Source organism: Toxorhynchites rutilus, chromosome 2 (genome assembly GCF_029784135.1).
Source record: "Toxorhynchites rutilus septentrionalis strain SRP chromosome 2, ASM2978413v1, whole genome shotgun sequence".
In the NCBI taxonomy this organism is placed as follows: Eukaryota; Metazoa; Arthropoda; class Insecta; order Diptera; family Culicidae; genus Toxorhynchites; species Toxorhynchites rutilus.
Genome location: NC_073745.1, coordinates 101,705,705 through 101,776,955, shown reverse-complemented (window position 1 = coordinate 101,776,955; position 71,251 = coordinate 101,705,705). Strand labels below are relative to the sequence as shown.

The 71,251-nt window shown below is 39.9% G+C and overlaps 10 protein-coding genes across 10 annotated transcripts; 6 read left to right on the top strand and 4 right to left on the bottom strand.

Annotated features, from left to right (window-relative positions):
- Positions 1-26,785: 26,785 nt before the first annotated feature.
- LOC129771986 (histone H4-like) lies at positions 26,786-27,116 on the top strand. Its single transcript, XM_055776161.1, has one exon. The coding sequence runs from the start codon at positions 26,805-26,807 to the stop codon at positions 27,114-27,116; it is 312 nt and encodes a 103-aa protein (XP_055632136.1). The 5' UTR covers positions 26,786-26,804.
- A 388-nt stretch (positions 27,117-27,504) lies between these two features.
- LOC129771969 (histone H1-like) lies at positions 27,505-28,600 on the bottom strand. The gene has a single exon (XM_055776144.1). The coding sequence runs from the start codon at positions 28,575-28,577 to the stop codon at positions 27,843-27,845; it is 735 nt and encodes a 244-aa protein (XP_055632119.1). The 5' UTR covers positions 28,578-28,600; the 3' UTR covers positions 27,505-27,842.
- A 2,517-nt stretch (positions 28,601-31,117) lies between these two features.
- On the top strand, positions 31,118-31,956 carry LOC129771979 (histone H1B-like). Its single transcript, XM_055776155.1, has one exon. It carries the CDS (start codon positions 31,148-31,150, stop codon positions 31,811-31,813), a length of 666 nt encoding a protein of 221 aa, XP_055632130.1. The 5' UTR covers positions 31,118-31,147; the 3' UTR covers positions 31,814-31,956.
- Positions 31,957-33,132: 1,176 nt separating this feature from the next.
- LOC129771989 (uncharacterized) lies at positions 33,133-54,116 on the bottom strand. The gene is made up of 4 exons (XM_055776165.1): positions 53,782-54,116; positions 46,790-47,122; positions 44,852-44,861; positions 33,133-33,459 (listed from the first exon to the last, which is right to left on the bottom strand). Exons 1-4 carry the CDS (start codon positions 54,086-54,088, stop codon positions 33,144-33,146), a joined length of 966 nt encoding a protein of 321 aa, XP_055632140.1. The 5' UTR covers positions 54,089-54,116; the 3' UTR covers positions 33,133-33,143.
- LOC129771980 (histone H3-like) lies at positions 33,697-47,668 on the top strand. The gene is made up of 3 exons (XM_055776156.1): positions 33,697-34,059; positions 35,294-35,303; positions 47,353-47,668. Exons 1-3 carry the CDS (start codon positions 33,729-33,731, stop codon positions 47,666-47,668), a joined length of 657 nt encoding a protein of 218 aa, XP_055632131.1. The 5' UTR covers positions 33,697-33,728.
- LOC129771976 (histone H1-like) lies at positions 47,820-49,164 on the bottom strand. The gene has a single exon (XM_055776152.1). The coding sequence runs from the start codon at positions 49,138-49,140 to the stop codon at positions 48,460-48,462; it is 681 nt and encodes a 226-aa protein (XP_055632127.1). The 5' UTR covers positions 49,141-49,164; the 3' UTR covers positions 47,820-48,459.
- On the top strand, positions 51,731-53,294 carry LOC129771975 (histone H1B-like). Its single transcript, XM_055776149.1, has one exon. It carries the CDS (start codon positions 51,763-51,765, stop codon positions 52,441-52,443), a length of 681 nt encoding a protein of 226 aa, XP_055632124.1. The 5' UTR covers positions 51,731-51,762; the 3' UTR covers positions 52,444-53,294.
- Positions 54,117-54,329: 213 nt separating the features above from the next.
- Positions 54,330-54,772, top strand: LOC129771982 (histone H3). Its single transcript, XM_055776158.1, has one exon. The coding sequence runs from the start codon at positions 54,362-54,364 to the stop codon at positions 54,770-54,772; it is 411 nt and encodes a 136-aa protein (XP_055632133.1). The 5' UTR covers positions 54,330-54,361.
- Positions 54,773-55,556: 784 nt separating this feature from the next.
- LOC129765996 (histone H2B-like) lies at positions 55,557-55,931 on the bottom strand. Its single transcript, XM_055766458.1, has one exon. The coding sequence runs from the start codon at positions 55,929-55,931 to the stop codon at positions 55,557-55,559; it is 375 nt and encodes a 124-aa protein (XP_055622433.1).
- Positions 55,932-56,189: 258 nt separating this feature from the next.
- Positions 56,190-56,564, top strand: LOC129765995 (histone H2A). The gene has a single exon (XM_055766457.1). It carries the CDS (start codon positions 56,190-56,192, stop codon positions 56,562-56,564), a length of 375 nt encoding a protein of 124 aa, XP_055622432.1.
- The last annotated feature ends 14,687 nt before the right edge of the window (positions 56,565-71,251 follow it).

Here is a 71,251-nt window from a genome sequence, read left to right as displayed (position 1 = left end):
GGCGGCCCTGAAAAGGACTGTGGTTAATGTGGTAGAAAATGGTTGATTCATGATTAATTTTTGTTTTCGCGAGAACAATACATAAGCTGACCATAGACGAAATTTGTGTCCATATTGCCAATGCACGTAATGCATGCACCCACTGCGCAGCCACAGGCACGGGTGAATCTATAAACCACCACTACCATTGACGACGCATAAAATCTAAAATACTTGCGTGTAATTCAATCATACACAAACACTCTCCACACTCTTTCGCAATGCGTGAAAATAACATAAAAAAGGCGCGCGATGCAGAAATACAAAAACACTCTCCACCAGACGGTATGAAAATCGATGCAGTGCTTGAACCGAACAAAATTGCATCACTGGAAAATTGCAATTGTGTTGGATCGATTGTAGGAGAACAGTCCTCCGGTGGAAATGTGCCTACTGCAAGTCCACAGCGGAAACTTTTCTGCTTGGTGGTGTTGGTTGTGACACATTGCGAAAGTAGCGAAGCATAAACGCAGGAAAATGAAAAGAAAATTGAACCTATTTGCTGCTACTGCTGACGATACGGGTTCTTTCTTTTAGTTGCTGGTTAGAAAACGACTGATTGCTTTGCAGCGTGACAATTCAATGCATACTGGCAGACAGGAGAATTACACAGGAATGGGGCTTGCGACACAATGTTTCGCTTAACTTCAGGAACTGAACAACTGTAGGATATATTTAAAAATGTTTTTAGAACACCATCTATTCACTGAATCCACACTAATTCGTGTGGAGACCAAACGATCGATACGTTTTTCAGTATCGATATTCAGCCTTTCCATGCCAAACCGATATAGCGGTTCTCAGATTTTCGTTAAAATTGGTAGTTTTGTTCCTTATCGCAAAATATTGGACCAGAATTTCTTTTTTTTTCATTTGGGTGCCCATTTTTACTCTAGGGTGGTCCGAAAAATATTTTTTTTTATTAATTTGGTTTACATTATAATATAATACTACATTTCAAGTGATCAACCTAGGGTTCTACATCTTTAAGTTGCAATGTCAAGTTCTGTAATGATTTTTATCATACACGTTATCCTATTGTTTCATATTTCTATTGTAAAATTAGCCTAAACTTTTCCAGTTTTCTGTTACCTTTTCTTTTTTCTTATACCTAAATCTAACTTATAAGATACCCTCCCCAAAATATTTCATTGTCCCAACTTAAACTACTTATCTAACTGGAAATAAATATATCTACCCTAATCCGAAGCCGTTACCTTGAAAGGAAACTACTAGAAAGTCGGGTAGCATAATCATACAGATTTTGTATTATTCCGTGTATTGAGAAAGCGCAGCTCTGTTCAAATTTCATGCAATTATGATTGATAATTTCATCCAAGGTTCTAATCCCGGCCAGCTGATGTATCTCCGAATTTCGCGTTCTGGGTGGAGAATTTAGAATCATACGAAGAATTGTTTTGTATGCGTTGAAGTTTCAATTTGTGTGTTGGAGCACAGCACTCCCAAACAGGCATCACATATGCGATAACTGGAAATATTATTTGTTTGTATACTGCAAGTTTATTCGTTAGAGATAATCGAGAGTATCTATTGATCAGGGGATACAATGACCTGATTGAAATGTTTCATCTTGTGTTTGTTTTGTCAGTGTGTGTTCTGAAGGTAAGCTTTCAATCGAAAGTTAGACCCAGATACACTACTTCTGAAGACCATTCGATACTATTGCCAATAAGACTGACTGACATATTTTGAGAAGGGACAAGCTTTGGAGTGTTCTTGTGGGGAAACAATATGACTTGTGTCTTTGCTGCATTTATGCATATTTTCCAATTATTGAAATATCCAGACAAAGCTTCTAATCCTCTTTGATGTTTAGATCTTAGATCTGTGATAGTTCTGCCCTTGAAAATGATGGCAGTGTCATCTGCAAATAATGACAGTTTCCCATCAGATGGGAGTGCGGGAATATCTGAAGTGTAGATATTGAATAGAATTGGTCCCAAGATGGATCCTTGAGGAACTCCTGCATTCACGATGAATTTCTCTGATGAAATATTGTTTATAGAAACATTGAAAACAGAAAGACAATTTTTGATCATTTTTATCGAGTATGTAGGAAAACCAAAGTTCTGAAGCTTGTAAATGAGACCATTATGCCAAACATTATCAAATGCTTTTTCAACATCAAGAAGTGTCATGGCAGATGATTTTGAAACTGGCTTGTTTCGTCTAATTATGTTACATACTCTACGAAGCTGGTGAATAGTATAGTGCCCCTTTCGAAACCCAAACTCCTCATCCAAAAATATATTGTGCTCATCTGAATGCGCTTTAATATAATTTTATTGAATACTTTCGAAAATGCTGGAAGGAGGCTAATTGGTCGATAGCTCTTTGAAGAAGAAGGGTCTTTTCCGGGTTTTAGTATCGGGATCACTTTTGCCAACTTCCAACTCGAGGGGAAGTAGCCAAGTGATAGACATCTGTTGAAGACAGAAGTCATAATTTCATATAAGTTGTTACTAAGATGTTTCAACTCAATGTCAAATATACTATCGAAGCCGGGGGCCTTCATATTCTTCAACGAGCGTATAACCGAGATAACCTCTTCAGTCGAGATGATTTCATTCTCTTGAGGTACAGAATGGATATTGTCAATAGCCCTTACAGTATCATTCACCGAAGCCTCAAATGGACTAGTAAAGTTCTGGCCAAGATTGTGTGAACTAGCGAAATGGTTGCCAATTGCATTTGCCTTTTCGGCAGGTGTTATCAATCGTTCAGAATTATCAGGTTGAAGATGAAGAGGAATAGGATTAGACTTGGTCTTGAGAATTTTAGCGAGCCTCCAAAATGGCTTGGAGTTGTTCGGAAGATTACTAATCTCTTTTGCGATTTTTTTTGTTATGGAGACCAATCATTCTGGTCTGGATAATCTTGGTTAACTGATTATACTGTCGTTTCCTCTCTCGAATACCAGTACGTTGGTACTGCCTCCGATAGAGGTTCCGAAGTCTAATCATATGTTTAGTAATTGGATCAATTTGAACAGAGTCACTAACCTGAATCGTTTCTGGGATGTGGTTTTGGCGAGCCTCAATAATTGCAATAATCCTCAATAATTGCAGTTCACTACAATAGATCAAACTAATGGTCGCGGTGGTATCTTCGGGAGATTCAAGAGGCAGATCAAGATCAATATTGTTGTCAATAAGCTGCTGGAATTCCACCCAATTCGCACGATGATAGTCCCGTCTACATTGTGGCCTCCTGACTACGACACTCACTTACATTTCAACCACCACTGGGAAGTGATCCGAACTCAACTCGTTAAGGGCAATCCATGTTGGTAATGAAGAAATCAATGATGGAATGTACTCCAGAACGAGAAATGCGAATGGGGGATGCTGGACTAAGAATCCTGTAGTGCTCACACTGTAGATCATCATTTAGAGTCACTCCATTTTGATTCCTCCTTTGGTTTCCCCAGGACTGATGTCGAGCATTAATGTCCCCGCCGATGACGTATTTCGACTGCCTTCGTGTTACCTTCATGATATCGTTTTTAAGAAGCAACGCTGATCCATCTCTGATTGACCTCTGTTTGGGATAGTAGATCGCAATCACGATAATAGGCCCAATCGATGTTGTGATTTCCGCTCCTATAGCTTCGATGATGTTGAGTTTCAGGCACGGCAAAAGTCGATATCTGATGTTATCAAATTTTCGATAATTCGGAACCCAAAGGTTAATATTCGGTTTAAGATGCGTCTCGGTAATGATAGCTACGTCGATGCTGTTTGTCACTAAGAAGTCAGTGAATTCGATGACCTTACTCTTGAGAGAGCAGGCATAGTTGTAGTAAAAATGTAGCATGACTTGCACTTGTTCCCGTTGGTTGCGACATCTTCTAGTCTGTCGATCTAGTTCAAGAAACAGGGTTGCAAGTTCTTGCATGCTATAAAGATCCTCAGTAGAAGAGGAATGAGGTGAAGGTTTTGGTGTAGGTAGTAAACCAATAGCTGCAACCTTACTATAGCTCGGTTGCTCCTTTTTTGGCTTTTCGCTAGAAGAGGCCGTTTGGGGCGACCTGTAGGGAGTGGAAGAGGAGGAAGAATAGGAATCGTACGAAAAACCATTGGAGGGAACTCTTTGTCAGTAAGTTCTGGAACCTTCTTCCTATTCTGTGTTTTATCAGTAGCTTGCTTCCGGATACGTTTAAAATCCGCACGTTTTGTACAGCTACGGCTGGTGGCTTGGTGACTTTCGCCACAATTAATGCACTTGCGAGGTTCTTTTTCTGGAAGGCTGCAAGTGCTTGTTAGGTGGTCAGCAGCACACTTGCTACGAGTTTTCATGTGACAGTTTCTTGTTCCGTGTCCGTGACCGTGACCAAGGCAATTCGAACATTGCGTTACATCCCGATGTTGAGGTTTGTATCGATCCCATTGTACCGAGATGTTGAAGATCTCACTGATTTCTCTCAGGCGAGTTATGTTGGCTGATCCTGTCTTGAAGTGGATCAAGTACAAAACATTGGAATACCCATTGTCTGGTGTTTTATGCCGAGTCATCCGATATACAGCCAACAGATAAATATTGTATGATTGTTCCAGATCTTTTTTGATATCCTCCAACTCAATAGCAGGAAGACCTCGCAACACCACCTTAAATGGTTTTTCAAACGGCGTATCGTGAGTGTAAAACTCATGATTTTTTGATTCCAGGTATGATCCAATTATTTTGTATTGCTCCAGGTTGGGACTAGTGATTTTAATCCCGATGCTGCATGTTTTAAAAACTGGCTGCAATTTCAGCGCCAGCAGTTCAGACCTCAAAGTTCCTATATCTCTTGATGTTGTAAAATAAGGTGGTGATTTCATCTTTTTCTCAACATTTACTTTCTCGGTAGTTGTTAACTCCTCGGTATGGCCATAGCGAGGTTCTTTCTAATATTGGCTCCTTGCCGGTGTCCGATCGATGTCGTTTGTTGGTGCCATGTGGTATGCCTGGGTCGGTTGACCGGGTTTTCTCCATTATTGTAGTCCTCAAGGGTAGACAGGTGGCAGGTTCTTTCTAATATTGGCTCCTTGCCGGTGTCCGATCGATGTCGTTTGTTGGTGCCATGTGGTATGCCTGGGTCGGTTGACCGGGCTTTCCCCATTATTGTAGTCCTTAAGGGTAGACAGGTGGTTGATGAATCGCAGCTAGACAATCTGAAAAGAGAAATAAATAGCTTCATAAAAATCAAGTAATGAATAGAGTACGTCCGTCTCTGTCGACGGTCGGAGTGGAATGTGGGAAAGTTCAACGCATTCACACGTGTCGTTGAAGCGATAGGCATAAAAATTCATGCACGCGCAATCATCAAATCAACAAAAATGGAAATATTCTTGCCGACCATCTCAGTTCAGGTACATGTTGCATTCATTTCCCGGATGAGCCAAACTTTCTCTCTCCAGCTGGAACAACATCAACTCTGGATGTGTTTCTATCAGACTTGGATCTTTCTAAGCCATGGTCACCATGGCCAAGCTGACCATGGTCAGACTTGGTCACCTTCCATGAACTAAGCTCGGACCACTATCCAGTTATATGTGAACTCAATTTTCACCCAGCCCCAGCACCAGTGGCGATGAGACGTGATTTCCATCGGGTCAACTGGGCTGTCTTCAGTCGCTTAGTGGACTCACGAATTCCCGACGAGACTGATATGACATCTATAGAAGCCATAAGCAACTATCTGGACGTCTTTGAGGAAGCCGTCCATGCCGCTGAAGATGCCTGTATCCGGTGGGTTGCGGTTAGAAAGCAGTTTATTACAATTGACATCTACACCCGGAGACTTATCCAGCAACGAAACGCAGTCAGGCGACAGTTTCAGCGTTCTGGTTGCTTAACCAAAAAGATGGAAGTTTCCTATCTCAACAACATAATTGGAGACCGTATGCTGGAAATTAGGAACCAACAGTTCAGCAACAACATTGCCCAACTGAGAGATCACTTAAGGCCGTTCTGGAAGGTGGCCAAAATTTTAAAGAAAAAACCAACTGCAATTCTGCCGCTGAAAGAACACTCCGGAGCCATTCTGGTATCCCCATCGGAGAAAGCAGACGCACTCGCGAGAAAGTTTGTTGAGGCGCACAACCTCGGTGCTGGTATAATGAGCTGCCACGAAACAACGGTTCTACACACCATCAGTCAACTAGATGATGAAATCGACGACACTGCTCTCATCGATCAAGTGACAGAGGATGAAGTCCGTTCTGCTGCGAGGTGCGGCAGAAACATGAAAGCGCCTGGTAATGACGGAATCTTCAATCTGGTTTTGAAAAAGCTCTCTAGAAAAGCATATCACTTTTTGGCCGCTATTTTAACAAGATGCTTCCAGCTACATCACTTCCCGAGCAGATGGAAGATGGGAAAAGTGACTCCTATCCTAAAACCAGGAAAGGATCCAACAGATCCTTCGAGCTACAGGCCCATCACGTTACTATCGTCAATCAGCAAACTATTCGAGCGACTGATACTCCAGCGTCTGTTGCCACACATCGAGGAAAACAATATTATCGCACCGGAACAATTTGGCTTCCGGAAAGGCCACTCAACCGTTCATCAACTGGTTCGCGTGGGTAACATTATACAGCGAAACAAATCTTTCTCGAACAACACAGCCATGGTTTTGATGTGGAAAAGGCATTCGACAACGTCTGGCACAACGGACTTGTTCACAAATTGGCGCTGGCTAACTTCCCAGACTATCTCATTCGGATGGTAAGAAATTATTTATCCAACCGTTCATTTAGAGTACATCTTGCAGGTGTCTCCTCGGACCTAAAAGTTATTCCAGCAGGTGTACCACAAGGCAATCTCCTGGGACCTATCATGTACAGCCTGTACACCTCTGACATTCCGCCGCTTCCTGCAGCCTGCAGCCTGGCACTTTATGCGGATGACAGCGTTATCATCGCCAACGGTCGCCTCCCCAAGGACTACCGGTCGAGGCTGCAGCGAGGCGTTTCCACTTACGTCTCGTACCTGACCAGTTGGAAGATAAAAGTAAACGAATCGAAAAGCCAAGCGATTCTCTTCAGGCACAGACCATCTCCAAAGCTGCTCCCGACTGCAGGCTGCTTCATAATTGTAAACGGTCGGCCCGTCGAATGGCTGAATGAAGTCACGTATCTTGGCGTCACAATCGACAACAAACAACTGTACCGCTCCCACACCGACAAGCTCAAGGTCAGATGCATCGCATTGCTAAAATCGCTGTATCCGTTGATATGCCGACGATCCAGATTATCTCAACGGAACAAACTGGCTATGTTCAAATCGATTATTGCGCCAGTAGTCAACTATGCTATGCCTGTGTGGGGAGCGTGTGCTGCGACTCACAAAAGTAAGCTGCAAGTGGTCCAAAATCGCCTGCTAAGAACGATCTTAGATGCCCCTTTTGACACGAGGATAGCCGAGCTGCATTGCACTGCTGGATGCAAAACAATCGAAGAACATATTAATACCTCAGTTGAAGAATTTGTCGCGAATGCCACAATCTCGCAATACCCGCTCATCCGAGCGTTAATAAACTGAAAAAAAATTCAAATTTTTCAAATTTATAAACTTTAGGTTAGTTTAGGTTAAGTAGGTTATCAAATTAAAAACCAATAATGGTATTCCAGTACCAAAGTAAAATACAGAACAAAAGAAAAAACAAACATCAAAAATGTTTAGTTAGGATAGTAAAGGTTGAAAAAAGATTATTCTTGTATCACTTAAAAACAACAAAAAAAAATTGTAAACCAAACAAAATGAACAAAATACATTTCAAATTTAATGTAAAAAAAAAAGGCAAAGAGCAGCATAGTTTGCGATGCTCAACCAGTTCGGACGGCTCGGATATTTAGCTCTTGCAGTAGTGGAAACAACATAGCAAGGCTGACGATTTCGTGTAAGGCAAATCGGGCTGCTGCACTGTGATTATCAGATATGCCTCGAACGCGTAACGCAGCGCGGAAGAACAGCGAGCAGCCACCTGAGAATGACTCAATCTAATCGAATCCCTTCAATGAAGTTCGGAATGCTCCAGAAATCGTTGAGAAGAAGGTGAAATTACCACCAATAGTGGTTAAGGATGTCCCGCTGGGAAAATTAAAAAGTGATCTATTAGAAAATAATATCATCGCGATGTTCAAAATCATGCGAGTTGGAATAAAAATAATAGTGGAAGAAGACAGCCAATACAACAAAGTGAGACAGTATCTCGGTGCGCTGAAAGCAGAATATTACACACACGATCGTGCAACAGAAAAACCGTTGAAGGCTGTTCTGCGAGGGCTCTCAGATATGAGGTTGAAGATATTGAGAATGAGCTGAAAAGCTACGAATTGGAGGTGATAAAAGTGTATAAAATGACTAGACACGCAAAGGATGCCAGAGTGTACAAAGACATGTTGTATCTTGTTCACTTAAAAAATGGTTCTATCAACATGCAGTCCCTTCGTGAGCTGAAGGATCTTTTCCAATTGATGATTAAATGGGAACCCTATCGAGCAAAAAATGAAGCCACTCAGTGTTTGAATTGTGCGGTTTTTGGACATGGAGGACGAAATTATCATATGAAGACAAGATGCACTAATTGCGGAGGACCACATCGACAGGTGCACAAAATGACCCAAGTGTGCAAATTGTGGTGAAAATCACAAGGCAACGGACAGAATATGTAAGAAACGAGAGGAGTATATTAATATTAGAAAGGCGGCTTCAATTAATGGACAACCGAGAAAACAAATAAAGACACCGATTCTAACAACAAACGACTTTCCCCGTTTGCCACGAACAACAGCAACGATACCGGGATTCCAGGTGAGTGGAAACAATGAACAGAGTGGTGCTCAGTCATCGAACTGGGCTGGAAACCGCCCAACGGCTACAGACCTTTACGCTCCAGAAGAATTAGTGAAGATATTTCTTGAAATGTCGCATACACTAGGTAAATGCAAAACTTATGCAGAGCAGATTGAAACACTCGGAATGTTCATTATCAAATATGGACGTTGAACAATTTCGAATAGCCACATGGAACGCTCGATCAATTAGGTCGAAAACACTAGAATTCACACATTTTCTCAAAGAACACAAAATTTAAATAGCGTTGGTGACAGAGACCCACCTTAAGCCGAATGATAGATTATGGATACCTGACTATACTATACTGAGACTCGACAGAACGCATGCCATGGGTGGAGGCGTGGCTATAGTGATAGAGAAAACCATAAAATTTGAAGCGTTACCACATTTTCAAACAAAGTTGATTGAAGCATTGGGAGTTACTGTTGGGACCAACTCCGGAAAAATGAAGATAGTTTGTGTTTACTGCAACAAGCAACCCTGTGTTAGAGAAGGTCAATCGCGAATCCTGAAACAAGATCTAAGAAAGATAACGAGGGGGGGAGAAAAATTTCTAGTAGGGGGTGACCTTAATGCAAGGCACGCCAACAGGGGGAACTCACGTATGAACACAAATGGCAAGCTACTGCAAGAGGAAATAGATAACGGATACTACACGGTGCTACACTCCCCAACACCGACGTATGTTTCACCGAAGGCATTTGCTACAACACTTGACATATTCCTGTCTAATCTAAAATGCCCTGTAAGTGAGCCGGAGTCAATAGTAGCCCTCGGTTCTGACCACTATCCTGTTGTGGTGACGCTGGGGGAAGGAGTTAAAAGCCAGGAGGATAAAATCCGAAGAGACTTTCACCACGTCAATTGGATACGGTTTAAACGGTATGTAGACAACTGCATCGACGAAGAGACCAACCCACAATCGATGGATGACATAGAAGAGGCGATTAACAACATCCAGTTGACGCTCCAGGATGCGGTTAGGAGATTCACTCGGGAAGTTTCAACAACGACGAGGTATGTCGAAATAGACAGATATACAAAATTGTTAATTGGCAAAAGAAATGCTTTCCAAAGACTTTTCCAAAGGACAAGAAATATACAATTTAAAAGGATGGTAAATAGGCTCAGAGAAATAATTTCTGTAGGTTTTTTTTTTTATTAAATCGTTTATTTTTACAGGCTCAGTTACATAAGTTTAAAGGAGCCAAACTCCTATCTGTATAGTTACAAGTATATATAAACATTTTTATTAATTCTAATGTTAATGAGGTAGAGAACCGATTACTCGCGGCATGCTCGAGTTTAGAAGGGTGACATTTTGTTTCAGGAAAAGGATGGGATATAAGGATATGTTGACAATGTTCACACTCACATTCGCACTCACATTCATCATACTCAATTCTTAAGCCTATCTTATAACTAACATGTACTTACATTTCACCTTATTCTATTGTTAGTAAGAAGGGATTTGATTTCTCGCGAAGGAAAAGGAAAAGGAGAATATAAGGATATAAGGACAATCACACACGAAGATCGATAGCTTTTAGGAAGACATATATTTGGGACATGTAATCAAGGTCTAACCGAGCCAACACATCTCTCACCGGCACATTGGGCTGCCTTCCTCTAGCCCGAAGAGAGTTTTCTAAATTCGATCTGGCAACAAGATACTCCTCGCACGACCAAACAACGTGTTCGATGTCGTGGTAACCTTGGCCACAAGCACAGATATTGCCATCGGCAAGATTAAAACGAAAGAGTAGCGCGTCTAACGAACAGTGATTGGACATGAGTCGAGAGAAGGTGCGAATAAAGTCCCGACTTAAGTCCAGACTTTTGAACCATGGTTTGAGGCTAACCTTAGGGATAATCGAGTGAAGCCACCGACCCAATTCATCTTCGTTCCACTTACGTTGCCAGTTAGCGATGGTATTTTTACGGACTAAAGAATAAAATTCATTGAAAGCGATTTGACGCTGATAAATATCGCCTTCAATTGCACCTACCTTTGCCAATGAGTCAGCCCTCTCGTTACCCGGAATTGAGCAATGTGAAGGGACCCAGACAAAGGTAATGACATAACAGCGTCTGGATAAAGCACTCAAAATTTCTCGTATTCTCTCAAGGAAGTACGGCGAGTGCTTTTCCGGCCTCACTGAACGGATAGCTTCGACAGAGCTAAGACTATCCGTTACAATGTAATAGTGTTCAACAGGTCGTGAGGCGACGCTGTCCAGCGCCCAATGTATTGCTGCCAATTCAGCAATATACACAGAGCAAGGATTCTGAAGACTGTGGGAGGTGCTAAAAATTTCGTTGAACACTCCAAATCCTGTGGACTCATTCATAGAGGACCCATCAGTAAAGTACATATTATCACAATTGACACGCCCAAACTTTGCATTGAAGATCGTAGGAACGATCCCCGATCGATGATAATCTGGAATTCCATGGATTTTCTCCTTCATGAACAGATCAAAATGTACAGAGGAATTGATGTAGTCAGGAAAACAAACACGGTTGGGAGTATACGAAGAAGGATCAACCTCCATGGAGATGAATTCATGATATGAGCTCATGAATCCTGAATGAAAATTTAGCTCGATCAACTGCTCAAAATTTCCGATCACCAATGGGTTCATAACCTTACACCGGATGAGGAACCGAAGAGATAATAAATTGAAGCGATCTTTTAGTGGGAGTAGGCCTGCCAAAACCTCGAGACTCATGGTATGCGTTGAGGTTTCAGTTTCACAAACTGAGAGCTCGTGTGGGGATCCCCCGCAATATGGACATTTATGCTCAGTCGCACTGCAGGATTTCCCCTCATATTGCTCTCCGCAAGTGGCACAGCGTTCCTTGTTGGCACAATAATCTGAATAGGCTTTGGCACGAAGAGTCGCACAGGCAATCTCAATTTGCCCACCACGACGTAGTCAGGTAGAGCGGAACCAGCAAAAGTTACTCGAGACGAGTCTGACGGCGTGAATTTAGTTTTTACCTTTTCTTGGGATACTTTTCCTAGTTGGCGGCTGTCCAAAATTTTAACACCCACCAACGGGAGTTTCAATCCGGCAGCAAGACACATCATCACAACGCAATACGGAGACAAAGATACTGAATTCGCTCGAGTTTAATGAGATGTGTTTTGGCAGCTGATTGAAAACAGAAACTGCCATACTCCATCACTGAGAGAATAGTTGTTCGATACAACATTATAAGATCTTCGGGATGGGCTCCCCACCATGTGCCGGTAATTGTACGGAGAAAGTTTATTCTTTGTTGGCATTTTTTACTCAGATACCTAATATGGGCCCCCCAAGTACATTTGGAGTCGAACCAGACCCCAAGATACTTGAATGACATAGCATGAGTGATCGGTTTACCCAAAAGTTGAAGCTTTGGTTTTGCTGGTCTATGCTTCCTAGAAAAAACCACCATCTCTGTTTTCTCCGTGGAGAATTCGATCCCTAGCCCAATGGCCCAGGTTGAAAAATTGTTCAAAGTATCTTGTAAGGGTCCTTGCAGGTCGGATTCGTTTGATCCTACGACAGACACCACTCCGTCATCTGCAAGTTGTCTTAGGCTGCAATTTTGTGTAAGACAATTGTCGATGTCGCTTACATAGAAGTTGTACAAAAGGGGGCTTAAACATGAGCCCTGGGGGAGACCCATGTAGGAGACCCGATTTACTGTCGAATCCCCGTGAGAAAAGTTCAACTGTTTCTCACGAAGCAAGTTATATAACATATTATTCAACAGAGGCGGCAGACCCCGAGAGTGTAATTTGTCTGACAAAACCTCTATTGAAACAGAATCAAAGGCCCCCTTTATGTCCAAGAATACTGAAGCCATTTGTTTTTTTTCGGCGTAAGCCATTTGAATTTCTGAAGAAAGCAACGCAAGACAATCATTCGTCCCCTTGCCCCTGCGGAACCCATATTGTGTATCTGAGAGTAAGCCATTCGTTTCAACCCAACGATCAAGGCGAAACAAGATCATTTTCTCCAACAATTTCCGTATACAAGACAGCATTGCTATTGGGCGGTACGAATTGAAGTCGGACGCGGGTTTTCCGGGTTTTTGAATAGCTATAATTCGCACTTGTCTCCAATCATCTGGAACAATATTATGCTCCAGAAACCGATTGAATAAATTCAACAAGCGATGTTTCGCCACATCAGGGAGGTTTTTTAACAAGTTGAACTTAATTCTATCCGTTCCTGGAGCCAAATTGTTACAAGAAAGGAGAGTAAGAGAGAATTCTACCATCGAAAACTCGGAATCAAGATCGCACCTATCTTGTGGTATATCTCGAACAATTTTTTGCACAGGAGCGGAATCGGGACAAACCTTCCGTGCAAAATTAAAAATCCATCGATGTGAATATTCTTCGCTTTCATTCGATGAAGAGCGATTTCTCATGTTTCGAGCCACTTTCCATAATTTTTTCATTGACGTTTCTCGTGACAAACCTACCACGAAATTTCGCCAATAAGCACGTTTTTTCCCTTTGATCAAGTTTTTAAATTGATTTTCAAGGTCCAAATACGTTTGAAAATTCTCAATGGTTCGACGTTTCCGAAAAGCTTATAATGCGTTCGATTTATCCTGATAAAACTTGGAACATTGGCTATCCCACCATGGATTGGGAGGCCTTTGACGAAAAGTCAAAGCCTGGGATGGGTTTCGTTTGAGCGCGAATCGCGCTGTCATATATCAAACGAGAAAGGAAGTTATACTCCTCCAATGGAGGCAAACCATCTCTGGAATTGATGGCTAGAGCAATTGCGTCCGCATATTTTTTTCCAGTCAATGTGTCTTGTGAGGTCATATGCCATGTTTATAGATTCAGAAGAATTCGAACCAATGGTGATGGAAATTTTGATTGGCAAGTGGTCACTGCCGTTGGGGTCCTGGATTACATTCCACTTGCAACGATAGTGTATTCGAGCAAAGCGAGAGGTCAAGAGCACTTGGGTTAGCAGGAGGTTTAGGTACACGTGTTGTTTCCCCAGTGTTCAAAACGGTCATATTGAAGCTGTTACAAAGGTCATATATCAACAATGAACGATTGTCGTCGTACTGTTCCCCCCAGGCAGTTCCGTGAGAGTTGAAGTCTCCCAAGATCAATCGTGGCTCAGGAAGGAGTGAGCACATGTCAACAAGTTGATTGCGGCTAACCTCTCGGAGGCCAATACAAGCTGACAATACAGAGGTCTTTGCCTCTGATGTTTGCATGACAAGCAACAACTTCGATCCCTCCAATAGGTGGAAGGTCAATTCGAAAAAATGAGTGGCACTTATTGATACCCAATAGCACCCCTCCGTATCTGTCATCACGGTCCAAGCGTATGATATTAAAATCGTGGAAAGAGAGATCATCTCGCGAAGAAAGCCAAGTTTTGGACAGAGCAAAAACATCACAATTGAACTTATGAATTAAAAATTTGAATGTATCCAATTTAGGGATAAGACTACGACAATTCCACTGTAAAACAGTGATATCTCCGACCTCTCTATTTAAATTAGACATCAAGAGAGATAATCATTGCAAGGAGGGGCCATGTTTGCATCAATTGTTGCAAAATTGTCTTTAATACTGGAAGCATTGAAATGACAATGGTTCTGATGGAGTCGGAAACATTAAAACACTTGAAGATTTGGTCCAAAAGGTCAGACAACTTTATAAATCCCGATTGGGAAGTTGAACTGGACGGAAAACAGGGATGTGTTTTTGATGTCCCCTCGAGTGCTGGGCCATTCGAAGGTGAATTATTCCCACGGAAACCAGGAGGAACCTGATTTTGCTTGTCCGCTACACTCGATTTTTTAGGCATGCTAACAGGGGGTATCACCGGAGGGGCTTGTCCTTGAACTTTGGGAGTGGTCACATTTTTGCGCCGGGGATTCCCTTGGAAAATGAACGGTGTGCCCCCGTTAGCTGTGTCCGCTTCTATTTCGTCAACGGGCAACGTGGCGAAGACATTTTGTGTGTTGATTGGTTGTTGTTGTTGGGCCAGTGGAGAAGCGCCCTTTAAAATATCCGCAAAAGTGCATTTCGAGCGTTCCTCCAAAGAGCGCTTCTGTTTCTCCCAGCGACTCTTGTAAGTTTCACAAACTGAGAGCTCGTGGGGATCCCCCGCAATATGGACATTTATGCTCAGTCGCACTGCAGGATTTCCCCTCATATTGCTCTCCGCAAGTGGCACAGCGCTCCTTGTTGGCACAATAATCTGAATGGGCTTTGGCACGAAGAGTCGCACAGGCAATCTCAATTTGCCCACCACGACGTAGTCAGGTAGAGCGGAACCAGCAAAAGTTACTCGAGACGAGTCTGACGGCGTGAATTTAGTTTTTACCTTTTCTTGGGATACTTTTCCTAGTTGGCGGCTGTCCAAAATTTTAACACCCACCAACGGGAGTTTCAATCCGGCAGCAAGACACATCATCACAACGCAATACGGAGACAAAGATACTGAATTCGCTCGAGTTTAATGAGATGTGTTTTGGCAGCTGATTGAAAACAGAAACTGCCATACTCCATCACTGAGAGAATAGTTGTTCGATACAACATTATAAGATCTTCGGGATGGGCTCCCCACCATGTGCCGGTAATTGTACGGAGAAAGTTTATTCTTTGTTGGCATTTTTTACTCAGATACCTAATATGGGCCCCCCAAGTACATTTGGAGTCGAACCAGACCCCAAGATACTTGAATGACATAGCATGAGTGATCGGTTTACCCAAAAGTTGAAGCTTTGGTTTTGCTGGTCTATGCTTCCTAGAAAAAACCACCATCTCTGTTTTCTCCGTGGAGAATTCGATCCCTAGCCCAATGGCCCAGGTTGAAAAATTGTTCAAAGTATCTTGTAAGGGTCCTTGCAGGTCGGATTCGTTTGATCCTACGACAGACGCCACTCCGTCATCTGCAAGTTGTCTTAGGCTGCAATTTTGTGTAAGACAATTGTCGATGTCGCTTACATAGAAGTTGTACAAAAGGGGGCTTAAACATGAGCCCTGGGGGAGACCCATGTAGGAGACCCGATTTACTGTCGAATCCCCGTGAGAAAAGTTCAACTGTTTCTCACGAAGCAAGTTATATAACATATTATTCAACAGAGGCGGCAGACCCCGAGAGTGTAATTTGTCTGACAAAACCTCTATTGAAACAGAATCAAAGGCCCCCTTTATGTCCAAGAATACTGAAGCCATTTGTTTTTTTTCGGCGTAAGCCATTTGAATTTCTGAAGAAAGCAACGCAAGACAATCATTCGTCCCCTTGCCCCTGCGGAACCCATATTGTGTATCTGAGAGTAAGCCATTCGTTTCAACCCAACGATCAAGGCGAAACAAGATCATTTTCTCCAACAATTTCCGTATACAAGACAGCATTGCTATTGGGCGGTACGAATTGAAGTCGGACGCGGGTTTTCCGGGTTTTTGAATAGCTATAATTCGCACTTGTCTCCAATCATCTGGAACAATATTATGCTCCAGAAACCGATTGAATAAATTCAACAAGCGATGTTTCGCCACATCAGGGAGGTTTTTTAACAAGTTGAACTTAATTCTATCCGTTCCTGGAGCCAAATTGTTACAAGAAAGGAGAGTAAGAGAGAATTCTACCATCGAAAACTCGGAATCAAGATCGCACCTATCTTGTGGTATATCTCGAACAATTTTTTGCACAGGAGCGGAATCGGGACAAACCTTCCGTGCAAAATTAAAAATCCATCGATGTGAATATTCTTCGCTTTCATTCGATGAAGAGCGATTTCTCATGTTTCGAGCCACTTTCTATAATTTTTTCATTGACGTTTCTCGTGACAAACCTCCCACGAAATTTCGCCAATAAGCACGTTTTTTCCCTTTGATCAAGTTTTTAAATTGATTTTCAAGGTCCAAATACGTTTGAAAATTCTCAATGGTTCGACGTTTCCGAAAAGCTTATAATGCGTTCGATTTATCCTGATAAAACTTGGAACATTGGCTATCCCACCATGGATTGGGAGGCCTTTGACGAAAAGTCAAAGCCTGGGATGGGTTTCGTTTGAGCGCGAATCGCGCTGTCATATATCAAACGAGAAAGGAAGTTATACTCCTCCAATGGAGGCAACCCATCTCTGGAATTGATGGCTAGAGCAATTGCGTCCGCATATTTTTTTCCAGTCAATGTGTCTTGTGAGGTCATATGCCATGTTTATAGATTCAGAAGAATTCGAACCAATGGTGATGGAAATTTTGATTGGCAAGTGGTCACTGCCGTTGGGGTCCTGGATTACATTCCACTTGCAACGATAGTGTATTCGAGCAAAGCGAGAGGTCAAGAGCACTTGGGTTAGCAGGAGGTTTAGGTACACGTGTTGTTTCCCCAGTGTTCAAAACGGTCATATTGAAGCTGTTACAAAGGTCATATATCAACAATGAACGATTGTCGTCGTACTGTTCCCCCCAGGCAGTTCCGTGAGAGTTGAAGTCTCCCAAGATCAATCGTGGCTCAGGAAGGAGTGAGCACATGTCAACAAGTTGATTGCGGCTAACCTCTCGGAGGCCAATACAAGCTGACAATACAGAGGTTTTTGCCTCTGATGTTTGCATGACAAGCAACAACTTCGATCCCTCCAATAGGTGGAAGGTCAATTCGAAAAAATGAGTGGCACTTATTGATACCCAATAGCACCCCTCCGTATCTGTCATCACGGTCCAAGCGTATGATATTAAAATCGTGGAAAGAGAGATCATCTCGCGAAGAAAGCCAAGTTTCGGACAGAGCAAAAACATCACAATTGAACTTATGAATTAAAAATTTGAATGTATCCAATTTAGGGATAAGACTACGACAATTCCACTGTAAAACAGTGATATCTCCGACCTCTCTATTTAAATTAGACATCAAGAGAGATAATCATTGCAAGGAGGGGCCATGTTTGCATCAATTGTTGCAAAATTGTCTTTAATACTGGAAGCATTGAAATGACAATGGTTCTGATGGAGTCGGAAACATTAAAACACTTGAAGATTTGGTCCAAAAGGTCAGACAACTTTATAAATCCCGATTGGGAAGTTGAACTGGACGGAAAAACAGGGATGTGTTTTTGATGTCCCCTCGAGTGCTGGGCCATTCGAAGGTGAATTATTCCCACGGAAACCAGGAGGAACCTGATTTTGCTTGTCCGCTACACTCGATTTTTTAGGCATGCTAACAGGGGGTATCACCGGAGGGGCTTGTCCTTGAACTTTGGGAGTGGTCACATTTTTGCGCCGGGGATTCCCTTGGAAAATGAACGGTGTGCCCCCGTTAGCTGTGTCCGCTTCTATTTCGTCAACGGGCAACGTGGCGAAGACATTTTGTGTGTTGATTGGTTGTTGTTGTTGGGCCAGTGGAGAAGCGCCCTTTAAAATATCCGCAAAAGTGCATTTCGAGCGTTCCTCCAAAGAGCGCTTCTGTTTCTCCCAGCGACTCTTGTAAGTTTCACAAACTGAGAGCTCGTGGGGATCCCCCGCAATATGGACATTTATGCTCAGTCGCACTGCAGGATTTCCCCTCATATTGCTCTCCGCAAGTGGCACAGCGCTCCTTGTTGGCACAATAATCTGAATGGGCTTTGGCACGAAGAGTCGCACAGGCAATCTCAATTTGCCCACCACGACGTAGTCAGGTAGAGCGGAACCAGCAAAAGTTACTCGAAACGAGTCTGACGGCGTGAATTTAGTTTTTCCCTCTTCTTGGGATACTTTTCCTAGTTGGCGGCTGTCCAAAATTTTAACACCCACCAACGGGAGTTTCAATCCGGCAGCAAGACACATCATCACACACGCTACACAGCGGCGGCAAGTAGAAGTTTATTTTCCTCTTTCTTCTTCCATCATTCTGTATAGCTTCTGTGCACGATTTACACCATTGTTTAAACTTTGTGTTTACCAAATCGGCAAGCGTTGGCATTAGGGGTGTCCATTTTGATACATCACCGTTGAACTATTATTGGAACTTTTTTCATTTTAAATTACACATAATAACAAAAATTGAAATAAATAAAATTTTCAACAATAACTAATATAGAAATATAATTTCTTTTACTAATTTGTATTTTCCAAACTATTATATTCTGTTCATATCGAACAGTTGTCTACTTCTTCGTTTTTATTAATATGGCAGAGGGCGGGGAGGATCCCCCATCCACGCCAAAGAATATATCAGATAATGAACCTCCTCCTGAAGAGCAGGAGGATGAAACAGAAGATGAGGAGGAAAATTCTGTTTACGAGATAGAAAGCTCTGAAGATGAGGAAAAAGACGAGAAGCAGGATTTTCGTCTAAAAGAATACCCTGATGGCGCCAAAGACCCATTTATCGTATACTTTAGACGAAAATCCAAACCTCTTAACGTCATTCGCATCTCAAAAGAGTTGACACAGAAATTTTCCGAAGTTACCGAGATTACTCGGATGGGGCCAGACAAATTACGAGTTATCGTCTCCAGCGGAACCCAAGCGAATGAAATAACGCGCTGTGATCTCTTTGCGATCGAGTATCGCGTATACGTACCCTGTTGCAACGTTGAAATAGACGGTGTAATAAACGAAAAGGGTTTGACTCGAAAAGAGATACTCGATGGTGTCGGTCGCTTCAAGAACTCTTCACTTAAAAGTGTGAAGATTCTTGCATGCGATCGACTGAAATCTGTGTCACTTAAAAATGACAAAAGAGTCCTCAATCGGACAAACTCTTTTCGTGTGACATTTGAGGGTTCCGCCCTTCCTAACTACGTTGTAATAGGTGCACTTCGTTTACCTGTTCGGTTGTTTGTACCCCGGGTAATGAAATGCAACAAATGTATGCAACTCGGTCACACGGCCGCCTATTGTTGCAACAAAAAACGTTCCGCAGATTGTGGAGAGAGCCATGATGAGAATCCTTGCCCGAAAGAGCGCAAGTGTCTTCATTGCGGCAGGACTCCTCATGATCTTACTCAATGCCCGGTGTACATACAACGAGGGGAAAAACTCAAGTGTTCCTTAAAAGAACGTTCCAAGCAGACTTATGCAGAAATGCTTAAGAGTCCCGTTCCAACGACTCTGGACAATCCCTACTCCATTCTGCAGAACGACGAGCCTGTTGCTGACGCTCCCAATGCAGGAAGTTCCGGTACATCGCAGGGTGCCATCAGGAAAAGAAAAATTACTTCTTTTCCATCACTCCCCAGAAAGAAAACCGAAACTTCCCAAGTTGGAATGAAAACTCGAATCGAACGTGCTGAGAATAGACCGAAGCAAGTACCTCCTGGTTTAAGCGGTTCTTCTACGCACCAGGGGTCCTCAGCACTTCCCGGAGCAGCACCCAACACGTCTGCTCCTTTTTCGCGGTCGAGACAACAGCCACAATCTGGCTTGCTTGCGCTTTCTGACCTGGTGGACAACATTTTAAATGCTTTAAATATAAACGACCCTCTTAAAAGCATAGTATTATGTTTGCTTCCGATTGTGAGAACATTTTTGAAAGAAAAATGTGGTTTTTTGGCAGCGTTCATTTCCCTCGATGCCTGATTCAGTGCAAGAGGTCAAGGATTTGACCACTGTAATACAGTGGAATTGCAGAAGCATTATTCCTAAACTAGATCAGTTTAAATTATTAGTTCACAGCTCTAACTGTGATGTATTTTCTCTCTGTGAAACATGGCTTTCTTCAGCCGATGAGCTGAATTTCCACGATTTCAACATTATTCGCCTCGATCGAAATGACTCGTTTGGTGGCGTACTATTGGGGATTAAAAAATGTCACTCCTTCTATAGAGTCACTCTCCCATCGATGACAGGCATTGAAGTTGTTGCTTACCAGACACAAATCAATGGCAAAGACCTCTGCATTGCTTCGATATATATCCCTCCCAGAACTACGGTAGGCCGCCATCAGTTCTTTGATACTATCGAGGCAATGCCGGAGCCGCGGGTAATCTTAGGTGATTTCAACTCCCATGGAACAGCATGGGGATCACTCTACGATGACAACCGTGCCACTTTGATTTATGATCTGTGCGACAACTTCAAATTGACAGTTTTGAATACTGGGGAAGCAACCAGAATAGCCAACCCTCCTGCACGGGCAAGCATGCTAGACATATCTCTATGCTCTTCTTCGTTATCCCTGGATTGCATGTGGAAGGTAATCCAAGATCCCAACGGTAGTGATCACCTACCAATAATTTTATCGATCGCTAATGAATCAAGCTCTCGTGAGTCAATATTTCGTATGACCTCACGAAGAATATTGACTGGAGAACATTTGCGGAAATAATATCTGAAGCAATTGTTTCAATGCATGAACTTCCTCCACTCGAAGAGTATAACTTTATATCGAGTTTGATTTACGAAAGCGCACTTCAAGCTCAAAAGAAACGTGTACCGGCTACCACTTTCCGACGTCGTCCTCCATCACTTTGGTGGGACAAGGAGTGTTCAAAGGTCTACCTTGAAAAATCATCCGCTTTCAAAAAATTCAGGAAAACTGGAATAGTGGAATGGTTTCTAAAGTACCAAGCTCTAGAAGCCAAACTAAAAGGTTTGATTAAAGCAAAAAAGCGTGGATATTGGCGGAAGTTCGTCAATGGTTTGTCAAGGGAGACCGCTATGGGCACTCTTTGGAATACGGCTAGGAAAATGCGTGGCTGGAACCATACAAACGAAAGTGAGGAATACTCTGACCGTTGGATTTTTAACTTTGCAAGGAAGGTTTGCCCCGACACCGTTCCTGCACAAAACGTCGTACGCGACATTCCACTTCAAAGCGATTATGAGAATTTTTCGATGGTGGAATTCTCAATTGCCCTTCTCTCATGTAACAATTCAGCTCCGGGGTCGGACAAGATTAAATTCAACTTGTTGAAGAATCTTCCCGACTTGGCAAAACTGAACCTTGCTGAACTTGTTCAACAAGTTTCTGGAGCTGAATATAGTCCCGCATGACTGGAGACAAGTGAGAGTGATAGCCGTACGAAAACCCAACAAGCCGGCTTGCGATCACAACTCGTATAGGCCGATTGCAAGCTCATGGCAGCTCGAAATCTTCTCGTTACAGTTTTATGGGCCTACCACAAGGCTCCTGCCTAAGCCCCCTCTTGTACAGTTTTCACGTCAATGATATGGATGATTGTCTAACTAGAGACTGCACGCTGAGACAACTTGCAGACGATGGAGTTATTTCCATCACGGGTACTAATCCCGTCGTTCTGCAAAAGTCGTTGCAAGATACCCTGAATAATCTGTTCACGTGGGCCCTCAAGCTGGGTATCGAATTCTCTACGGAGAAAACTGAAATGGTCGTTTTTTCTAGGAAGCACGAACCCGCCCAATTCCAGCTTCACCTATCCGGAAAAACGATCCAACACTCTATGTTTTTCAAATACCTGGGTGTATATTTTGATTCTAAGTGTACCTGGGGGAGACACATTGCGTATTTGAAACAGAAATGCCAGCAAAGAATCAATTTTCTCCAAACAATTACCGGAACATGGTGGGGTGCCCATCCAGGAGACCTCATTCAGTTGTACAAAACAACGATATTATCAGTGTTAGAATATGGCAGTTTATGCTTCCGATCAGCTGCCAGGATTCATATTCTCAAGCTGGAGAGAATACAATATCGTTGCTTGCGTATAACCATGGGGTGTTTGCATTCGACACATACGATGAGTCTCGAAGTTTTGGCAGGAGTACCCCCGCTTACTCTTCGGCTCACATAATTATCCTACAGATTTCTCATCCGTTGCAAGATCATGAATCCATTGGTGATTGATAACTTCGAAAATCTACTCCAACTGACTCCTCAGTCAAGTTTTATGTCTTTATACCATGAGTACCTTACCCACGACGTGCACCCTTCACCAGGCATCTCCAACCAAGTTTGCTTCCCATACTTCTGCAATTCCTCTGTCATTTTTGATCTGTCCATGCGACAAAAAATCCATGGAATCCCAGGTCACCTACGCTCCGATTCTATTCCGCCGATATTTTTGGCAGAATATGGGAAAGTTGGATCTGATAAAATGTTCTTTATTGACGGTTCATTCATAAACGGGTCTACTGGCTTCGGCATCTTCAATGAAAATTCCAGTGCCTCTTTCAAACTCAAAGATCCTTGTTCCGTGTATGTCGCTGAACTGGGTGCGATATATTACGCATTAGGGATCATTGAAACATTGCCCATCGACCACTATTTTATTTTTTCAGACAGTCTCAGCTCAATAGAGGCAATCCGCTCAATGAAAGTTGATAAACGCTCATCTTATTTCCTAACAAGAATAAGACAACTATTGAGTGTTTTGGTCGAAAAATTATTCAAGATTACCTTAGCATGGGTTCCCTCTCATTGCTCGATTCCGGGGAATGAGAAAGCGGACTCGCTAGCTAAGGTGGGCGCTTTAGAAGGCACACTTTTTGAAAGGCAAATTGCTTATAATGAATTTTTCCACATTCCTCGTCAGTATACGCTCGTAATTTGGCAGCGCATTTGGAGTGGTGATGAGTTCGGTCGTTGGTTACACACGATTATCCCTAAGGTCTCGACGAGTGCATGGTTCAAGGGATTGAATGTAGGTCGTGATTTCATTCGCGTGATATCTCGGCTTATGTCCAATCACTACAACCTAAACGCGCATCTCTATCGCATTGGGCTCGCAGCAAACAATCTTTGTGATTGTGGCGATGGCTACCACGACATCGAGCATGTTGTCTGGTCGTGTATCCGGTTCCATGCTGCTCGCTCTCAGCTCTCTAGAGCACTGAGAGCACAAGGCAGACAATCGGATATCCCCGTCCGGAATATCTTAGGTAGCCGGGATCCTGATCTTCTGCTTCATCTATACCTGTTCCTCAGAAACGCCGATGTCAACGTTTAATGATGTTTCCTTCGTTGTGTCCCCGTTTCATATCCCTCCTATTCGATCGATAAACTTTTACTTAGTCGCGGCAATACATACACACACTCTTTACAGATGCACGGGTCGAAGGTTGTGCAGTCCACTGATTATTCAACAAGAGCCAAAGGTTGTACCGCTCATGACAACTCTACACGAGCTGATGATTGCGCCGGCTAGTGACCATTCTATCCTGGATTCCTCGAGTCGAGAAAGACGCACCACGCTAGATATGGGGTACAGACTAGGGGGGCGTTGCTGATTAATGGTCAGCTGCATCCCAATAGGAAATATCCCATGTCGGGCACACGTACAGAGCATCGAAGACTGCGACATACCAATTATGAGAACACTTGTAATACTAACCTCGAATCAACCGCGAGTAATCGGTTACATATTACTAACATAGTCTAAGCAAACATTGTCAAAATATTGAACTCCCGGCCCCGTTAGGCTGACGCCATATGAGCCTTTTGTTGGCGAAGAGGAAAAGTTTGCCAATTTTCTTGAGGGGGGCTTGTTAAGGTAGATTACCTCTTTCTCTGAAGAGACATCTTCTGAGGGTGGAACGCGTTTAAGCGACTTCCCAGCCCCCGTTGTAGCTAGTGAGGAGGAAACAGTAGTTTCAATCTCCATGTCAACATGACCTTCTGCCATTACGGCAGATATAAAATAATATAATTTTTATTTTTTTTTGTATTTCTAAACCTAATATATATTATACCTAAATCGCACACCAATGCGAATGAAATGAAACGGTGTCCCAATCGAACCGCGTGGCAATCGCTCGGCACAGATGCAACGGTATATCGCACCACAACACGATGATGGAATCGATGACGATGCTAAAGCACACACAGCGATGATACGGCACACGCACCGCGTCCGCCGTGGAGGACTTGTTCCTCACGCTGGTAGTGATTGCTGCTCTCCTCACTCGCGCAATAAAGAGAACCCCGTTATGGCGAAATAACTTCACCAGCCACGAACTGATAACGGTATAATCTCCACTCTATAATAGACGCGAACAAATTTGCGACCGATATCTTCGGACTGCGCGAGCTGAATGGATCTGTACGTTTAAATGTAATCAAAAATGAAAAATTTGCAAACACTATAGCAGGTCTGAAGAAAAATTCAAACCCTTTTTGGAAAATGACAAAAATATTGAAAAACAAGCCTCAACAAATACCACCACTTATATCAGAAAGCTCAACGTTGATAACACCATCTGAAAAAGCCAATGCAATAGCAGTCCATATTTCTAATTCCCATAAGCTCGGCGAAAACTTTACCAGTCCATACGAAGAATCTGTGACCCAAACAATTAACAATTTAAAACAAACAAATAGCTACTTACCACAGAACAAGAAAATTACTATATAAGAGGTTAAGAAAGTAATCCACTACACTAGGAATATGAAAGCTCCAGGTTTTGATGGGATGTTCAATATTGTATTAAAAAAACTCAGCGAAAAAATGTACAAAGTGTTCGCATCAATATTTAACTCTTGTCTTAATCCATGATATTTTCCTAAAGGCTGGAAAGTGGCCAAAGTAATGCCCATTCTTAAGCCAGGTAATGATCCGACTAGCGAGAAAAGCTATAGACCAATTAGTCTTTTATCGAATATTAGTAAAATTTTTGAAAGAATTATTCTAAATCGTATGTTGGAACACATTGAAACGAATGATATCATCAGAGCAGAACAATTTGGATTTAAAAGAGGACACTCGACAGTTCATCAGTTGGTCAGAGTAACAAATATCATTAAAAAGAGTAAGTCATTGTCGAACACTACAGTGATGGTACTACTAGATATAGAAAAAGCATTTGACAATGTGTGGCATCAAGGATTAGTACACAAATTAAAAATAATGAATTTTCCAACATATCCGACAAAAACTATTGAAAATTATCTAGCAAACAGGACATTTAAGGTAATAGTACATGGCACCCAATCGAATTCATTTGAAGTACCAGCAGGAGTCCCTCAGGGCAGTGTGTTGGGCCCGGTGTTATACTCAGTATTCACTGCGGATATTCCACCACTATCTGAAAGTATATTATCAGTTTATGCCGATGATACTGCTATTCTCGGTAAAGGGAGAATACTGAAACCAATTATTAGAAAACTTCAAAAAAGCTTGAACATATTTTGTGAGTATCTAAAAAACTGGAAGATTAAAATTAACGCAAACAAAACACAGGTAATTGTATTTCCACACAGACCAACTCCAAAACTGGATCCTAAAATAGAAGACAAAATTATATTGAACAACATAGCAACAGAATGGACAAAAGTAGCAAGGTATTTAGGATTACCAATGGATTCAAAATTACTATTCAACAAACATATAGAAGAACTGCGACTTAAATGCAATAAATTTATAAAGAGACTTTATCCATTGATTAACAGAAAATCGAAACTGAGTACAGCAAACAAAGTAACAATAGTTAAACAAATTTTTATCCCAATAATTGACTACGCTGCCCCAGTATGGAGCTTATGTGCAAATTCACACAAATTGAAATTAAAAGCACTCGAAAACAAATCAATTAAAATGGAGTTGCCAATAGGAACTAGTACAAGAGAAATACACGAAACAGCAAAGATAATTCCGCTTCAAACTAGAATAATACAAATTACTGAAACATTCAAAGCTAAAACACGGATTTCTGATTTTGAAATAATAAGAAACATATATGATTAGAATTAGGTTAGGTTAGTTAGAATAGATTATAATAAATTAGCTGAGATCGAGATCTCAAAATAAATCATCATAAATATTTGAATACTGAAACAAGGAAAACTAGGAAAGGAAATCAAGCTGAAATGTCATATGACAGAACTCTTAAAATGTAAATCTAATAACTGGAAAATTGAAAATGGAAATACAGATGTATGTATGTATGAGGCAAAGAGCATCAGTTTCATTCATCGTTTGAACTCGAAAACAATCTAAAATAGTCCAGAAAAATGACTGGCCGTGGTAAAGGAGGAAAGGGACTGGGCAAAGGAGGAGCCAAGCGTCATCGTAAGGTTCTGCGTGATAACATCCAGGGAATCACAAAGCCCGCTATCCGTCGTTTGGCTCGTCGTGGGGGAGTGAAGCGTATTTCCAGTCTCATCTACGAAGAAACTCGTGGTGTGCTGAAAGTATTTCTGGAAAACGTTATCCGAGATGCTGTTACCTATACCGAACACGCCAAACGGAAGACGGTTACCGCAATGGACGTTGTGTACGCTTTGAAACGCCAAGGTCGTACTCTTTATGGTTTCGGAGGTTAAATGATATAATTTGGTGTACGGTTCAACAAAACGGCCCTTTTCAGGGCCACAATATTTCTCATGTAAAGAGTTCTTTTAAATGTTTTCAAAGCAGTTATTGTTCATTAGCAAGATAATTTTATTTATGATGTTAGAAGACATGTAATTTAATTTATGGATAATAATTTCTTTCTTTTTTTTCTTTTTTGAATGTCTGTGTCTGTGGATTATGCGTTGAATGATGAATCATCGCAAGCGAAGCTTATGTACTTGTAATCATTGAACGATTAAGATAATTTCAATTGAATTTGGTCCAAACTTAACACATTTCAAGACAAATCGTCATTTGACAGAGACTTGGGCCAATGTATTCTAGTAAATCGTTTATCAAGAATTATACATTACGGTATCACTCTTTTCGTTGGAAAAAGTGGAAGACTTGTGGCCGAGACACGACCCTCATAGTTTACGTAGGATTACGTTATAATATTTGTTGCACGTTTATTCTGAATATCTTTGAGAGTTTAAATTGCAAATTGTGCAAAAATCTCATTGTTCCGTTAAGAAATGACTAAACAATAAACGCTCAAAATTGGAAAATTTCCGTGACGTGACCGAAATTCAATTTTTTAATTGCACCCGTCAACATGAATGAAATAAAATAATAAATCTAATAAATGTTTATTGACTGTCATGAAGAAAATATATGAGTTATTAGAGGTGGAAAATTATTGTTACTCTTTCGATTCATTGTGTTTGGTAGTCCTGAGAAGGACTGTTTGTTTTTAAATGAATTTCCCGATGAGAAACTTTACTTCTTGGTAGCGGGTTTTTTCGGAGCGATTTTCTTAGCCGGAGTAGCTTTTTTCGGTTTGGTTTCTTCGTTGCTGTTTTCGATGGTCTGGTTGATTTCTGTTTGGGAACGGCTGCTGTCTTCACCGTTCCAGCCTTTTTGGCATTCTTTGCGACGGCTGCTTTAGCCTTCTTCTCAACAGCTTTCTTTGCTGGTGCTGCCTTTAGTTTTTTGTCAGCAGCAGTTTTGGAAGTAGCTGCCTTTTTGGCGACTTTCTTCTCTCCAGTAGGCCTTTTCGCAGCCGTTGTTTTCTTAGGTTTCTTTTCGCCCTCTGGTTTCTTGTCCTTTGATTTAATTTTAAAAGATCCTGATGCTCCACTTCCTTTGGTTTGCACAAGATTACCTTTCTCGACACCACTCTTCAAAGATTTTTTAATGAAAGTTGAGAGCTTAGCAACGTCACACTTGTAATTGGCACCGATATACTTCTTGATCGCCTGAAGAGATGATCCATTACGTTCCTTCAAAGTCTTGATGGCGGCTAAAACCATTTCATTCACTGGTGGATGGGTGGCTGACTTTTTCGGTTTCTTACCCTCTCCTTTAGGAGCACGAGCCTTTTTCGGTGTCTTGGCTGGAGATGCAGCAACTGATGCTGCGGGAACGACTTCAGTAGCTGTTTCGGCCATTTTATTCACTGTGTTTCACTGCTATAGTTCGACGGGATGCTGATTTTTTTTGTTGACGACTAATGATTGAAATCGACATCTGTGTTAGGGAAACTCAATGTGTTCGTTTGAGTTTTATGTTGGAAAAACATTTTGCGTTTTTGTAATTCATACTTTAAGAAATGTCAATTTTCTCTGTTTTGTTTTCATATTTTTACCAGATGCACTACTTATTATTCTCTATGATATTCAAGATACCATTTAAAGTTGTTCTAAATTTGAATTCCCCAACCGATGCGCTAAAAATTCTCCATAAAAGCAGATGATATGTATCAGAAGTATCAACACTATGTCGAAAATGTTCAAATTTCTCACATTGCAAAAAATAGACAGTTATTAAACTGCATTTTTATAAAATGGGAACATTTTCCCGATCTATTGATACCAGAATCGAGTGCTCACTTAATAACACAGCGAAGCATTTTCATCTTTACTTTGGAGTAATCGGAGCAGCTGAAGCAATTTTTGATTTCCATTTGTTGTCATATGATACATCAGGCACAGCTCAGGCAAGAGTATCAATCTTCTATCAATTTATCCGTTTGTGAAAATAATATAGAACATACAATCCCGAGATAAAATACGCCATATTTTCTCTCAATTTTCCATGATTTTATATAAACGATTCACGACCCAAGACATGTTATACCATCGACAAACTGACCTTTTGGGTTATCGATTTTGAGTTACGAAATCCAACTGGTATATCAATTCAATATACGCATTCAAAAGATAATTATTATGATGTTTATAATATTTATGTCTGAACATTTACATGTACATGTAGTAATGGAGTGAATTTTATTATAATGTAGTGCGTTTGAATGTATGTTCTTAATTTCTTGAAATGACTGTTCAGTTAATTTTGTTTAAGTATTTCTTCTATTTTATTATTTTATCAATCACCAATAGTAATTCCTTTAACATGTACATTGATGGTGTAAATAATAAATACACTGCTAGAGTGAGTCCTTTTTCCTTATTTGGGTGCTAGTTTTATATGCAAGATATTTTATTTTTAGGACATTGTTATATCCCTTTTTGTAATCTGTATTCTAATGTGTCACTGATTTCAAGGTATGTTTGCTTATTTTCGTTATTTTGTAACATGTTTACATGTAGAACAGTAAGATATTTTCTCATAGCAATCTGTATCCATTATCTTCTCCTTCTTCTTCTTGAATTATAGAGACTTTAAAGTTCATTCGTCTCTAGTCTTGAGAAGATCCCACAGAAAACTCTATTTCCAACTCCTTCCTGACCTGTCTTGAGAAAGACACTTTATTCGCGTTCGGCGCCCGTCAGCAAACCGTGTCTGCTTTCGAGATCACCAAACTGAACTCTGCTGTATCCATTATGTAATTTTCCAATAATTTATAGAGGAATTGGGTTTAGTTGATCATTCAAATGTTTTTTTTTATCGGTAGTGTATTTAATTCCATCACCATACTCAAAAAAAAAGTCTACACAAAAATACCTTGTAGTCAGAGACAAAATGAAATCTCGATTTTGGCCGCAGATCACGAAAAGTAATATAAGATAGTCCGAAAAATAAAACCAATTCGTAAATGGAGAAAAATATTGAATTTATTATTTTATAAGAATTGATATTGATGATTATTAACTATGAAGAAGATAAATGATTTCAAAAAAAAAAAATTAACGAAAAAAATCGCATATCGAAATAGGCAGATCTCGTTTATGGTAACAGTATTTTCTATTCTACCACTGTTTACACCAAACTGTGAAATAACTAAAAATTCCCTACATAATGGGTTATTTAGATATAATTTTTGTATTGTGTTCACGTATAACTATATTGAATAAAACTACCATTTGATTGTCGTAACATATCACCGATAACACAAGTGATGACAGACTGTTTGTCTAACGAATCAACCCTTGGGTCGAAACATGAAGTATTTCAGAAAATGAAATATTGAGTGTTTTGTCTCGGATCAGTAAATATATTATTCCAACAAATGAATAAATTGAAATAAGATTGATAATCTTGTAAAAGGATAATATTTCTTATGGTAACGAACGGAAATCAAAAATTGCTTTAGCTACTCCGATTGCCCCAAGTTTTGATAAGAATGCTTCGTAATGTTGTGAAAAAACATTCAATTCTGGTATCCATATATCGAAAAATTGTCCCTATTTCATTAGAATTAGGTTTAATAACTGTTTATCTTTTGCAATGTAAGAAAATTGAACATTTTCGACAGAGTGTTGATACTTCTGATACATATCATTAGCATTTATCGTAAATTATTGAGTATCGGCTTGGACTTTTAAAAACAGAGCAACTTTAAATGGTAGCTCAAACATCATAGTAAATATTAAATAAGGTATCTGATAAACATGTGAGGACTGTAACAAAGAAAAGTAACATTTTTTAAAACATCAATTACAAATACGCTTTGAGTTTCCCTAACACAGTTTTCGATTCCGAGCACAAACGGCGGCACCGAGCGCATCAATGAATTCAGCATTTCGTTGAAACATAGCAGTGAAACACAGTGAATAAAATGGCCGAAACAGCTACTGAAGTCGTTCCCGCAGCATCAGTTGCTGCATCTCCAGCCAAGACACCGAAAAAGGCTCGTGCTCCTAAAGGAGAGGATAAGAAACCAAAAAAGCCAGCCACCCATCCACCAGTGAACGAAATGGTTCTGGCCGCCATCAAGACCTTAAAGGATCGTAATGGATCTTCTCTTCAGGCCATCAAGAAGTATATCGGTGCCAATTACAAGTGTGATGTTGCTAAGCTCTCAACTTTCATAAAAAAATCTTTGAAGAGTGGTGTCGAGAAAGGTAATCTTGTGCAAACCAAAGGAAGTGGAGCATCGGGATCCTTCAAAATCAAACCTAAGGATAAGACACCTGCGGGCGAGAAGAAACCAAAGAAAGCTGCGACTGGGAAGAAACCTGCAGGGGAAAAGAAAGTCGCCAAAAAGGCAGCCACTTCTAAAACTGCTGCTGCCAAAAAGCCGAAGGAAGCACCAGCAAAAAAAGCGGTTCAGAAGAAGGCTAAAGCTGTCGTCGCCAAAACCGCCAAAAAGGCTGGAACCGTAAAGAAAGCAGCCGCTTCCAAACAGAAACCAACCAAAGCATCGAAGACAGCAGCGAAGAAGCCTAAAACTCCAAAACCGAAAAAGGCAGCACCAGCAAAGAAAGCTGCTGCCAAAAAGTAAAGTGCACTGGTGCTTTTCATTTGAAACTTATTTAAAAACAAACAGTCCTTCTCAGGACTACCAAAACCAATGGAACGAAAGAGTAACAATAGTTTTCCACCTCTAAGAATTCGAATGTTTTCTTCATGACAGTTAATATACATTTTCACACATCATCATCTTGTATCCAACATTAAACAATTCTGAGAATGTTGGTATTTTAATGAAAAAGCTAATCGATGATACCGAATAGCATCATGAGAATTACGATTGTTTAAGGGAGGACCCCGGTCTAGAAAATCGAAAAAAACGAATTTTTGTTTCTTGCATTTTTGGGAAGTTTATGCCCTCAGAAATGTTGTCCTAAAAAAATTTATCGTATTTTATGGAAACGAAATATGGAAAGTTACAGCCACAAAAGTATGAAGTCACCTTAAGGTATGTACGAATTTTAAAGCGCGTTTTTCTCGAAACCATGTTATTTCAACTGGTGGTGTCGATATCTCAGGATCTACTCGACCGATCTGGCTGAAATTGTTTATCAGCATGTAAAAATGAATTATCGGCGTTACATAGCCGTTTTTCGATATATCATTTTTTCGATTTTTGAAAAATCGCTATTTAGAGATTTTTCATGAAAAATGTCTAATTTTTAACAAAAATGGCCGCCGTTTTGGCAATTTTTCGAATTTTCAAAAAACCCCTATGTAACGCTTTAAGTATTGTCTTAAAGTTTCAAAATATTCATTAAAATTTGTTCTACGACACCTCGTTGCTTCAGAACCGATACCACCAACAAGGTACCGATTTTCAGACATCTACGCATCCAGCCGTCAACAGCGTCATAATCAGTATTCGTGCACTCAAAGAATGGAAAATACATCTTCAAATATATCTTAAACAATCATCAAAATACCCGAACACTTTACTTTATTCGTAACATCCGAAAAAAAAATCACGAAAATCCATTATTTTCAGGGGTCCCCTCTTCACAATCATTGGACCAAGTCTGCGTCAAACTGCGACGTGCAATGTACCAGGTATTGGTCTAACTTTATTACTATTACGATCCTTCTAATATGACATGTTCCCAACACTGGCTTACAGTGTACTCATAATTCACAGACATTCATTCAAGAAATATTAAACTTCTATGGGTAAAGAACATCAATTTGAATTCAGTTAAACGTCTAATTACATCGTTATTTACAAATAATATAACCGAACAAGCAACGAATCCTTATTAAAAAATAATGGATGATTTGAAAACATTTAAAGGAACTCTTCACTGGAGAAATATTGTGGCCCTGAAAAGGGCCGTTTTGTTGAACCGTACACCAAATTATATCATTTAACCTCCGAAACCATAGAGAGTACGACCTTGGCGTTTCAAAGCGTACACAACGTCCATTGCGGTAACCGTCTTCCGTTTGGCGTGTTCGGTATAGGTAACAGCATCTCGGATAACGTTTTCCAGAAATACTTTCAGCACACCACGAGTTTCTTCGTAGATGAGACCGGAAATACGCTTCACTCCCCCACGACGAGCCAAACGACGGATAGCGGGCTTTGTGATTCCCTGGATGTTATCACGCAGAACCTTACGATGACGCTTGGCTCCTCCTTTGCCCAGTCCCTTTCCTCCTTTACCACGGCCAGTCATTTTTCTGGACTATTTTATGTTGTTTCCGAGTTCAAACGATGACTGAAACTGATGCTGTTTCCCCTAAGGGTACCCACTTTTATACCCGAATGGAAATTATTTTTCCTCCTTTTCCTTCATTTTGTTATTCTTCCCCTTCTTTTGTCCTTTCCTTTTTGTGCATGCGTATGGTAGAATGACGACATACGTGAGGTATTAAAGCGAAGAAAAGCGTTGAATTATCCCATTCATTCAGCAACTTTGAAACCGTTAACTCTACTGAAATCGTAAGCAATGGCTCGTACCAAGCAGACCGCTCGTAAATCCACCGGAGGAAAGGCTCCTCGCAAACAGTTGGCCACTAAAGCTGCTCGTAAAAGTGCTCCAGCTACCGGAGGAGTCAAGAAGCCACATCGTTATCGACCAGGAACCGTCGCTTTGCGTGAGATTCGTCGTTATCAAAAGTCGACTGAATTACTGATCCGTAAGCTTCCATTCCAACGTTTGGTTCGTGAGATCGCTCAAGATTTTAAGACCGATCTTCGCTTCCAGAGCTCGGCTGTTATGGCTCTGCAGGAAGCAAGTGAAGCTTATCTGGTTGGATTATTCGAAGATACCAATCTGTGTGCCATCCATGCCAAACGAGTCACCATTATGCCGAAAGATATCCAATTAGCTCGTCGTATCCGTGGAGAACGCGCTTAAATCTGACTGATCTAATCTCATTCTCAAACAAACGGCCCTTTTCAGGGCCACCAATTTATTCGAAAAGAGTTTGAAAAACTGTTTTCTATCTACAACATTACATACGGCGGAGCCGCACGATATATTGAAACATGAATCTTATCAAATATAAATGAACTTCTGATCTTCTTTTATTGACGCTAAAAATTATAGCGAATCATATTTTACGACACCTTTTTTACGGTGTTCCTGACTTAGTTCTAAGTACCCTCAGATTATCCATATATAAAAATTGAATAACATTTTAAAAGTACAAAGCTCGAGGTTTCCCAGTTTCATGATTTTTTTATGTATATAGCTTTATTGTATAAACACCAAAATCAATCCTGTTAAACCTCTCTACGATTAGTTTCTCGACACTAAACTGCTAACTCTTCTAATTTTGGTGCAATTGCATTGAGAACAGATAATGATGCCGAGTCTTCAATTAGCATCTGCAACTGAATATGAGGATGTCAATCATTGAATTCACTATATGCATCATCATACATTCTGCACAATATCATCACTTCATTCCCAAACGTAACGTCAAACGAACTACATGAAATTGTTGTATCTACTCATTTCGGATACCTTTTGTGATATGACTTTTCTGAATCCCTCGAATTAATCACACGAGAGGCGACTCATTATGACAACGAAAATCTACAAATCAACAATTAGAAAACCTTTTCCTACACACTTATCAAACAAATTTGTGGCCCTGAAAAGGGCCGTTGTTTTTTTTGCTACATGACTCGGGAGTTACTTGGAGCTGGTATACTTCGTGACGGCTTTGGTTCCTTCGGAGACAGCGTGTTTGGCCAATTCTCCTGGCAGCAGTAAACGAACTGCGGTTTGAATTTCACGAGAAGTTATCGTTGAACGTTTGTTGTAATGCGCCAAGCGAGATGATTCAGCGGCGATGCGTTCGAAAATATCATTCACGAAGCTGTTCATGATACTCATGGCTTTGGATGAAATACCCGTGTCAGGATGGACTTGTTTCAACACTTTGTAAATGTAGATAGCGTAGCTTTCCTTCCTGCGGACCTTCTTCTTTTTCTTGTCGGTCTTGGTAATACTTTTCTGGGCCTTTCCAGACTTCTTCGCTGCCTTTCCACTGGTTTTAGGAGCCATTGCTATGTTGTATCGCTTTTACTGTTCGAGAGGAACTAATGTCGAAAGCAAAGGAAACATCATGTTTTATGCTCGGTCAGGGTGGAATGTATGACCGTCCCCTTTCGTTTATGTTGTCATTTCATTATATTCGTAGCTCTGTCTGAGAGTGAAACAAACATTGTTTCAGCAGGTATAAAAGAGGGTTCGTTATCCGGAAACTTTGATCAGTACAGTTTCGCTTCGCACGTGAATAATTTCATAATTATATAACAAAAAATGTCTGGACGTGGTAAAGGAGGAAAAGTTAAGGGAAAGGCGAAGTCCCGTTCAAATCGTGCTGGCTTACAGTTCCCAGTGGGTCGTATTCATCGTCTGCTCAGGAAGGGAAACTATGCCGAACGTGTTGGAGCTGGAGCACCCGTTTATCTGGCCGCAGTGATGGAATATTTGGCCGCTGAAGTATTGGAATTGGCAGGAAATGCCGCTCGTGACAACAAGAAGACCAGGATTATCCCACGTCATCTGCAGTTGGCTATCCGTAATGACGAAGAATTGAACAAACTACTGTCGGGTGTAACTATTGCTCAAGGCGGAGTCTTGCCCAATATCCAAGCTGTTCTGCTACCCAAGAAAACCGAGAAGAAGGCTTAAATCAACAACGACATGAAAGTGCACTAGAATCGAGAACCCAACCGTCCTTTTCAGGACGACAACAAATTTTTAATAAAGAGTTACAATGATTGATTTTCCACCCTCCACTAATCTAAAAATCAATCCACAGCAATCACTGAAGGAGAGCGTCTGTTTCCAAACAGATATAAGTTAATCGTTATACCGAATAGGAAATATTAAAGCAAACCTAAAAGTATGCTGTTTTTTACCGCCCATACAGTGTTCAACATAGAAACGAAAATAGGAAGATTTGCCAATGGAGATGAGTTATAAACCGACACGTATATCGAAAATCCAACATATTTTCTTACAATGGAAATATGCTTCGATGTATTGAATTATAACAAAGTATCAACTCACAACAACTAATGCTTCAAACATTGCTTCGAAACAAAATCGAATTTCGACCTGAAAATCAACAAAGGCAAGCAATATCAATATACGGGAGAAAATTGCAAAGTTGAGCAAAACATAATTATCCCAGGTAGCAGTGGAGATTGGCTGAAAGAACCGCCACCGTAAAGTATACCAGCTGCCAGTGAATAACATTTCCAGTAGGGCCATTCCATTCTCATTCAACGAAACATCATCACTGTTAGAAATCCACACTAAAAACGGTAAATTCCGATCCTAAAACCGAACCTAAAACAAGACTCGATAATTATCTTTCCTTTATTCCACATTCATATAAGCAGCATATTGACGGATTGCAGCGATGAATTGTTAGGCTGTTATGTACTTGAACTCATCTATGAAATTTTATTATTTAGGCAACCTGAATACCAAAGTTGAAATTTAGTACTTCTGTTTGAAATGCTCAATATAAATTAAAAGAGGCAGTGTAGCTAAAGAAAAAACACTCGACAAATATTAATACATGTTATATTTTTTACATTTTTCCGTGCTGGAACGAAAAATCGTTCCGCATGTATTGTAACTGAGCTACGATTGGAAAATCTTTAGAAAAAGATCGATTTTCTAAACAGCGTAGGATCAATTAACTGATTGAATCGGTATCAAAGAATCGATCTTAAATCGAAAAATCGAATGACTTTTTTCCAATTTATGTAGTTATTCTATAAGTGTCGTCTTTTCTTAAAATGCAAAAAATGTAGAGACGACGAGTGGGTAGGAATTAAAATTCATCTGTTATATTTTTCATATTTTTTATTCTAGGCATAAAGCATGCTTAAATTTTCTTTTACAGTTTCACAGAATGTTCTTCTTCCGAGAACGAGAATCGTTTTACGATAGTATAGTTTTCATTTTTCGGTCTAAAACTATGATATAATTGAGTTTTTGCGGAAAATTGCTTCAAATGATTATAACGGGTTTTAAGTTTTCTTTCTATTGCTTTATAACTTGTCGTCTCTACATTTTTTGCATTTACCTGAGATACCTTTACCTGATACATGTTTTTCATTGTCCTTAATATCTACCGATTACTATACTTATTCCTATTTTCTACTCATTAAGCTACCTGCCCAAAAACATGTTAACTTTCAAAAATCATAACTCAAAAACTAAAAAAACTCCTCTCTGAATTTTGGATATGTTATGTAAAAAAAAACTCAGCTTTCAAGAGAAAATATAAAAAAATATAGCGCCATTGGTACCGAAACCATGTAAGCTATAAAAAATGAATACAATGAATAATAACGGTTAGCTTTGAAAAATCATAGCTTAAAAACAAAAAAAACTCCTCTCTGGTTTCGAGATATGTTCTGTAAAAAATTCTTAGCTTTCACGAAAAAAATATATATATAAATATAGCGCCATTGGTCCCGAGACCATGAAAACTATAAAACACAAATACAATTAATAATAACGAAGCCAAAAGTCAAATTTTATGCAACTCTGGTATTTTTTCAAAAAAGATCAGCTATAAGTAGATATGTCGATCATCTAAATCGGCTCAGTAGTTATGAATTTTTCAAGAAGTAAGTCTTTGAAATAAGTGGAAAAATTTGAATTTTCGGACCATCCTACAAATGGAAATAGTCACCCTTACAAAAAAAAAAAAAAAATACGGGTCTAATGGTTTGCGACAAAAAACAAAATTTCCACTTTCCACGAAAATCTGAGAACCACTATATCGGTTTGGCATGAAATGGCTGTAAGGGAAGTGGGGGCATAGTGGTCACCCTAAGGAATATGTCCATTCCCAGCGTCCACATATCGATTCAATTCCCGTTTCTCGAAGAATATTATAGTTCAACTCATTGTTGTTCAAGATAGCAAACGGCTTTTACTATTAAAATTCAAAATAGTACACTTTTCATCAATAGAAAAAAGGTGAAAAATCGAACTTTTTTTTTGCTTGGAGGTAAAGTGGTTACCTGGTGGGGACAAAGTGGGCGCTCGCACATATCTAAATAAATGGGATAGATTTATGCGATTTTTTCGTTCAAATTTCACATTGAAATCAATCAAATCACAATTGAAATCACATTTGATATAGTAGGTACTTGTTTGAAATAAGCTTGGCCTATTCACCTAGAGTCTCAATTTAAATTTTCTCATGCATACAAAAACATAGTAAGAAACACATAACGTTCCGCATAACTAGGCTTGGTTTAGTTGGAGTGGCATATTTATCCAGGGTCAAACCCACAAAAGGATCCTTTATAAGAGCAGAATGTGGTGTGGTATATCAGCTTTAGTAAACAAAACATTGTATTGTACTTTGCCCCAAACATCAAAGTAAATTCTAATGCTAATTAATCGCAGAGATTAAACAAAATATGTGTTCACCTCTCCTAGAATATGTGAACAGGCGTCCAAACTGATGATTTGTCCAATATATCAGATTGAATAAACTAAATTTCACGAGAAATTCCTTAGATACCATGCGCACAAAACTACGGCCTAATGGCTATCGAGAGAGCAATTTCTGTTTTTATTTATATTGTAACATGCGACAGCTCTACTGAAGTACAGGGTGGCTCAAAAGTAATTAATTTCTCCAAACTTAAGGTGACTATCAATACGGCATCTATAGTCAATAGTTATACTACCAAACAAGCAGGTGACCACTTTGCCCCCTATGACCAATTTGCACCCACTACCACTATATGTATAGAATATGCTCACTTACCTTTAAACATGGTGCTGGAGCTCTTTGATTAGCTTCAAAACCACCCTCCGTTCTTCGCGCTGCTTCCTTCACTGACAAAATGGAAGCCTTTTCCTTTCATGCTCTGTGTTGTCATAGCACTCTTATTTCATCAAACACGGGAAAATTACATGGATTTTATTATATTACGTAATATTATCACTGCGATATATACGACTTGGCAGTATATTTCTGTTACTAACTGTCAGTAGCCTTTTTAAGCGCTTGTGTTTGCTGAGACTGAGACTAACCGGAAAACTGAACTGGATGACGCGGGAAATAACCACGTTATCAAAAATCCGCGACACTACCGGCAACTTCAGAAATGCACTTGTGCAATTACACAATATTTTTCATAATTTTGTTCCCAGGCCATCGAACTCGCACAACACTAACACAGCAGCATGTAATCAACTTTTTATTCAACTTGACAGCAACCCCAGTTATCCGGAATTGACCAAACTAGACGGTGGCCTCCTACACCGTACAACACTACCATTTAAACTATATCAGCCGCATCCACGAGAAACGCTATCCAAATTATTACAAATTGGTTGGTTCTTAGTTAAATTCAGCCAGCGCAAAATAATGCTCTTATAGGGCGCTTGCAGCGTGCATATGTATTAGTGATCTGTTGGGCAGGCAAAAGTGATCGCTCCATAGGAATTATATGGAGCGACAAGATTGAGCTTTGTTTAAATAATTATTTTAGCGAAATAGTTATAAAGATTACGCGCTAATCTATATGAATAACATGCGAATATATGTTTCTTCACATAAAAATATTTACTTTTAGCGTCAAAGCCATACACACGGGGAAAAATAGAAATTTCTGTTTTGGCCATGATTCATATCAATGGAAGCAGATTGATTATTCAAAAATTTTCACAGAAATAGTGCAAACTGCACATTGCGATTGTATAGCCGGATTAGGTGAAGTGTGCTCCCATTTAGGTTTTAAGCTTTTTGCTGGTCTCGTGAAAGAATAAACTATAATGAATATTCGTGTGCAGATATCCTTAATCGGCGGCTAGTTCCGCCAAAAAAGCAGTTGATTATGTTGAAATTAAGGACATTTTCAGCCTGAAATATCAACCAACTCTCAGATATGATTTCCGAGTACCCGAATGCTCTGCGGAGAAGCTAAATACGTTTATAAGAAAATTTATCGGAAACGGAAAAAATCCATCGATTGACCAATTCATGGAAATACAAGGAAGCATTCAAACGTGAGCTCGAGACTCTGTGACTTTGATCTAGGTGCGAAAATGTTGATAATCCTTTTTCTGCCAATTTTTCGATTCCAATCTAATGGGAGAGTCGCTCAATGAACATCGCGAAATAGGTGCTAGTAAACTAAATAATATGCGTTACACAAAAACTCTTGTTCATAAAATAGCTTGCCTAACTGTTTCACAAAGTTCATGTTAGCTCTATGCACTATTAGAATGACCGTAACTCTATTTAAATCATCTACAAGAACGCCGATTGATAAAAATCCGCTTCTGCTGCATAGACACTACGAATGTAAACAAGCGAATGTGTGCCCAACACATGCTCTGCATGTATGTGTAGCAAGAGCCCTATTGCGAGCGGGACGGTATAAGCGACCGTTCTTGGTGGTGGTGTAACAACTTCTCTTCATCTGAAGTATTCGTGGATCTCTCTCGATTGATTTTGTGTTGGTGATCTCCGCGTTTGCTACTAATACTCTATAGCAAAAAACTTCGGTTTTGTTTTCTTTAGCTAGCCTCTCTCGCAATCTGGTTCGGATGTTGCGTGAGAGAGCGTAATTGGATCAATGGACACGAAGAGCAATCGAGGAGGAACCCTTCTGTCGAAATTATAGTAGAAGTCATTGACCAGAAACCGACGATGCGTAATTCGCAGAAAAGAAAATCACAGCGCGCCGTATCAATTCAATGTATCGTGCGTAAAATGCTTCTCACTATTGCTGAACGGATGGAAAGGGCCGGAATGCTTCTGGTTATACCTAAGAATGTGTTCGAAACGCCTTTAAATTAAATGAAGGTCTTCACATCTGGCATCTCTGATACAGAGCTTTACCCGAACGGGTGAGTTATAAGTAGCCGGATAAAATGAAAACATGTTTGGTAATAGTTTTTTTTGAAACTTTTTGCGTATTTTGGAATCGTCATGGCGTGATCCACTGGGAGTAGTTGCGTACACGCGAGACAGCAGCTTGTCAAATTAATTTTTTGCTCATTAGTGCAGGAGTAGAGTAAAGTTTTTCCAAGATGCTTTCTCAAGGCTAGAGACGAAAGAACTGAAAAGTTTGAAATCTCTATAATCAAAAACCAAACCATTTTTTGCTAGGGATAAAGATCAGCTCAAGGCTAGGTGGAGGTACGGTGTAGCAAATTATGGGTAATACGTGCCGTGGGAGCAGGTGCAGGATGACAGGAATAGGACAATAGATCTTCGTATTGTAAAAAAAATTGAACGTAGAAATCGTATTGTAAGAATAAAATTGTGATTGCTAACAGATCAACAAATGAATTTCTAGATCAGCAGAAAACAAAATGTAGACATTCGGCAACATTATTTCCTACATTGACGTCGATCAATTCATTCAAAAATTTACACGATATACTGATTTCGGTTCATACGGCGCACTACAATTTCACAGTGTCGGCTACTGGGTCAATGACTTCCACCCCAATTTCGGCAGAATTGTGACTCCTAGGTACTTCTTCGTGTTTATTGAAACAATTATAGCATCGTTTTAGATTGGGGCAATGTATTCGAAGATGACTGTACTCGTAGCATCTCGTAGTAGGATAATACGGTCGAGTTTACATGCGAAACACCTCAACTTTGTATGTGTTTTTTTTTATTAGAGGCGAATGAACAGTCCAAAGTCTCTTTAACCCTCCTATACTCGCGTGCAAAATCATAACACGTTGCCATTGTGTATTTTTCAGGCTTTATTGGCATTTATTTGAAGAAGAGAGTATGATTGAATGAAAAAACTCCTAAAAATATGTTATCTTCGTTCTAATTCAATTAATAAAATTCAAATTTTATTAATTAAAAGTAAGCAACTGAATATAATTCATGGAAGTATAAAGAGCTAAAAAATAACATAAAAACGTATTAATCGATTGTGGTTTCACTGGAGTAAGAATCGGAACATAGTATAACTGCATGCTCGAAGTAAACATATTTTTTTCGGTGAGAAGAATGAGAAGGAGAAGAATGTATAACGTATTCTAGATAATTACCAGATGATAAAGGTGCTGGAATATAGAGTTTGCATATTTCTAATATTTATTGTCTCTTAATTCTTGGTAAACTAAGAATTAATGCCTTTTTCTAGATGGGGCATATATATACAATCTTTATAAAAGGATTTCTAAAAACTTCCTTTTCTTTTTCTTGTTTTCTTGTAGATATTGTCCATTTTTATAAAAAAATATCCCCGAAACTGTAACTGTTAAAAGTTACCATAAGCCACCGATTAGTTTATAGTTTACCGTTTACAATTCTTCCACAAGTGAAATTCTTTCACAAGTGTGTATATGTATGACCATTATATTTAGCGAATAACTATACGAAAGTCAAACATTCATGCCAGAGTTGTTCACACGCATAGAAACCATGCAATATTCACGTGAACTAAGCGATCACAATATCTATTAGGATCGTTACTTCAACCTAATCTAATTTTAAAGTGATAGAGACACAGGGCACTTTATATCCACTTTCAATTAATTTGCAATCTCAATTCTGGATATTCACATAAAATTCAAATAATGGTTTTTCGTTGCTTTCAATCCATTGTTTGGCCTATTGCGTATACGTGTTATCATGATAACCATTATCGAAATGTTTGTGAAAATTGAAAAATGTGTTTTTTTTTCTCTGTTTGAACTATTGTCAAATGTGAACTTTGATGGAACCTAGGCTGAGTCTCAACAGAAAATATGAAAAATTGCGCGAGCTGAATTATGACATATGAGAGGCTTAGAATGCAAGGGGTGTAAGTGACTTGATCGATTTCTCTTCATCAACTTTTTCTTTAGTTAATAACTCAATTGCAAAAACGTTCCAATTTAAGTTTGCTATAGAATCTGATATGTGAGGTTCTGACCTATCTTCCACATTGTCAAATACAGCTGGGAATGTATTTGCAGCTAAGCTATGACCAAAAAAGAGAGAGAGTAGAAGTAGAGAAATCGATCAAATCACTTACACGCCTTTCATTCTAAGCCCCTCATATTGCATTGTCGGGTGAAAAACATATTTATGTCTTATCGAATCCAACGATATCAATGCCAGGACATCAATAGCTATGAAGCTACTTATGTGTGTTGGGTTACAGCTAACATTTAATGATACTGGTATTGATACCGCTGAACGAAAGAGTGGAGAGAGGAGATCACTTGAAACATGGCGACACTCTATTGTCCCCAGAGTTTCGACGAAGGGCAGGTTTAAAGGGTTTAACATGAAAAAACTGAAAGGACTAAGCTGGCTTCCGATTGAGAGGTACGAAAGAGTACACTCAAGCGTACCAGTTTGCGATGTCTCATCAAGAATTACTAATGATTTTATTTAGCCAACTACATTTATCTATGTATCCATTCCCCTTTCCTTTCTCTTTAAAAAAAGCAGCACTTCTGGATTTTGCTACCTTTTTACTTTTTTTTGTTGCTTCCTACTAAGAGGTCGTTTATGCCTAAATTACAAATGATATGTACATATGGACGGAAATGTTTTTTTTTTCTGGCAGCTGGTATACCCTCTGTAAATTTGGTTCCTTTGGGCCAGCTCGACTACCTGCGTGAGATCATCATGTTTTACCCAACAAAATTTCGCTTGTGTAATTAATACTGTTTGCCAGTGTTGATTTCATGTCCCTATATTCGGTTTCATCTGGACACATTCCTCGCCGCGTTATGCCGTCTGAGCTTAGATTAAGATTTCAAATTAGTGTAACGATGTACTCATATCGTTTTTGAAACAAATGCTTTCCTAATCTTAATGTACACTGTAACTGAGGATTGGATTTGATCGAAACAAATGGCAAATCGTAGGCAAAAAAAATATTGTTACTCTTAGTTAAGAATGTTTTGTCGTCCTGAAAAGGACGGTTGGGTTCTCGGTTTTCATGTAATTCGAATTCGTTGTTTATTTAAGCTTTCTTCTCGGTCTTTTTGGGCAGTAGAACAGCTTGGATGTTGGGCAAAACTCCGCCTTGAGCAATAGTTACACCCGACAGCAGCTTATTCAATTCTTCGTCATTACGGATAGCCAACTGCAGATGACGTGGGATAATTCTGGTCTTCTTGTTGTCACGAGCGGCATTTCCTGCCAATTCCAACACTTCAGCGGCCAAATATTCCATCACTGCGGCCAGGTAAACGGGTGCTCCAGCTCCAACACGTTCGGCATAGTTTCCCTTCCTGAGCAGACGATGAATACGACCCACTGGGAACTGCAATCCAGCACGATTTGAACGGGACTTTGCCTTCCCCTTTACTTTTCCTCCTTTACCACGTCCAGACATTTTTTGTTATATAATTATGAAATTATTCACGAGCAGAGCGAAACTGTACTGATGAAAATTTTCGGAAAGCGAACCCTCTTTTATACCTACTCTACCATTATTAGTCTTCCATTCAGCCGGTGCTACGAATATAATGAAATGACAACATAAACGAAAGGGGACGGTCATACATTCTACCCTGACTGAGCACAAAACGTGATGTTTCCTTTGCTTTCGACATTAGTTCCTCTCGAACAGTAAAAGCGGTACAACATAGCAATGGCTCCTAAAACCAGTGGAAAGGCAGCGAAGAAGTCCGGAAAGGCCCAGAAAAGTATTACCAAGACCGACAAGAAAAAGAAGAAGGTCCGCAGGAAGGAAAGCTACGCTATCTACATTTACAAAGTGTTGAAACAAGTCCATCCTGACACGGGTATTTCATCCAAAGCCATGAGTATCATGAACAGCTTTGTGAATGATATTTTCGAACGCATCGCCGCTGAATCATCTCGCTTGGCGCATTACAACAAACGTTCAACGATAACTTCTCGTGAAATTCAAACCGCAGTTCGTTTACTGCTGCCAGGAGAATTGGCCAAACACGCTGTCTCCGAAGGAACCAAGGCCGTCACGAAGTATACCAGCTCCAAGTAAATCCCGAGTGATGTAGCATAAAATCAACGGCCCTTTTCAGGGCCACAAATCTGTTTGACAAGAGTTTGGGAAAAAAGTTCTCTAGTAGTTTGATTCGATTGATAATGATTCCCCTCTCGTATGAGTTTCATCACAAAAAGTATCCGAAATGACTCGACGTCATGATTTAAATTAATACAACTTATTGAGAAGTTTGTAAAGCACATTTCGAGACTTACATGATGATTTTATACAGAATTCATAGTGCAATAAGTGAATTCAACAATTGAGCATCCAATATTCAATTGCCAACTCTTGTGTTTTGTAGATTCTAATTCAAGACCCAACATGATCTGTCCCAAATGAAATTGCAGTAAAATTAAAAGAGTTAACAACTATCTACACCAAGATAAACGAATCGATGAGAAGTTTGGCAGGATTTATCAAAACATCAGTCAAAATAATAAAAATAAATGAAAGACCCCTCGAAACAAAATTTGAACTTTGTACTCAGAAAACATTACTCAATAATCCTAACTGGTTATTCAGAGAACGTAGAGTACAAGCAAACATTGTGCACAACTAAAATTAGTTCGTTAGCTTTGAAATAGTTCAGATTTGATCATATGTATGGAAACATGTTTTTCATCAAAAGTTATCTTCTAGAATAACATTGACCGCTAGGCTCAGAGCGTCATTCATATTCGGGAATATTTGTCTACATCGTGTCACAACGTATGTAATACTAATGTTAGAAAACTCATTATTTACCTTAATGTTGGTTTGTCCGATTTTGGGTGTTTTCACGCAACTAGCAAATAATGCAAATCGATTTTTCTTTTTGAAAATCACACATGTAATCAAGACGAGTTTGGGTTCGTTGGAAAGCCCCCAGTCTCTAATTGCTAACAATACCATAAGGCGTTCCAATTGTTCATTTTTTTAAATGTTTTTTCAAAGATTGTCCGGTTTAATCGGTTTTAGAAATCACCATTTTTGAATGAAGAAATTCGAATTTCAGAGTAGATGTTGTATTTTTTATTGCCAACATCAGGGCATCGAACAAACCATGATCAAAATTGAGGTCATCGAGATGCATCAATTACATAATTTAGATATATAAATCTGATATAAATGGTGTTTACAATATTTGTATGTGTCATAATCCAGAAAAGGTCTGAATACGTACCAAACTATCATCTGGCGATTGATTAAAAGTTAGCTCAAATGAGGGCGCGTTGACACCATTAGAAGGTGGACTTTGTAAACCTTCAAAACATACGAATCCGTCAAAATATTCTATAAAACTACTGTAAATCATGAAAAAGACAATTTTATTTATATGTTTGGAAACATTTGAATACCTGATTTGACACAGGTGCGCTAACTAGAGCATTCAAAGAAGTGGACAAACCAAAATCATTCACCTTACTCAAACTCTTTTCGCATAAGTTAGTGGCCCTGAAAAGGGCCGTTTGGTTGAGAATGAAGGTCAAATTTAGGCGCGTTCTCCACGAATACGACGAGCCAATTGAATGTCTTTCGGCATAATGGTGACTCGTTTGGCATGGATGGCACACAGATTGGTATCTTCGAATAATCCGACCAGATAAGCTTCACTTGCTTCCTGCAGAGCCATAACAGCCGAGCTCTGGAAGCGAAGATCGGTCTTAAAATCCTGAGCGATCTCACGAACCAAACGTTGGAATGGAAGCTTACGAATCAGTAATTCAGTCGACTTTTGATAACGACGAATTTCACGCAAAGCGACGGTTCCTGGTCGATAACGATGTGGCTTCTTGACTCCTCCGGTAGCTGGAGCACTTTTACGAGCAGCTTTAGTGGCCAACTGTTTGCGAGGAGCCTTTCCTCCGGTGGATTTACGCGCGGTCTGCTTGGTACGAGCCATTGCTTACGATTTCAGTAGAGTTAACGGTTTCAAAGTTGATGAATGAATGGGAAAGTTCAACGCATTCCCTCGCTTTTATAGGAAACAAAGAGGAAAAAGCAAAAAAGAGAAGAATGACAACATGAAGAAGAAGGAAATATTTTCATTCATGTATAAAAGAGGGTACCGTTAGAGGCAAAGAGCATCAGTTTCATTCATCGTTTGAACTCGAAAACAATCTAAAATAGTCCAGAAAAATGACTGGCCGTGGTAAAGGAGGAAAGGGACTGGGCAAAGGAGGAGCCAAGCGTCATCGTAAGGTTCTGCGTGATAACATCCAGGGAATCACAAAGCCCGCTATCCGTCGTTTGGCTCGTCGTGGGGGAGTGAAGCGTATTTCCGGTCTCATCTACGAAGAAACTCGTGGTGTGCTGAAAGTATTTCTGGAAAACGTTATCCGAGATGCTGTTACCTATACCGAACACGCCAAACGGAAGACGGTTACCGCAATGGACGTTGTGTACGCTTTGAAACGCCAAGGTCGTACTCTCTATGGTTTCGGAGGTTAAATGATATAATTTGGTGTACGGTTCAACAAAACGGCTCTTTTCAGGGCCACAATATTTCTCATGTAAAGAGTTCTTTTAAATGTTTTCAAAGCAGTTATTGTTCATTAGCAAGATAATTTTATTTATGATGACATGAAGACATGTAATTTAATTTATGGATAATAATTTCTTTCTTTTTTTTCTTTTTTGAATGTCTGTGTCTGTGGATTATGCGTTGAATGATGAATCATCGCAAGCGAAGCTTATGTACTTGTAATCATTGAACGATTATGATAATTTCAATTGAATTTGGTCCAAACTTAACACATTTCAAGACAAATCGTCATTTGACAGAGACTTGGGCCAATGTATTCTAGTAAATCGTTTATCAAGAATTATACATTACGGTATCACTCTTTTCGTTGGAAAAAGTGGAAGACTTGTGGCCGAGACACGACCCTCATAGTTTACGTAGGATTACGTTATAATATATGTTGCACGTTCATTCTGAATATCTTTGAGAGTTTAAATTGCAAATTGTGCAAAAATCTCATTGTTCCGTTAAGAAATGACTAAACAATAAACGCTCAAAATTGGAAAATTTCCGTGACGTGACCGAAATTCATTTTTTTAATTGCACCCGTCAACATGAATGAAATAAAATAATAAATCTAATAAATGTTTATTGACTGTCATGAAGAAAATATATGAGTTATTAGAGGTGGAAAATTATTGTTACTCTTTCGATTCATTGTGTTTGGTAGTCCTGAGAAGGACTGTTTGTTTTTAAATGAATTTCCCGATGAGAAACTTTACTTCTTGGTAGCGGGTTTTTTCGGAGCGATTTTCTTAGCCGGAGTAGCTTTTTTCGGTTTGGGAGTTTTTGGTTTCTTCGTTGCTGTTTTCGATGGTCTGGTTGATTTCTGTTTGGGAGCGGCTGCTGTCTTCACTGTTCCAGCCTTTTTGGCATTCTTTGCGACGGCTGCTTTAGCCTTCTTCTCAACAGCTTTCTTTGATGGTGCTGCCTTTAGTTTTTTGTCAGCAGCAGTTTTGGAAGTAGCTGCCTTTTTGGCGACTTTCTTCTCTCCAGTAGGCTTTTTCGCAGCCGTTGTTTTCTTAGGTTTCTTTTCGCCCTCTGGTTTCTTGTCCTTTGATTTAATTTTAAAAGATCCTGATGCTCCACTTCCTTTGGTTTGCACAAGATTACCTTTCTCGACACCACTCTTCAAAGATTTTTTAATGAAAGTTGAGAGCTTAGCAACGTCACACTTGTAATTGGCACCGATATACTTCTTGATCGCCTGAAGAGATGATCCATTACGTTCCTTCAAAGTCTTGATGGCGGCTAAAACCATTTCATTCACTGGTGGATGGGTGGCTGACTTTTTCGGTTTCTTACCCTCTCCTTTAGGAGCACGAGCCTTTTTCGGTGTCTTGGCTGGAGATGCAGCAACTGATGCTGCGGGAACGACTTCAGTAGCTGTTTCGGCCATTTTATTCACTGTGTTTCACTGCTATAGTTCGACGGGATGCTGATTTTTTTTTTTGTTGACGACTAATGATTGAAATCGACATCTGTGTTAGGGAAACTCAATGTGTTCGTTTGAGTTTTATGTTGGAAAAACATTTTGCGTTTTTGTAATTCATACTTTAAGAAATGTCAATTTTCTCTGTTTTGTTTTCATATTTTTACCAGATGCACTACTTATTATTCACTATGATATTCAATATACCATTTAAAGTTGTTCTAAATTTGAATTCCCCAACCGATGCGCTAAAAATTCTCCATAAAAGCAGATGATATGTATCAGAAGTATCAACACTATGTCGAAAATGTTCAAATTTCTCACATTGCAAAAAATAGACAGTTATTAAACTGCATTTTTATAAAATGGGAACATTTTCCCGATCTATTGATACCAGAATCGAGTGCTCACTTAATAACACAGCGAAGCATTTTCATCTTTACTTTGGAGTAATCGGAGCAGCTGAAGCAATTTTTGATTTCCATTTGTTGTCATATGATACATCAGGCACAGCTCAGGCAAGAGTATCAATCTTCTATCAATTTATCCGTTTGTGAAAATAATATAGAACATACAACCCCGAGATAAAATACGCCATATTTTCTCTCAATTTTCCATGATTTTATATAAACGATTCACGACCCAAGACATGTTATACCATCGACAAACTGACCTTTTGGGTTATCGATTTTGAGTTACGAAATCCAACTGGTATATCAATTCAATATACGCATTCAAAAGATAATTATTATGATGTTTATAATATTTATGTCTGAACATTTACATGTACATGTAGTAATGGAGTGAATTTTATTATAATGTAGTGCGTTTGAATGTATGTTCTTAATTTCTTGAAATGACTGTTCAGTTAATTTTGTTTAAGTATTTCTTCTATTTTATTATTTTATCAATCACCAATAGTAATTCCTTTAACATGTACATTGATGGTGTAAATAATAAATACGCTGCTAGAGTGAGTCCTTTTTCCTTATTTGGGTGCTAGTTTTATATGCAAGATATTTTATTTTTAGGACATTGTTCCCTTTTTGTAATCTGTATTCTAATGTGTCACTGATTTCAAGGTATGTTTGCTTATTTTCGTTATTTTGTAACATGTTTACATGTAGAACAGTAAGAAATTTTCTCATAGCAATCTGTATCCATTATCTTCTGCTTCTTCTTCTTGAATTATAGAGACTTTAAAGTTCATTCGTCTCTAGTCTTGAGAAGATCCCACAGAAAACTCTATTTCCAACTCCTTCCTGACCTGTCTTGAGAAAGACACTTTATTCGCGTTCGGCGCCCGTCAGCAAACCGTGTATGCTTTCGAGATCACCCAACTAAACTCTGCTGTATCCATTACGTAATTTTCCAATAATTTATAGAGGAATTGGGTTTAGTTGATCATTCAAATGTTTTTTTTTATCGGTAGTGTATTTAATTCCATCACCATACTCAAAAAAAAAAAGTCTACACAAAAATACCTTGTAGTCAGAGACAAAATGAAATCTCGATTTTGGCCGCAGATCACGAAAAGTAATATAAGATAGTCCGAAAAATAAAACCAATTCGTAAATGGAGAAAAATATTGAATTTATTATTTTATAAGAATTGATATTGATGATTATTAACTATGAAGAAGATAAATGATTTCAAAAAAAAAAAAAAAAATTAACGAAAAAAATCGCATATCGAAAAAGGCAGATCTCGTTTATGGTAACAGTATTTTCTATTCTACCACTGTTTACACCAAACTGTGAAATAACTAAAAATTCCCTACATAATGGGTTATTTAGATATAATTTTTGTATTGTGTTCACGTTTATCTTTGAAATAACTATATTGAATAAAACTACCATTTGATTGTCGTAACATATCACCGATAACACAAGTGATGACAGACTGTTTGTCTAACGAATCAACCCTTGGGTCGAAACATGAAGTATTTCAGAAAATGAAATATTGAGTGTTTTGTCTCGGATCAGTAAATATATTATTCCAACAAATGAATAAATTGAAATAAGATTGATAATCTTGTAAAAGGATAATATTTCTTATGATAACGAACGGAAATCAAAAATTGCTTTAGCTACTCCGATTGCCCCAAGTTTTGATAAGAATGCTTCGTAATGTTGGGAAAAAACATTCAATTCTGGTATCCATATATCGAAAAATTGTCCCTATTTCATTAGAATTAGGTTTAATAACTGTTTATCTTTTGCAATGTAAGAAAATTGAACATTTTCGACAGAGTGTTGATACTTCTGATACATATCATTAGCATTTATCGTAAATTATTGAGTATCGGCTTGGACTTTTAAAAACAGAGCAACTTTAAATGGTAGCTCAAACATCATAGTAAATATTAAATAAGGTATCTGATAAACATGTGAGGACTGTAACAAAGAAAAGTAACATTTTTTAAAACATAAATTACAAATACGCGAAATGTTTTCTCAACAGCAAATTTAAACGAACGCTTTGAGTTTCCCTAACACAGTTTTCGATTCCGAGCACAAACGGCGGCACCGAGCGCATCAATGAATTCAGCATTTCGTTGAAACATAGCAGTGAAACACAGTGAATAAAATGGCCGAAACAGCTACTGAAGTCGTTCCCGCAGCATCAGTTGCTGCATCTCCAGCCAAGACACCGAAAAAGGCTCGTGCTCCTAAAGGAGAGGATAAGAAACCAAAAAAGCCAGCCACCCATCCACCAGTGAACGAAATGGTTCTGGCCGCCATCAAGACCTTAAAGGAACGTAATGGATCTTCTCTTCAGGCCATCAAGAAGTATATCGGTGCCAATTACAAGTGTGATGTTGCTAAGCTCTCAACTTTCATAAAAAAATCTTTGAAGAGTGGTGTCGAGAAAGGTAATCTTGTGCAAACCAAAGGAAGTGGAGCATCGGGATCCTTCAAAATCAAACCTAAGGATAAGACACCTGCGGGCGAGAAGAAACCAAAGAAAGCTGCGACTGGGAAGAAACCTGCAGGGGAAAAGAAAGTCGCCAAAAAGGCAGCCACTTCTAAAACTGCTGCTGCCAAAAAGCCGAAGGAAGCACCAGCAAAAAAAGCGGTTCAGAAGAAGGCTAAAGCTGTCGTCGCCAAAACCGCCAAAAAGGCTGGAACCGTAAAGAAAGCAGCCGCTTCCAAACAGAAACCAACCAAAGCATCGAAGACAGCAGCGAAGAAGCCTAAAACTCCAAAACCGAAAAAGGCAGCACCAGCAAAGAAAGCTGCTCCGAAGAAAGCTGCTGCCAAAAAGTAAAGTGCACTGGTGCTTTTCATTTGAAACTTATTTAAAAACAAACAGTCCTTCTCAGGACTACCAAAACCAATGGAACGAAAGAGTAACAATAGTTTTCCACCTCTAAGAATTCGAATGTTTTCTTCATGACAGTTAATATACATTTTCACACATCATCATCTTGTATCCAACATTAAACAATTCTGATAATGTTGGTATTTTAACGAAAAAGCTAATCGATGATACCGAATAGCATCATGAGAATTACGATTGTTTAAGGGAGGACCCCGGTCTAGAAAATCGAAAAAATCGAATTTTTGTTTCTTGCATTTTTGGGAAGTTTATGTCCTCAGAAATGTTGTCCTAAAAAAATTTATCGTATTTTATGGAAACGAAATATGGAAAGTTACAGCCACAAAAGTATGAAGTCACCTTAAGGTATGTACGAATTTTAAAGCGCGTTTTTCTCGAAACCATGTTATTTCAACTGGTGGTGTCGATATCTCAGGATCTACTCGACCGATCTGGCTGAAATTGTTTATCAGCATGTAAAAATGAATTATCGGCGTTACATAGCCGTTTTTCGATATATCATTTTTTCGATTTTTGAAAAATCGCTATTTAGAGATTTTTCATGAAAAATGTCTAATTTTTAACGAAAATGGCCGCCGTTTTGGCAATTTTTCGAATTTTCAAAAAACCCCTATGTAACGCTTTAAGTATTGTCTTAAAGTTTCAAAATATTCATTAAAATTTGTTCTACGACACCTCGTTGCTTCAGAACCGATACCACCAACAAGGTACCGATTTTCAGACAACATCTACGCATCCAGCCGTCAACAGCGTCATAATCAGTATTCGTGCACTCAAAGAATGGAAAATACATCTTCAAATATATCTTAAACAATCATCAAAATACCCGAACACTTTACTTTATTCGTAACATCCGAAAAAAAAATCACGAAAATCCATTATTTTCAGGGGTCCCCTCTTAACAATCATTGGACCAAGTCTGCGTCAAACTGCGACGTGCAATGTACCAGGTATTGGTCTAACTTTATTACTATTACGATCCTTCTAATATGACATGTTCCCAACACTGGCTTACAGTGTACTCATAATTCACAGACATTCATTCAAGAAATATTAAACTTCTATGGGTAAAGAACATCAATTTGAATTCAGTTAAACGTCTAATTACATCGTTATTTACAAATAATATAACCGAACAAGCAACGAATCCTTATTAAAAAATAATGGATGATTTGAAAACATTTAAAGGAACTCTTCACTGGAGAAATATTGTGGCCCTGAAAAGGGCCGTTTTGTTGAACCGTACACCAAATTATATCATTTAACCTCCGAAACCATAGAGAGTACGACCTTGGCGTTTCAAAGCGTACACAACGTCCATTGCGGTAACCGTCTTCCGTTTGGCGTGTTCGGTATAGGTAACAGCATCTCGGATAACGTTTTCCAGAAATACTTTCAGCACACCACGAGTTTCTTCGTAGATGAGACCGGAAATACGCTTCACTCCCCCACGACGAGCCAAACGACGGATAGCGGGCTTTGTGATTCCCTGGATGTTATCACGCAGAACCTTACGATGACGCTTGGCTCCTCCTTTGCCCAGTCCCTTTCCTCCTTTACCACGGCCAGTCATTTTTCTGGACTATTTTATGTTGTTTCCGAGTTCAAACGATGACTGAAACTGATGCTGTTTCCCCTAAGGGTACCCACTTTTATACCCGAATGGAAATTATTTTTCCTCCTTTTCCTTCATTTTGTTATTCTTCCCCTTCTTTTGTCCTTTCCTTTTTGTGCATGCGTATGGTAGAATGACGACATACGTGAGGTATTAAAGCGAAGAAAAGCGTTGAATTATCCCATTCATTCAGCAACTTTGAAACCGTTAACTCTACTGAAATCGTAAGCAATGGCTCGTACCAAGCAGACCGCTCGTAAATCCACCGGAGGAAAGGCTCCTCGCAAACAGTTGGCCACTAAAGCTGCTCGTAAAAGTGCTCCAGCTACCGGAGGAGTCAAGAAGCCACATCGTTATCGACCAGGAACCGTCGCTTTGCGTGAGATTCGTCGTTATCAAAAGTCGACTGAATTACTGATCCGTAAGCTTCCATTCCAACGTTTGGTTCGTGAGATCGCTCAAGATTTTAAGACCGATCTTCGCTTCCAGAGCTCGGCTGTTATGGCTCTGCAGGAAGCAAGTGAAGCTTATCTGGTTGGATTATTCGAAGATACCAATCTGTGTGCCATCCATGCCAAACGAGTCACCATTATGCCGAAAGATATCCAATTAGCTCGTCGTATCCGTGGAGAACGCGCTTAAATCTGACTGATCTAATCTCATTCTCAAACAAACGGCCCTTTTCAGGGCCACCAATTTATTCGAAAAGAGTTTGAAAAACTGTTTTCTATCTACAACATTACATACGGCGGAGCCGCACGATATATTGAAACATGAATCTTATCAAATATAAATGAACTTCTGATCTTCTTTTATTGACGCTAAAAATTATAGCGAATCATATTTTACGACACCTTTTTTACGGTGTTCCTGACTTAGTTCTAAGTACCCTCAGATTATCCATATATAAAAATTGAATAACATTTTAAAAGTACAAAGCTCGAGGTTTCCCAGTTTCATGATTTTTTTATGTATATAGCTTTATTGTATAAACACCAAAATCAATCCTGTTAAACCTCTCTACGATTAGTTTCTCGACACTAAACTGCTAACTCTTCTAATTTTGGTGCAATTGCATTGAGAACAGATAATGATGCCGAGTCTTCAATTAGCATCTGCAACTGAATATGAGGATGTCAATCATTGAATTCACTATATGCATCATCATACATTCTGCACAATATCATCACTTCATTCCCAAACGTAACGTCAAACGAACTACATGAAATTGTTGTATCTACTCATTTCGGATACCTTTTGTGATATGACTTTTCTGAATCCCTCGAATTAATCACACGAGAGGCGACTCATTATGACAACGAAAATCTACAAATCAACAATTAGAAAACCTTTTCCTACACACTTATCAAACAAATTTGTGGCCCTGAAAAGGGCCGTTGTTTTTTTTTGCTACATGACTCGGGAGTTACTTGGAGCTGGTATACTTCGTGACGGCTTTGGTTCCTTCGGAGACAGCGTGTTTGGCCAATTCTCCTGGCAGCAGTAAACGAACTGCGGTTTGAATTTCACGAGAAGTTATCGTTGAACGTTTGTTGTAATGCGCCAAGCGAGATGATTCAGCGGCGATGCGTTCGAAAATATCATTCACGAAGCTGTTCATGATACTCATGGCTTTGGATGAAATACCCGTGTCAGGATGGACTTGTTTCAACACTTTGTAAATGTAGATAGCGTAGCTTTCCTTCCTGCGGACCTTCTTCTTTTTCTTGTCGGTCTTGGTAATACTTTTCTGGGCCTTTCCAGACTTCTTCGCTGCCTTTCCACTGGTTTTAGGAGCCATTGCTATGTTGTATCGCTTTTACTGTTCGAGAGGAACTAATGTCGAAAGCAAAGGAAACATCACGTTTTGTGCTCGGTCAGGGTGGAATGTATGACCGTCCCCTTTCGTTTATGTTGTCATTTCATTATATTCGTAGCTCTGTCTGAGAGTGAAACAAACATTGTTTCAGCAGGTATAAAAGAGGGTTCGTTATCCGGAAACTTTGATCAGTACAGTTTCGCTTCGCACGTGAATAATTTCATAATTATATAACAAAAAATGTCTGGACGTGGTAAAGGAGGAAAAGTTAAGGGAAAGGCGAAGTCCCGTTCAAATCGTGCTGGCTTACAGTTCCCAGTGGGTCGTATTCATCGTCTGCTCAGGAAGGGAAACTATGCCGAACGTGTTGGAGCTGGAGCACCCGTTTATCTGGCCGCAGTGATGGAATATTTGGCCGCTGAAGTATTGGAATTGGCAGGAAATGCCGCTCGTGACAACAAGAAGACCAGGATTATCCCACGTCATCTGCAGTTGGCTATCCGTAATGACGAAGAATTGAACAAACTACTGTCGGGTGTAACTATTGCTCAAGGCGGAGTCTTGCCCAATATCCAAGCTGTTCTGCTACCCAAGAAAACCGAGAAGAAGGCTTAAATCAACAACGACATGAAAGTGCACTAGAATCGAGAACCCAACCGTCCTTTTCAGGACGACAACAAATTTTTAATAAAGAGTTACAATGATTGATTTTCCACCCTCCACTAATCTAAAAATCAATCCACAGCAATCATTGAAGGAGAGCGTCTGTTTCCAAACAGATATAAGTTAATCGTTATACCGAATAGGAAATATTAAAGCAAACCTAAAAGTATGCTGTTTTTTACCGCCCATACAGTGTTCAACATAGAAACGAAAATAGGAAGATTTGCCAATGGAGATGAGTTATAAACCGACACGCATATCGAAAATCCAACATATTTTCTTACAATGGAAATATGCTTCGATGTCTTGAATTATAACAAAGTATCAACTCACAACAACTAATGCTTCAAACATTGCTTCGAAACAAAATCGAATTTCGACCTGAAAATCAACAAAGGCAAGCAATATCAATATACGGGAGAAAATTGCAAAGTTGAGCAAAACATAATTATCCCAGGTAGCAGTGGAGATTGGCTGAAAGAACCGCCACCGTAAAGTATACCAGCTGCCAGTGAATAACATTTCCAGTAGGGCCATTCCATTCTCATTCAACGAAACATCATCACTGTTAGAAATCCACACTAAAAACGGTAAATTCCGATCCTAAAACCGAACCTAAAACAAGACTCGATAATTATCTTTCCTTTATTCCACATTCATATAAGCAGCATATTGACGGATTGCAGCGATGAATTGTTAGGCTGTTATGTACTTGAACTCATCTATGAAATTTTATTATTTAGGCAACCTGAATACCAAAGTTGAAATTTAGTACTTCTGTTTGAAATGCTCAATATAAATTAAAAGAGGCAGTGTAGCTAAAGAAAAAACACTCGACAAATATTAATACATGTTATATTTTTTACATTTTTCCGTGCTGGAACGAAAAATCGTTCCGCATGTATTGTAACTGAGCTACGATTGGACAATCTTTAGAAAAAGATCGATTTTCTAAACAGCGTAGGGATCAATTAACTGATTGAATCGGTATCAAAGAATCGATCTTAAATCGAAAAATCGAATGACTTTTTTCCAATTTATGTAGTTATTCTATAAGTGTCGTCTTTTCTTAAAATGCAAAAAATGTAGAGACGACGAGTGGGTAGGAATTAAAATTCATCTGTTATATTTTTCATATTTTTTATTCTAGGCATAAAGCATGCTTAAATTTTCTTTTACAGTTTCACAGAATGTTCTTCTTCCGAGAACGAGAATCGTTTTACGATAGTATAGTTTTCATTTTTCGGTCTAAAACTATGATATAACTGAGTTTTTGCGGAAAATTGCTTCAAATGATTATAACGGGTTTTAAGTTTTCTTTCTATTGCTTTATAACTTGTCGTCTCTACATTTTTTGCATTTACCTGAGATACCTTTACCTGATACATGTTTTTCATTGTCCTTAATATCTACCGATTACTATACTTATTCCTATTTTCTACTCATTAAGCTACCTGCCCAAAAACATGTTAACTTTCAAAAATCATAACTCAAAAACTAAAAAAACTCCTCTCTGAATTTTGGATATGTTATGTAAAAAAAAACTCAGCTTTCAAGAGAAAATATAAAAAAATATAGCGCCATTGGTACCGAAACCATGTAAGCTATAAAAAATGAATACAATGAATAATAACGGTTAGCTTTGAAAAATCATAGCTTAAAAACAAAAAAAACTCCTCTCTGGTTTCGAGATATGTTCTGTAAAAAATTCTTAGCTTTCACGAAAAAAAAATATATATAAATATAGCGCCATTGGTCCCGAGACCATGAAAACTATAAAACACAAATACAATTAATAATAACGAAGCCAAAAGTCAAATTTTATGCAACTCTGGTATTTTTTCAAAAAAGATCAGCTATAAGTAGATATGTCGATCATCTAAATCGGCTCAGTAGTTATGAATTTTTCAAGAAGTAAGTCTTTGAAATAAGTGGAAAAATTTGAATTTTCGGACCACCCTACAAATGGAAATAGTCACCCTTACAAAAAAAAAAAAAAAAAAATACGGGTCTAATGGTTTGCGACAAAAAACAAAATTTCCACTTTCCACGAAAATCTGAGAACCACTATTGTCGCAGGTCGCAGGATCGCTATGTGGACACCCAGTAGTTTCTTTCGGTTATATGAAAAGACTTTCACGTAGGGTAACACGGGGTGAGTTGGACATATGGGGTGATTTGGACCACCCGTTTATCTCAAAAAGTACGGCTCAACTTGGATTTTTTATGATGTCTTCTCCTTCTACTGTTGAACCGTATGTACCTAAAGTGAAAAAACTTTGGTAAAATTCGACAGGTGGAAGGAAACGGTAGCATGAACACATCAAGCACTTTGATTGTCAAAAAATGTGAGTTTTTGGATCGTGGTTTTAAGGTTTTCCCCGCTGATTAAACAAACTTTTCGTGTATTGTGCAGTAAAGTTCTGTTCGTCTACAGAGGAGGAACAATTTGATGCAGCGAAACTGTCAGTCTGATAACAATAAATGGAATTAATTGCATTTAAATTTTTGCATGTTGTGTGGGGTGACATGGACACGTTTCTGTGGGGTGAATTGGTCCTACAGGTATGAGGCTTTTCTTTGGTATAATTGATTTCAGATGACGCTGAATTAAAAAAAGGATGGGCAGACAACGTTGGAAAAGAGAGAGCTTGAAAGAGCAACACAGGCCATCAAGAACTGATTTTCTTTGACCAAGCATCGAGAGTATTTGAAAATGCTCGAAAAACAGTGAAAAGATCCATGCAGAATTCGAGATGGTCTCAATCCAATTTTTCTGGTCTGGAATCTGACCAAGACACCTGGTATCGATCCCAGAACACTGTTACTGGTTGTAATATTATCCCAAAATACTTAACATGAACATAAGTATGTTTTTTCGATGAAACACACGCTGGACCAAACCACCCCACAGACGGTCCAAATCACCCCGCACCAAATTTTAATGTCCAAAAATCATCTCTTTTATTTTATGATATATTTGGTAATTTGAAGCTTGATATAATGATTAAACATTATTGATTGAAAGAAAACAAGTGTAGCTCAGTATACAATGTGACATTTTTTATTCAGACCGTATTGGTTTGGAAATATTAGGCGATTTGCTTAGGTGGTCCAAATTCCCCCCTTTTCCCCTACGCGTTCGTACTGAGTCCGCCCAACTGGGTCAGACTCCCTTTTATTCAATTCGTTTATTTCTTACAACTAGCTACAACCTAAATTCTATTATTATGCGTGGTCAGGCGAATTGTAGTAAAACACATAACACATGTGTCCGAAAAGATGTCAACCGGAATCGAAAGCATAAATAGGAAACGTTTGCGCATTTGCGCAAGCATGTGTTTGTCATTAAATTCACGCTAGCGAAGCTAGCGAAGAAGTGCAAAAGTAAACAAAGGAAGTTAATGGTCAGCGCGTCATATTATGCAATAAATAACCATCGGAACCTTGGCCTGAATTTACGACATGGTTCGCATGTTTATTTTGGTTGCACAGCGTGACGCACTTGCTAGAATTTTGTTGCCATAAGGGCATGTGTATCGGGTTGTAGGTGGTCCAGTGATCCTGTTACACCTTCCCTCTTTTTGAGAATGATGTAATCTAATGGAATCATTCGTGTTCAGTAAATTTCGCCTAGAATTCGTCTGACCTTACAATTATTCTGGTTTTTGTATGTATAAACATGTTTGTTTAATATTTGGAATATGTACATTTTTTTTTTGTATTCGAGTTAATTAACTAACTAATTACTAACTTGGTAAACTGTTGTAGTATACAATACAACATAGGTATTTGAATAGGTAATATTATAAACTCGTGATCGTCTGGGAATTTAATTTAGTTATGCATTCCCTTCCCCCTAATGGAGATGGGTTGCTCATTAGTTGCATTTTATTATGCGATTTTTATGTATAGTCTGTTTGTTTTTAGTTTTAATGTCTACAATTGTGACATTGGGATGCTCAATTGATATTATTTGGAATGGTCCAAGGTATATTTTATCTAGTTTTCTTCTGTTCTCATTCGTTAACAGGACTGAATCTCCTATTTTTATTTGTATTGGTTTGGCAAGTTCACTTTGTTTATCTGTACGCTTCTTTTTTATTTTATCAATTAACTCTTTAGTAGTCTTTGCTGTAACTTTTAGTTTGAACTGTAGCTCTTTGTGGTAGTCTTCGAGATTGTATATTGGTTCTATATGTGTAGGATTTTGGATATTGAAGGGTAGTATGGCGTTTCTGCCAAAAACGAGTTCGAAAGGTGTGTAGGAAAAGTCTGTGTGAGGAGTCGTGTTGTAACAGAATGTGTAGTAAGGCAGCCAGTCATCCCAATCACTTTGTGTAGGGTTGACAAATTGTCTTACGTATTCATTCAGACAACGGTGATTCCTTTCTAGTCCTCCTATGGATTGGGGGTGATAGGGTGTCGAAAAATTTTGTTTTATCTGTAATAGTCTAGATATGTTCTCGAATAATTCATTCTTGTATTCGGTTCCTTGATCTGTTTGGATAACAGAAGGAGTGCCGTAAACAAGGATGCAGTTTTCGACGAAAGCTCTTGCTATTGTAGATGCTTGTTTGTCGGAGGTTGGTTTTATTATTACATATTTGGAAAGGTTACATTGGATAGTTAGGGCGTATCTGTTTCCGGAATTTGATTTATTGAAGGGGCCAATCGTGTCCATGGATATATGGTCGAAGGGTTTTTGAGGGGTTTTGGTTGTATATAATTTTCGTTAGATGTCGTTAAGTATTTGTTCTGTTTGCACTGTATGCAATTTCTGACGTAATCATAAATTTCTTGTTTCATTTTTGTCCACGAATAGAGTCTACTGAGTTTTTTGTATAGTCGGCTGGCACCAACGTGTCCGCCTATTGGTGTGTTGTGAAAATTTTTTAGGATACTTAGTTTTTCTTCACTGCTTTCTATCACACGCTTGGGTGTGTAGAGCACTATTTGCAAGTCTTTTAGTGAGTCGTTACAAGTCTTCTTGAAGAGTTGAACGCTGCATAATTGGAATATTGCGCTCGATAACGCTAGAGCTATCACGCTTATTCTCAGTTTCTTGGTCATATTTTCAATTTTTTGTAATAAGTTTCCTAGGGATTTTTCGTCATTGCTTGCAATTTCAGTGTATGTCGACATTTTTTTTCTATATCCTGTTTTGTTTGTTATTGCGCATTTTATTATTTCAGTTTCATTTTCACAAGTGATTTCATTACTTTCAAATGCGCGTCCGCATTGAAGTTTGGGTAGACTCTCCCATTCTCTAGGTTCGACTGCCTCGTACACTTTAAGTTGATCAGACTCGGTGTTGTCGAGTGCAGTGAAATTCGCTTTTTCGGGGTTATTTTCAATTCTTTGTGTTTTCCTAGTCATGGCTCTAGTTTGCATGGCCATCACTGTTTTCAGTGTTTCAGAGTCAATTTTTATTCTTGATAGGGCATCAGCCGTTACATTTAGTTTTCCTTGTAAGTATTCTACGTCGAAATTAAATTCCTCTAGATCCAGCCTCATTCTAGTGAGTTTTGATGAGGGGTCTTTCATAGAAAATAGGTAAACTAAAGGTCTATGATCTGTCTTCACAGTGAATTTTCTACCATAAAGATAGGGTCTAAAATACGTTATTGCCCAGTGAATTGCAGTCAATTCCTGTTCAATCGTTGATTTATTTGCCTCACCTTTCGTGAAGGCTTTGCTCGCATAGGCTATTGGAAGTTCTATTCCGTCTTGTTCTTGGGTTAATACTGCGCCACATGCCACTTGCGAGGCGTCAGTTATTAGTTTGAATTCTCGTGTAAAATCAGGAAATTGAAGTAACGTTGGTGAAATGAGTTCATTCTTTAATTTATTAAATGCTATTTGACATTCGGGGGTCCAGTCAAATTTTACGTTTTTTCTTAGCAGTTTGTTCAATGGGTGTGCTATTTCTGCGAAATTCGGTATAAACCTTCGATAATAATTACAGAAGGCTACAAAACGCCTGACTTCATCGGGAGTCGAAGGTGTGGGGTAATTTAATATTGCTGAAAATTTTGTTTGGTCGGGCTGTATGCCGACAGCTGAAATATTGTGTCCTAGGTATGTCACGTCGGGTCTAAAAAATAAGCACTTTTGGGGATTTAATTTTAGGTTATACTTTTGTAGTTGTTGAAATACATTTTCTAAATTGTTGAGGTGATGAGTTACAGAACATCCAACAACGATTATGTCGTCAATATAAAGAAATGCACATTGGGGAGGTAGTCCGCTGAGAGCTATGGACATCATTCTCTGGAAACTGTTTGGGGATATATTAAGGCCGAAAGGTAACCTAGTGAATTCGTAGTGGCCGTTAGACGTTGAAAATGCTGTGTATTTTTTTGATTTGTCGTCAAGTTCTATTTGGTGAAAACCTGACATTAAATCTAATGTGGAAAAGTATTTTGCTCTACCTAAATTATCAAGGATTTCGTCTATTCTTGGAAGTGGAAATTTATCTGGTGTAATTTTTTTGTTTAGTTGGCGGAAATCAACCACCAATCGCCATTTCTTATCTTGGTTGTTAGATTTTTTGGGAACCAGTAATATTGGTGAGTTATATGGTGAGATGGAATGTTGAATTATTTTATTATCGAGCATGTGATTAATTTGTTTATTTATTTCTGTTGTTTGGGCTTCAGGTGTTCTGTAATTTTTTATATATACTGGAGTTTTGTCTTCTAAACATATTTTTTGCTTGTAGAAATTGTTTGTTGTTAATGTATCTTTTTCCAAAGCGAAAATGTCGTTATAAGTTGTACAAAGTTTGATAAGTTTAGTTTTCGCATTGTCTGGTGTGTTTTCCAGTTTTAATTCTTTGAGTAGTTGGGTAATTCTATTCGGAGAATCCTGATTTATTGTTGTGTTAAGTTGATTAATGGAGTATTCGCTTAAAGGTATTGCTAGTGGTTTGAAATCTGTTGGTATTGTTGTTTCACTTGTATTAGTGTTTATGAGATTAATATATGATGAATTTTTAGAGATTATTGAGTTTGCGCAGAATAGGCCTGGTTTAATTTCTTGTGCTATTATGACGGTATCCTCTTCTATGTTCGGTAAGAAAAATTGTTTTATTAACTGACATCTTGGTGGGATAACGTAATTATTATCCCAGTTATCTTGAATTGGTATCTCTATCTGCGTATTATCATAAAAGAATGTCATTAGCCATGTTTTCAGACATAGGTTACATTCAAATTTGGTTAGAAAGTCTCTACCTAAGATGCCATCAGCTTTTATTGGAAATTTATTGCTGACGATTTGGAATTGATGTGGAATTTCTATGTCATTGAATATAATGTTTGTGCATGTGCTTGCAATTGTTTCTATTTTTCCTTCTGTAACTCCGTTAATAATGCATTTATTGTTGGTGTCTATTATTTGCTTTCCGTTAATTGGGTCTTCTTTGATTATAGAGATGTCCGCACCTGTGTCGATTATTAATGTGCATGGTCTTTTAGTCATTTGCATTTTTAGGGTGACGAACATTGAACAAGTTACGTCACATTTGTAAATGTTTAACATCGGTTTCCTAACTGTTGGTTTCCCTCCAATGACATAACCGGTTCGGACTGGAGGTCGTCCGTCGGAATTTCTTCGTTTCCCGTCAATCGGATGTATTGTACCGGACGGTTAAAATTAGCATTGTGTCGGTTGTTGTGATATCGCTGCGTGTTATTATTTGTAAATTGACCTCGAACTTGGTTCTGTCGGCCCTGGTTGTTATTATTTCTTTGAGGAAAAGTTGAGTTGTTGAAAAATTGTGCGTTTCTGCGTTGTTGATTATTAAAGCTGTGTTGGTTTCTACCTCTGTTGGTAGAATTAAATGGATAACGCTGATAATTGCCCCTGTTAGCAGGGTGGTTGAAATTGTTATTGTATCGATTTGTGTTTCTGTTAATTTGCGAATAGGAGAGAATGTTAACGTTCGAACTTGTGGAATTTTCTTCCAGTGCTTTTGTTGTTGCATCTGAAAATGAGTTGAAAGTACCCGCTCTGATGATTAGAGAGGTTTTTTCGTTTTTCAGTCCGTTAGCTAGGCTTTTTATTCCTTCCTTTGTTGCCAATGATTTAGCAACCTGTGTTGGAACTTCAATTCCGATGTACGCATTTTCTAATTTGTTGACCAGTATTTCGAGATCTTGGCAAAAATTTTCTATATTACCATTTTGTCTCAGACCGGTCATTTTTGCTATTATTTGAGCGGGGGGTGTGGATTTAATTGTCGATTTAAGGGTTTGAATGATTTCTTCCAAAGAAGATGGTGTGTCGGGGAAGGCATTTCTAGCTCTTCCTTCGAGTTTTGTTAAAATAACTGTTATGATAGTCGTTTTATTGTCATTTGTTTCTAGTGTTTTTACTAGGTTCAGTGCGTCCAAAAATGATTTTAGTTTGTCGATTGTTCCGTCAAATTGAGGGACTATGGAGGAAGTGAGTTTAATAGTTTCTGGAAGGTTTGCCATTTTTGATTTTATTTTGTTCAATCCTACTGTAAATAAAACCGCTAGTCCAATCTCTTTTAGGCTACGTCTTTTATACTGTTTATTACTAGTTATAGTTTCTCTAATATTTTGGATAGCTTCTTTAGCTGTTGATATGTAGTGGGTGCAGTCCGATCCCTTAATAGTATTTATATTTAGTTTTAAAATTCGTTTTACTTCGGCATATAATTGCTCTGCTTCTTGTAGTTTAGCCCTCAATGTAGTTTTTCTAAGATTTTTTACTATTTCTTGTTGGATCGTCTTGTTGATTGTTTGTAGTTTTTGGACGTTTTTATGTAACTTAGCTGTAGTTTGATCCATCTGGTTTTATACTAGGTCGGACGCCGCTTGCATTTTACGTGCCGCCTCCACAGCTTGAGCTGTTACCCATGTTTTGTAGGCTTTAAAAAGTTTCATGAGCGTTGTTATGATAATTACGCCTAGAAGAATACAAAGGATTGTTCCTTGGTATTCGTGCATTTGACCATGATTTTCCAAGTGGTTCAATATTTGGACCTGAGGGTCTCCTGTATTTGCTACAGTTTTAGAGCTAAAAAGACCCATGCTGGTCTCAAAACACATTGGGCAACAACTATCTATGTATCAAAGCTAAGCTTTTTACTGGCAGACTTATCTCACTTCTTAACTAGGCGAACCTAGCCAGAATTTTCACCTGCCCCCGGGCTTCTGAATGCCAAAGGGGGACTAGGCTCTGCGGAATGCACGTATCTGCATGCTCGTGCTGTTTTAGTCCTGACCGAGGAATTGTCGGACAATCGCGCAGGTGCTAAGGATGACCGACTTTTGGATGCCGGCCAATTCCTTCTCGATGTTCAACACCTTTAGCGCTTCCAGAAGTGTCTTCGGGATAATTCCAGTTCCAGAGAGAACGACTGGAACAATTCTTGGGACCTCCCTTAGCCCCCACAGTTCCTTGAGCTCCACGGCTAATGGTCGGTACTTGCAGATTTTGCGACCGTGGGTCTCCTCCAGATTCTGGTTCAGTGGAATAGCGACATCGATGATGGTGACTTTACGGTCGCTCTTGTCGTAAACCATTATATCTGGGCGGTTGTGGTGGATCGAGAGGTCGGTCAGAACAGTGCGATCCCAGTACAGCTTGAAACGGTCATTTTCCAGGACAGGTGCAGGCAGGTACCGGTAGTTTGGTACGTTGTCTTCCAGTAGAGCACATTGGAGCGCCAGTTGTCGATGAACAATACGGGCCACGTTGTTGTGGCGCTCGGTGTAGGCTGCGTTGGCCAAAACGGGACAGCCTCCCATAATGTGCTCTATGTTTTCACCTGGTTGATGGCACATCCGGCAAATGTCATCAACGTCTTGATGCCAGACGTACCGCCTGCAGTTTCTCGTCGGCATTATCCTGTCCTGGATGGCTATCATGTCGGCTTCTACTACTGAAGAGAGTTCACCACGCGTTAGCCACAGATTAGATGCGGCCTTGTCGACGTGTGGCCGATCCAGTTGATGGGGGTGGGCACCATGCACTGCCTTCTGCTTCCAAGCTGCAATCTTCTCCTCCACTGTCTGCAGATTGCAGTTGAGTTGGTACTCCGCTTGCGCCAAGTGCAGAGCGCTGTATCCTCTGTCGGCGGCGCAGACAGCCCGGTATAGCGCGTTTTGGTTGGCGCGTTCTGCGAAGTACTCGCGCAGTTGTCGTACCTGGGCAACACACAGTGCAGATATGTCGACTATTCCAAGTCCCCCTTCTTTGCGTGGTAGTGAAACTCTCTCCAGTGCCGATTGAGGATGGTGCATTCCGGCCTCTTTGAATGCTTTCCTCATCCTCCTCTCAAGGTCCTCTAGGTCAGTTTTGCTCCATTTGACTACACCAAAACTGAAGGTCAGCAGGGGAACCGCGAATGTGTTGATCGCGCGTACCTTGTTCCCCGCGTTGAGGAAAGTCCTCAGGACACAGTTCACTCGACTCAAGAACTTGTCTCGCAGCTCCGTCTTGATGTCGGAGTGGCGAATCCCGGTGAGCTGTCGGAATCCAAGATATTTATAGGATTCGCCACGAACCATGTCTCTTATAAACTCGCCGTCATAGACCTCGTAGCCTCCGGATTCGGTAAGTTGTCCTTTCAGCAGGTGGACACAGCGACACTTGTCGAGGCCGAACTCCATGCAGATGTCCCTGCTTATGTCTTCGACAACCCGGATAGCTACACCTAGACGCTGACGTGAATCAGCGTAGACCTTGAGATCATCCATGTAGAAGGTATGGGTCACTTCTTCGTGGGCGCCGTCGCCATACCTTATTTTATAGCCATGACCGTTTCTATTGAGCGTCCTACTGAGGGGGTTCAGTGCCAGACAAAACCAAAGCGGGCTGAAAGAGTCGCCTTGGAATATCCCCCTCTTTATCTGCAGCGTTCTAGACTGCAACACATTTTCCCCATCACTGAGGTGCAGAGACGTGCTCCACTGCCTCATCGCATGCTGCAGGAACCTAACGACGACGGGATCAATTTTGTAGAGCTCCAATACCCGGACGAGAAACGAGTGAGGTATGGAGTCATAAGCCTTCCTGTAATCGATGTAGGCCATACTTAGGTTCCGCTGGTTATATACCGCCTGGCCGACTATGACTGCGTCGATGATGGCCTGGTCTTTGCAGCCATGCGTATTTTTCCTGCATCCTTTCTGCTCTTCTGCGATGATGTGATGCTGTTCGCAGTGAGCAGAAACTTTGGCGGTAATTATGCTGCTCAGTATTTTGTACAGACTCGATAGGCACGTTATCGGTCTGTACTTTGATGGGTTCAATGTGTTGCTGTCTTTCGGGAGGAGGAAGGTGACGCCACGGGTGGCGAATTCAGGAAGGTTGTGTGGGTCACGTAGCACCTTGTTGAAGCACTCAGCTATCTTTGGATGTGCGACGGTCAGCTTCTTGTGCCAAAAGTTCTGGACACCATCGGGGCCCGGTGCTGCCCAGTTCCTCAGGTACCGCGAGGCTTCGCGGACATCGTTCTCTCCGACGATGATAGCTGGCATCTCTCCAATTTCACCACAACTCTCCTCCTCCCGTCTTAACCACATTTGCCCGTCGCGATGTTCTATTGGGGTCTCCCAAATACCAGCCCAGAAGTTCGTCACATCGCTAATATCTGGCAAACCTTCGCGGTAGTCGGGCTTCTCGTCGCTAATGTGGTCGTAGAACGCTTTTTCGTTATCTCTGAACATCCGATTTTGTTCCTGGCGCTTTGCAGAGTCAGAGTAACGTTTCAGCCGTTTTGTAAGGACGCTCAATTGCTGTACCAGTGTGTCGAGTTTTTCCGTCAGCTGGTGAGCTCCCAGCTGGCGAAGTTCAGTAGGCCGCACGATCACAGCAACTTGGCGACATAATTTCACCGATCTGCTGCCTCTTTTGTACGCCATCAGTCTTCCAATTGCGGCGCGCTTGTTTAGGATCCGTTGCTCCAATCTCCTTCGCCATGGAGGCTCACGCCTTTCACGGAGATGTTGGAGCAGTCCGCCTCTTGGCCTAATACGGTATCCTAAACTTTTGGCGGTCGCCACAGCAGCACAGTAAACTTTCAGTTGCAGCTCCTCCATGTTCTCAGCATCAACCAAGTGCAGCGGAAGAACGTGCTCGTTCATGAGCTTTACTGCACTTGTCAGCCTGCGGGAATGCTGCAACTTCGGGATCCTGGGGCGCGACAATGGGTCTGTGTCGCGGAACTGTGAGATCGCCTCGTCGTAATGGAAGACCAGATCGCGTAGTAGTTGTTGATCTGGCTGTGGGTCTTCCGGCTCAGGGGGTTGTTGTACTGTGGCCTCCACTGGTGCTGATTCGCGTGCCCCACTCGCGAATGAATTGCTCAGCCGTACTGAACTTCGTCTCGACACATCGCTTGCTCTGTTGTTCCTGGAGCTTATTTCTCTCTGCACCTGCTGCTTGATCTCGTCGATTTGCGTTTGGGAGAGCATGTTGTTGCGTACTATCGCTCTACGCCTCGCGTTCATCGCGTTCTGATCAAGCCTCCCGACGAACTCTGGATACGCTTCCTCGAACATTGTTAGTATTCGAGGGCGACCGCTCATGTCCGTCTCCAAAGCAGTGCAGATGTAATAGGCGCGGATCACGAATTCATTCATTTCGTGTGTCCACATGATCCGGCGCCTAGTGGTACCCACAAGTGTGGACGACTGTCGTCTGGCAGTCGCAACACGTCTCGTAGGCGCAGCGTTTCTTGGGTGATGTCGATGGCTGCTGTTTCCGTGTGGCGGTAGCTCTTCGGGTTGAACCCGGCTGGTGGCCCGCTCTTGCACATCGCCCTCCAGCCGCTGGCCGCTCGCTCTTACGCCCGTTCCAGGACCAGCTCCAGTTCGGGGACCCTCCTCGGGTGATCGCATTCTAATTATTCTTCGTGATCGTAGCTCCATTTTATTGGGTGTATCTCCTTTGCCCGGGAGACAGCGGGTTGGCAAGGCCTCCATGACCCGGGAGGCCTTCCCCGGGAGAGATATAGCGCTCTGACTCGCTCGCACCCCCTCACTTAGCCACTTTCGACACCCGTTCTCGGAGCCAAGACCAGGTGTGTGTTTCCAGTTCACGCCCGATCTAAAAATGTCGTCATATGATCTTCGTGGAGGCGTGAGATAGGAACATTTGAGACCAACAGGCAGGCTCCTACCCTATGTTGATCCCCATTTGAGAACCACTTTTTACTTTCGTTTTTTTTTTTTTTTTTTTTTTTTTTTTTTTAAGAACTGCTTATATATATAATGATTTCAGGAGCTCACCCGCCTTGCTTTTCCATCCGGCACCTCTGCATGTGATGGCTGCTTCCTGTCTGACTTAGTTGATTTCCTTCTATGTTGACGAGGGGGTAACACTTAGCGATGCTGTGGTGAAGTAACGCTACTGCTGCAGGTGGTACCAGTACGATTGCAAGTACCAACGGAATCACTGTATTGCGGGAACGCCTCTTTAAATGGGAATGCCTTGCTGACCGTTGAGGCTACCCAGTGGTGTGTTTTAGCGTCATGCCCTCGCGCACCTGTTTTGCTGCTTTCAATATCGATTCGCTGATTCTGTCATGCGTCTCATTTATCAGCACTCACAAATCACAAATCACTCTCTTTTTTTTTTTTTCACCAGCACCAGCTAAAATAATTTTTTTGTCTTTTTGTCTCGCGCTGGGCCCCGACGGCTCGGTGGTTCTGATGTAAGGATAGGTTTGTTCAGTTAATGACTCTATAAGGATTAGAGCACTTGCAGTTCAACGTAAACATCGATCGTGAATCAAACTTCTCAGCAGACAACGATGGCACAAACAAATGAGCTTCTCCAACCGACTCCGTGCAGGAATCATTTTCCTTCAACATGCTTTCCACTTTGCTGTATATGCTCGACAGCATGTCTTTATTGTTCAATCAATCCGGAACAAGCGATTCATTGTCGGAATTTTCTTCTTCTTTCACTACAATCTTTGACCAACGTCTATCACTCCCTTTATTCTTTCGAGAGAAATAAATTTGTAGATCACTGTTTGCACCTTAATTTGCTTAATTGGTTTCTGTTCAGTCGCACAACAACACTTTCCGGCTCACCCTTAGTACCGCACAGATCACACTAGTCCTGTCACGGTCGCCATGTCGCAGGTCGCAGGATCGCTATGTGGACACCCAGTAGTTTCTTTCGGTTATATGAAAAGACTTTCACGTACGCGTTCGTACTGAGTCCGCCCAACTGGGTCAGACTCCCTTTTATTCAATTCGTTTATTTCTTACAACTAGCTACAACCTAAATTCTATTATTATGCGTGGTCAGGCGAATTGTAGTAAAACACATAACACATGTGTCCGAAAAGATGTCAACCGGAATCGAAAGCATAAATAGGAAACGTTTGCGCATTTGCGCAAGCATGTGTTTGTCATTAAATTCACGCTAGCGAAGCTAGCGAAGAAGTGCAAAAGTAAACAAAGGAAGTTAATGGTCAGCGCGTCATATTATGCAATAAATAACCATCGGAACCTTGGCCTGAATTTACGACATGGTTCGCATGTTTATTTTGGTTGCACAGCGTGACGCACTTGCTAGAATTTTGTTGCCATAAGGGCATGTGTATCGGGTTGTAGGTGGTCCAGTGATCCTGTTACACTATATCG

What these genes read in the sequence shown, in the direction of transcription:
- LOC129771982 (XM_055776158.1), top strand. Translation starts at nt 54,362, where the DNA reads ATGGCTCGTACCAAGCAGACCGCTCGTAAATCCACCGGAGGAAAGGCT.
- LOC129771989 (XM_055776165.1), bottom strand. Translation starts at nt 54,088, where the DNA reads ATGACTGGCCGTGGTAAAGGAGGAAAGGGACTGGGCAAAGGAGGAGCC. An exon ending in TACTCTCTATGGTTTCGGAG is followed by an intron (nt 47,123 to 53,781) that starts GTTAAATGATAT and finishes TGAAATCGTAAG; the next exon opens with CAATGGCTCGTACCAAGCAG.
- LOC129765995 (XM_055766457.1), top strand. Translation starts at nt 56,190, where the DNA reads ATGTCTGGACGTGGTAAAGGAGGAAAAGTTAAGGGAAAGGCGAAGTCC.
- LOC129771975 (XM_055776149.1), top strand. Translation starts at nt 51,763, where the DNA reads ATGGCCGAAACAGCTACTGAAGTCGTTCCCGCAGCATCAGTTGCTGCA.
- LOC129771980 (XM_055776156.1), top strand. Translation starts at nt 33,729, where the DNA reads ATGGCTCGTACCAAGCAGACCGCTCGTAAATCCACCGGAGGAAAGGCT.
- LOC129771969 (XM_055776144.1), bottom strand. Translation starts at nt 28,577, where the DNA reads ATGGCCGAAACAGCTACTGAAGTCGTTCCCGCAGCATCAGTTGCTGCA.
- LOC129765996 (XM_055766458.1), bottom strand. Translation starts at nt 55,931, where the DNA reads ATGGCTCCTAAAACCAGTGGAAAGGCAGCGAAGAAGTCTGGAAAGGCC.
- LOC129771986 (XM_055776161.1), top strand. Translation starts at nt 26,805, where the DNA reads ATGACTGGCCGTGGTAAAGGAGGAAAGGGACTGGGCAAAGGAGGAGCC.
- LOC129771979 (XM_055776155.1), top strand. Translation starts at nt 31,148, where the DNA reads ATGGCCGAAACAGCTACTGAAGTCGTTCCCGCAGCATCAGTTGCTGCA.
- LOC129771976 (XM_055776152.1), bottom strand. Translation starts at nt 49,140, where the DNA reads ATGGCCGAAACAGCTACTGAAGTCGTTCCCGCAGCATCAGTTGCTGCA.